Genomic DNA, 72,089 nt, shown 5'->3' on the forward strand with positions numbered 1-72,089 from the left:
TGTACGGTGTGTCCTGAAACCTCTAAAAAACTCAGCTTAGAGAGCATAGGGCACTTCCACTCATGGGCGTATAAATTGGGAAAAGTAAAAATCAGCAAGACACAGGCACCCCAAAGTTTAGGGCTGCTCTGTTGACAAGAACCTCCACTTCGTTACACCTTAAATATCCCAGGAAAGAGAAAAATGGATAAGGAAGTTGTGGTCCTTATGTACAATGGCATATCACTCAGCCATGAAATTAACGTCATAAGGCTAGTAGCAGCATGATGAGAGGATTTAGGTACGACGATTCTAAGTGAAATAAGTCACACAGAAAAAGACACTTATCATAAGATATCACTTATAGAGGGAATGTAAAAACCGCTACACTTGAACTGAATTACAAAACAGAACAGCGTCACACGTTTACAAAACACACTATGGCTGCTTAACGGGAAAGGTGAGGTCGGGTGAGGGAGAAAACAAGGGTTTCAAATTAGCTCAGATACCGTTCCATAAACCCAATATGTAATAGACAAGACCTACTCCTTGCTCAGTGAACTGGACTCGACACCCCCTATTCACCGCCCAAGAATATACCTGACTAGGAAGAATCTTCAAAGCTATGTATTGATATCTCTCTGTAAATGAGTCAAGTGGGTGTAAAGCAGCATAAACAGAGCAGTGAAAAGCAGCTAAACCCCATTATAAAAATCAATTACTTTTAAAATCCCGTGAAACAAAGACAGTGAAAGAGAGAGAAATTCTTACAAAATTCGTTCAGGGGCTGTGATGCCACCTGGATTGACCATCTCTAGACCCACAGCTGATTGAGACATAAGGGTGGACACTCTTGGGGCTGAGAGGTTTGGTGAGGTTGGGTGAGCAAACGCAGACCCTTTAAAGTAATACTGCGTGGTACCCATCCCATGGGTCCCAAATCTCCAGGTTCAAGGGCATCTTCCTACATCGAAAACATGCATGAGAAACCCAGAAGATGGTACACCGTGTGATCGGGAAAGGTTTCTAAAACGCACCTCATTTCTCATCTCCTTGTGCTCGGGTTCGCCATTCCAGCCGCGTTAGTAGCAATCTCCCTCCGTGGAGAATCAGCACCTTTAACCTCCTGTTCCGTACAGGTTGCAATTTGTCCTGAGGATGAACGGGAAGAGGGGGAACCAATGAGAGACTAGCTCTAGGTGTTGGGACAGGCACAGGTCACTCTATTTTCCCATCAGGAAGAAGAATTAACCACAGGCTCAGCCTGCCGCCCGGAACCAGAATAGGGCCTGAAGCAATCCTGCGCTTTTGCGGCCAGCTCCGAAGAAAGCGAGTTGAAAAATGGAGCTCAGGGGCACTGCAATTCACAAACCTGCAGAGTTAGAAATGATAACTCTCGTCCACAAATATATTGAGGGAAGGCAACGAAGAGGATTTGAAAGCAAGGCAGAATTGCAGGAAACAGATTTCAGGAGGTAGATTCGAATCGCCTTTAAAGCACAGGAAAGGCGGCAAAACCTCGACCATGATGCCCTTGGCCAAAAAGGGCGTATGCGTTTTTTCCTGAATATATTCAGGAAAAAACGCATACGCCCTTTTTGGCCAACCAAGCAACCTGGAAAGGCAAATCAGCGCTACAAAGAAGTCTCGCTTCCCATCGGTCAAAAGGGCCATGCTGAATAAAGTGTCAAAACCAGAAATGCAGGACAGGCCATGGAGAAACGGGAGCCTTGCTACGCTGATGGGCGTGATGTAAATTGCCAACAGCCACTCTGGAGAAGTGTACGGTGTGTCCTGAAACCTCTAAAAAACTCAGCTTAGAGAGCATAGGGCACTTCCACTCATGGGTGTATAAATTGGGAAAAGTAAAAATCAGCAAGACACAGGCACCCCAAAGTTTAGGGCTGCTCTGTTGACAAGAACCTCCACTTCGTTACACCTTAAATATCCCAGGAAAGAAAAAAATAATAAAGAAGTTGTGGTCCTTATGTACAATGGAATATCACTCAGCCAGGAAATCAACGTCATAAGGCTAGTAGCAGCATGATGAGTGGATTTAGGTACGACGATTCTAAGTGAAATAAGTCAACCAGAAAACGACACTTATCATAAGATATCACTTATAGAGGGAATGTAAAAACCGCTACACTTGAACTGAATTACAAAACAGAACAGAGACACACGTTTACAAAACACACTATGGCTGCTTAACGGGAAAGGAGAGGTCGGGTGAGGCAGAAAACAAGGGTTTCAAATTAGCTCAGATACCGTTCAATAAACCCAATATGTAATAGACAAGACCTACTCCTTGCTCAGTGAACTGGACGCAAAAACCCCCTATTCACCGCCCAAGAATATATCTGACTAGGAAGAATCTTCAAAGCTATGTATTGATATCTCTCTGTAAGTGAGTCAAGTGGGTGTAAAGCAGCATAAAAACAGCAGTGAAAAGCAGCTAAACCCCATTATAAAAATCAATTACTTTTAAAAACCCGTGAAACAAAGACAGTGAAAGAGAGAGAAATTCTTACAATATTCGTTCAGGGGCTGTGATGCCACCTGGATTGACCATCTCTAGACCCACAGCTGATTGAGACATAAGGGTGGACACTCTTGTGGCTGAGAGGTTTGGTCAGGTTGGTTGAGGAAACGCAGGCCCTTTAAAGTAATACTGCGTGGTACCCATCCCATGGGTCCCAAATCTCCAAGTTCAAGGGCATCTTCCTATAACAAAAACATGCATGAGAAACCCAGAAGATGGTACACCGTGTGATCGGGAAAGGTTTCGAAAACGCACCTCATTTCTCATCTCCTTGTGCTCGGGTTGGCCATTACAGCCACTTTACTAGCAATCTCCCTCCTTCGAGAATCAGCACCTTCAACCTCCTGTTCCGTACAGGTTGCAAATTGTCCTGAGGATGAACGGGAAGAGGGGGAACCAGTGAGAGACTAGCTCTAGGTGTTGGGACAGGCACAGGTCACTCTATTTTCCCATCAGGAAGAAGAATTAACCACAGGCTCAGCCTGCCGCCCGGAAGCAGAACAGGGCCTGAAGCAATCCTGTGCTTTTGCGGCCAGCTCCCAAAAAAACGAGTTGAAAAATCGAGCTCAGGGGCACTGCAATTCACAAACCTGCAGAGTTATAAATGATAACTCTCGTCCACAAATATATTGAGGGAAGGCAACGAGGAGGATTTGAAAGCAAGGCAGAATTGCAGGAAACAGATTTCAGGAGGTAGAGTCGAATCGCCTTTAAAGCACAGGAAAAGCGGCAAAACCTCGACCATGATGCCCTTGGCCAAAAAGGGCGTATGCGTTTTTTCCTGAATATATTCAGGAAAAAACGCATACGCCCTTTTTGGCCAACCAAGCAACCTGGAAAGGCAAATCAGCGCTACAAAGAAGTCTCGCTTCCCATCGGTCAAAAGGGCCATGCTGAATAAAGTGTCAAAACCAGAAATGCAGGACAGGCCATGGAGAAACGGGAGCCTTACCACGCTGATGGGCGGGATGTAAATTGCCAACAGCCACTCTGGAGAAGTGTACGGTGTTTCCTGAAACATCTAAAGAACTCAGCATAGAGAGCATAAGGCACTTCCACTCATGGGCGTATAAATTGGGAAAACTAAAAATCAGCAAGACACAGGCACCCCAAAGTTTAGGGCTGCTCTGTTGACAAGAACCTCCACTTCGTTACACCTTAAATATCCCAGGAAAGAGAAAAATGGATAAGGAAGTTGTGGTCCTTATGTACAATGGCATATCACTCAGCCATGAAATTAACGTCATAAGGCTAGTAGCAGCATGATGAGAGGATTTAGGTACGACGATTCTAAGTGAAATAAGTCACACAGAAAAAGACACTTATCATAAGATATCACTTAGAGAGGGAATGTAAAAACCGCTACACTTGAACTGAATTACAAAACAGAACAGCGTCACACGTTTACAAAACACACTATGGCTGCTTAACGGGAAAGGTGAGGTCGGGTGAGGGAGAAAACAAGGGTTTCAAATTAGCTCAGATACCGTTCCATAAACCCAATATGTAATAGACAAGACCTACTCCTTGCTCAGTGAACTGGACTCGACACCCCCTATTCACCGCCCAAGAATATACCTGACTAGGAAGAATCTTCAAAGCTATGTATTGATATCTCTCTGTAAATGAGTCAAGTGGGTGTAAAGCAGCATAAACAGAGCAGTGAAAAGCAGCTAAACCCCATTATAAAAATCAATTACTTTTAAAATCCCGTGAAACAAAGACAGTGAAAGAGAGAGAAATTCTTACAAAATTCGTTCAGGGGCTGTGATGCCACCTGGATTGACCATCTCTAGACCCACAGCTGATTGAGACATAAGGGTGGACACTCTTGGGGCTGAGAGGTTTGGTGAGGTTGGGTGAGCAAACGCAGACCCTTTAAAGTAACACTGCGTGGTACCCATCCCATGGGTCCCAAATCTCCAGGTTCAAGGGCATCTTCCTACATCGAAAACATGCATGAGAAACCCAGAAGATGGTACACCGTGTGATCGGGAAAGGTTTCTAAAACGCACCTCATTTCTCATCTCCTTGTGCTCGGGTTCGCCATTCCAGCCGCGTTAGTAGCAATCTCCCTCCGTGGAGAATCAGCACCTTTAACCTCCTGTTCCGTACAGGTTGCAATTTGTCCTGAGGATGAACGGGAAGAGGGGGAACCAATGAGAGACTAGGTCTAGGTGTTGGGACAGGCACAGGTCACTCTATTTTCCCATCAGGAAGAAGAATTAACCACAGGCTCAGCCTGCCGCCCGGAACCAGAATAGGGCCTGAAGCAATCCTACGCTTTTGTGGCCAGCTCCCAAGAAAACGAGTTGAAAAATGGAGCTCAGGGGCACTGCAATTCACAAACCTGCAGAGTTATAAATGATAACTCTCGTCCACAAATATATTGAGGAAAGGCAACGAAGAGGATTTGAAAGCAAGTCAGAATTGCAGGAAACAGATTTCAGGAGGTAGATTCGAATCGCCTTTAAAGCACAGGAAAAGCGGCAAAACCTCGACCATGATGCCCTTGGCCAAAAAGGGCGTCTGCGTTTTTTCCTGAATATATTCAGGAAAAAACGCAGACGCCCTTTTTGGCCAACCAAGCAACCTGGAAAGGCAAATCAGCGCTACAAAGAAGTCTCGCTTCCCTTCTGTCAAAACGGCCGTGCTGAATAAAGTGTCAAAACCAGAAATGCAGGACAGGCCATGGTGAAACGGGAGCCTTGCTACGCTGATGCGCGGGATGTAAATTGTCAACAGCCACTCTGGAGAAGTGTACGGTGTGTCCTGAAACATCTAAAAAACTCAGCTTAGAGAGCATAGGGCACTTCCACTCATGGGCGTATAAATTGGGAAAACTAAAAATCAGCAAGACACAGGCACCCCAAAGTTTAGGGCTGCTCTGTTGACAAGAACCTCCACTTCGTTACACCTTAAATATCCCAGGAAAGAGAAACATGGATAAGGAAGTTGTGGTCCTTATGTACAATGGCATATCACTCAGCCATGAAATTAACGTCATAAGGCTAGTAGCAGCATGATGAGAGGATTTAGGTACGACGATTCTAAGTGAAATAAGTCACACAGAAAAAGACACTTATCATAAGATATCACTTAGAGAGGGAATGCAAAAACCGCTACACTTGAACGGAATTACAAAACAGAACAGCGTCACACGTTTAGAAGACACACTATGGCTGCTTAACGGGAAAGGTGAGGTGGGTGATGCATAAAACAAGGGTTTCAAATTAGCTCAGATACCGTTCCATAAACCCAATATGTAATAGACAAGACCTACTCCTTGCTCAGTGAACTGGACTCAACACCCCCTGTTCACCGCCCAAGAATATATCTGACTAGTAAGAATCTTAACACCAATGTATTGATATCCCTCTGTAAGTGAGTCAAGTGGGTGTAAAGCGGCATAAACACAGCAGTGAAAGGCAGCTAAACCCCATTATAAAAATCAATTACTTTTAAAATCCCGTGAAACAAAGACAGTGAAAGAGAGAGAAATTCTTACAAAATTCGTTCAGGGGCTGTGATGCCACCTGGATTGACCATCTCTAGACCCACAGCTGATTGAGACATAAGGGTGGACACTCTTGGGGCTGAGAGGTTTGGTGAGGTTGGGTGAGCAAACGCAGACCCTTTAAAGTAATACTGCATGGTACCCATCCCATGGGTCCCAAATCTCCAGGTTCAAGGGCATCTTCCTACATCGAAAACATGCATGAGAAACCCAGAAGATGGTACATCATGTGATCGGGAAAGGTTTCTAAAACGCACCTCATTTCTCATCTCCTTGTGCTCGGGTTCGCCATTCCAGCCACGTTAGTAGCAATCTCCCTCCGTGGAGAATCAGCACCTTTAACCTCCTGTTCCGTACAGGTTGCAATTTGTCCTGAGGATGAACGGGAAGAGGGGGAACCAATGAGAGACTAGCTCTAGGTGTTGGGACAGGCACAGGTCACTCTATTTTCCCATCAGGAAGAAGAATTAACCACAGGCTCAGCCTGCCGCCCGGAACCAGAATAGGGCCTGAAGCAATCCTGCGCTTTTGCGGCCAGCTCCGAAGAAAGCGAGTTGAAAAATGGAGCTCAGGGGCACTGCAATTCACAAACCTGCAGAGTTAGAAATGATAACTCTCGTCCACAAATATATTGAGGGAAGGCAACGAAGAGGATTTGAAAGCAAGGCAGAATTGCAGGAAACAGATTTCAGGAGGTAGATTTGAATCGCCTTTAAAGCACAGGAAAGGCGGCAAAACCTCGACCATGATGCCCTTGGCCAAAAAGGGCGTATGCGTTTTTTCCTGAATATATTCAGGAAAAAACGCATACGCCCTTTTTGGCCAACCAAGCAACCTGGAAAGGCAAATCAGCGCTACAAAGAAGTCTCGCTTCCCATCGGTCAAAAGGGCCATGCTGAATAAAGTGTCAAAACCAGAAATGCAGGACAGGCCATGGAGAAACGGGAGCCTTGCTACGCTGATGGGCGCGATGTAAATTGCCAACAGCCACTCTGGAGAAGTGTACGGTGTGTCCTGAAACCTCTAAAAAACTCAGCTTAGAGAGCATAGGGCACTTCCACTCATGGGTGTATAAATTGGGACAAGTAAAAATCAGCAAGACACAGGCACCCCAAAGTTTAGGGCTGCTCTGTTGACAAGAACCTCCACTTCGTTACACCTTAAATATCCCAGGAAAGAAAAAAATGGATAAAGAAGTTGTGGTCCTTATGTACAATGGAATATCACTCAGCCAGGAAATCAACGTCATAAGGCTAGTAGCAGCATGATGAGTGGATTTAGGTACGACGATTCTAAGTGAAATAAGTCAATCAGAAAACGACACTTATCATAAGATATCACTTAGAGAGGGAATGTAAAAACCGCTACACTTGAACTGAATTACAAAACAGAACAGAGACACACGTTTACAAAACACACTATGGCTGCTTAACGGGAAAGGTGAGGTCGGGTGAGGCAGAAAACAAGGGTTTCAAATTAGCTCAGATACCGTTCAATAAACCCAATATGTAATAGACAAGACCTACTCCTTGCTCAGTGAACTGGACGCAAAAACCCCCTATTCACCGCCCAAGAATATATCTGACTAGGAAGAATCTTCAAAGCTATGTATTGATATCTCTCTGTAAGTGAGTCAAGTGGGTGTAAAGCAGCATAAAAACAGCAGTGAAAAGCAGCTAAACCCCATTATAAAAATCAATTACTTTTAAAAACCCGTGAAACAAAGACAGTGAAAGAGAGAGAAATTCTTACAATATTCGTTCAGGGGCTGTGATGCCACCTGGATTGACCATCTCTAGACCCACAGCTGATTGAGACATAAGGGTGGACACTCTTGGGGCTGAGAGGTTTGGTCAGGTTGGTTGAGGAAACGCAGGCCCTTTAAAGTAATACTGCGTGGTACCCATCCCATGGGTCCCAAATCTCCAAGTTCAAGGGCATCTTCCTATAACAAAAACATGCATGAGAAACCCAGAAGATGGTACACCGTGTGATCGGGAAAGGTTTCGAAAACGCACCTCATTTCTCATCTCCTTGTGCTCGGGTTGGCCATTACAGCCGCTTTACTAGCAATCTCCCTCCTTCGAGAATCAGCACCTTCAACCTCCTGTTCCGTACAGGTTGCAAATTGTCCTGAGGATGAACGGGAAGAGGGGGAACCAGTGAGAGACTAGCTCTAGGTGTTGGGACAGGCACAGGTCACTCTATTTTCCCATCAGGAAGAAGAATTAACCACAGGCTCAGCCTGCCGCCCGGAAGCAGAACAGGGCCTGAAGCAATCCTGTGCTTTTGCGGCCAGCTCCCAAAAAAACGAGTTGAAAAATCGAGCTCAGGGGCACTGCAATTCACAAACCTGCAGAGTTATAAATGATAACTCTCGTCCACAAATATATTGAGGGAAGGCAACGAGGAGGATTTGAAAGCAAGGCAGAATTGCAGGAAACAGATTTCAGGAGGTAGAGTCGAATCGCCTTTAAAGCACAGGAAAGGCGGCAAAACCTCGACCATGATGCCCTTGGCCAAAAAGGGCGTATGCGTTTTTTCCTGAATATATTCAGGAAAAAACGCATACGCCCTTTTTGGCCAACCAAGCAACCTGGAAAGGCAAATCAGCGCTACAAAGAAGTCTCGCTTCCCATCGGTCAAAAGGGCCATGCTGAATAAAGTGTCAAAACCAGAAATGCAGGACAGGCCATGGAGAAACGGGAGCCTTACTACGCTGATGGGCGGGATGTAAATTGCCAACAGCCACTCTGGAGAAGTGTACGGTGTGTCCTGAAACATCTAAAGAACTCAGCATAGAGAGCATAAGGCACTTCCACTCATGGGCGTATAAATTGGGAAAACTAAAAATCAGCAAGACACAGGCACCCCAAAGTTTAGGGCTGCTCTGTTGACAAGAACCTCCACTTCGTTACACCTTAAATATCCCAGGAAAGAGAAAAATGGATAAGGAAGTTGTGGTCCTTATGTACAATGGCATATCACTCAGCCATGAAATTAACGTCATAAGGCTAGTAGCAGCATGATGAGAGGATTTAGGTACGACGATTCTAAGTGAAATAAGTCACACAGAAAAAGACACTTATCATAAGATATCACTTAGAGAGGGAATGTAAAAACCGCTACACTTGAACTGAATTACAAAACAGAACAGCGTCACACGTTTACAAAACACACTATGGCTGCTTAACGGGAAAGGTGAGGTCGGGTGAGGGAGAAAACAAGGGTTTCAAATTAGCTCAGATACCGTTCCATAAACCCAATATGTAATAGACAAGACCTACTCCTTGCTCAGTGAACTGGACTCGACACCCCCTATTCACCGCCCAAGAATATACCTGACTAGGAAGAATCTTCAAAGCTATGTATTGATATCTCTCTGTAAATGAGTCAAGTGGGTGTAAAGCAGCATAAACAGAGCAGTGAAAAGCAGCTAAACCCCATTATAAAAATCAATTACTTTTAAAATCCCGTGAAACAAAGACAGTGAAAGAGAGAGAAATTCTTACAAAATTCGTTCAGGGGCTGTGATGCCACCTGGATTGACCATCTCTAGACCCACAGCTGATTGAGACATAAGGGTGGACACTCTTGGGGCTGAGAGGTTTGGTGAGGTTGGGTGAGCAAACGCAGACCCTTTAAAGTAACACTGCGTGGTACCCATCCCATGGGTCCCAAATCTCCAGGTTCAAGGGCATCTTCCTACATCGAAAACATGCATGAGAAACCCAGAAGATGGTACACCGTGTGATCGGGAAAGGTTTCTAAAACGCACCTCATTTCTCATCTCCTTGTGCTCGGGTTCGCCATTCCAGCCGCGTTAGTAGCAATCTCCCTCCGTGGAGAATCAGCACCTTTAACCTCCTGTTCCGTACAGGTTGCAATTTGTCCTGAGGATGAACGGGAAGAGGGGGAACCAATGAGAGACTAGCTCTAGGTGTTGGGACAGGCACAGGTCACTCTATTTTCCCATCAGGAAGAAGAATTAACCACAGGCTCAGCCTGCCGCCCGGAACCAGAATAGGGCCTGAAGCAATCCTGCGCTTTTGCGGCCAGCTCCGAAGAAAGCGAGTTGAAAAATGGAGCTCAGGGGCACTGCAATTCACAAACCTGCAGAGTTAGAAATGATAACTCTCGTCCACAAATATATTGAGGGAAGGCAACGAAGAGGATTTGAAAGCAAGGCAGAATTGCAGGAAACAGATTTCAGGAGGTAGATTCGAATCGCCTTTAAAGCACAGGAAAGGCGGCAAAACCTCGACCATGATGCCCTTGGCCAAAAAGGGCGTATGCGTTTTTTCCTGAATATATTCAGGAAAAAACGCATACGCCCTTTTTGGCCAACCAAGCAACCTGGAAAGGCAAATCAGCGCTACAAAGAAGTCTCGCTTCCCATCGGTCAAAAGGGCCATGCTGAATAAAGTGTCAAAACCAGAAATGCAGGACAGGCCATGGAGAAACGGGAGCCTTGCTACGCTGATGGGCGGCATGTAAATTGCCAACAGCCACTCTGGAGAAGTGTACGGTGTGTCCTGAAACCTCTAAAAAACTCAGCTTAGAGAGCATAGGGCACTTCCACTCATGGGTGTATAAATTGGGAAAAGTAAAAATCAGCAAGACACAGGCACCCCAAAGTTTAGGGCTGCTCTGTTGACAAGAACCTCCACTTCGTTACACCTTAAATATCCCAGGAAAGAAAAAAAATGGATAAAGAAGTTGTGGTCCTTATGTACAATGGAATATCACTCAGCCAGGAAATCAACGTCATAAGGCTAGTAGCAGCATGATGAGTGGATTTAGGTACGACGATTCTAAGTGAAATAAGTCAACCAGAAAACGACACTTATCATAAGATATCACTTATAGAGGGAATGTAAAAACCGCTACACTTGAACTGAATTACAAAACAGAACAGAGACACACGTTTACAAAACACACTATGGCTGCTTAACGGGAAAGGTGAGGTCGGGTGAGGCAGAAAACAAGGGTTTCAAATTAGCTCAGATACCGTTCAATAAACCCAATATGTAATAGACAAGACCTACTCCTTGCTCAGTGAACTGGACGCAAAAACCCCCTATTCACCGCCCAAGAATATATCTGACTAGGAAGAATCTTCAAAGCTATGTATTGATATCTCTCTGTAAGTGAGTCAAGTGGGTGTAAAGCAGCATAAAAACAGCAGTGAAAAGCAGCTAAACCCCATTATAAAAATCAATTACTTTTAAAAACCCGTGAAACAAAGACAGTGAAAGAGAGAGAAATTCTTACAATATTCGTTTAGGGGCTGTGATGCCACCTGGATTGACCATCTCTAGACCCACAGCTGATTGAGACATAAGGGTGGACACTCTTGGGGCTGAGAGGTTTGGTCAGGTTGGTTGAGGAAACGCAGGCCCTTTAAAGTAATACTGCGTGGTACCCATCCCATGGGTCCCAAATCTCCAAGTTCAAGGGCATCTTCCTATAACAAAAACATGCATGAGAAACCCAGAAGATGGTACACCGTGTGATCGGGAAAGGTTTCGAAAACGCACCTCATTTCTCATCTCCTTGTGCTCGGGTTGGCCATTACAGCCGCTTTACTAGCAATCTCCCTCCTTCGAGAATCAGCACCTTCAACCTCCTGTTCCGTACAGGTTGCAAATTGTCCTGAGGATGAACGGGAAGAGGGGGAACCAGTGAGAGACTAGCTCTAGGTGTTGGGACAGGCACAGGTCACTCTATTTTCCCATCAGGAAGAAGAATTAACCACAGGCTCAGCCTGCCGCCCGGAAGCAGAACAGGGCCTGAAGCAATCCTGTGCTTTTGCGGCCAGCTCCCAAAAAAACGAGTTGAAAAATCGAGCTCAGGGGCACTGCAATTCACAAACCTGCAGAGTTATAAATGATAACTCTCGTCCACAAATATATTGAGGGAAGGCAACGAGGAGGATTTGAAAGCAAGGCAGAATTGCAGGAAACAGATTTCAGGAGGTAGAGTCGAATCGCCTTTAAAGCACAGGAAAAGCGGCAAAACCTCGACCATGATGCCCTTGGCCAAAAAGGGCGTATGCGTTTTTTCCTGAATATATTCAGGAAAAAACGCATACGCCCTTTTTGGCCAACCAAGCAACCTGGAAAGGCAAATCAGCGCTACAAAGAAGTCTCGCTTCCCATCGGTCAAAAGGGCCATGCTGAATAAAGTGTCAAAACCAGAAATGCAGGACAGGCCATGGAGAAACGGGAGCCTTACTACGCTGATGGGCGGGATGTAAATTGCCAACAGCCACTCTGGAGAAGTGTACGGTGTGTCCTGAAACATCTAAAGAACTCAGCATAGAGAGCATAAGGCACTTCCACTCATGGGCGTATAAATTGGGAAAAGTAAAAATCAGCAAGACACAGGCACCCCAAAGTTTAGGGCTGCTCTGTTGACAAGAACCTCCACTTCGTTACACCTTAAATATCCCAGGAAAGAGAAAAATGGATAAGGAAGTTGTGGTCCTTATGTACAATGGCATATCACTCAGCCATGAAATTAACGTCATAAGGCTAGTAGCAGCATGATGAGAGGATTTAGGTACGACGATTCTAAGTGAAATAAGTCACACAGAAAAAGACACTTATCATAAGATATCACTTAGAGAGGGAATGTAAAAACCGCTACACTTGAACTGAATTACAAAACAGAACAGCGTCACACGTTTACAAAACACACTATGGCTGCTTAACGGGAAAGGTGAGGTCGGGTGAGGGAGAAAACAAGGGTTTCAAATTAGCTCAGATACCGTTCCATAAACCCAATATGTAATAGACAAGACCTACTCCTTGCTCAGTGAACTGGACTCGACACCCCCTATTCACCGCCCAAGAATATACCTGACTAGGAAGAATCTTCAAAGCTATGTATTGATATCTCTCTGTAAATGAGTCAAGTGGGTGTAAAGCAGCATAAACAGAGCAGTGAAAAGCAGCTAAACCCCATTATAAAAATCAATTACTTTTAAAATCCCGTGAAACAAAGACAGTGAAAGAGAGAGAAATTCTTACAAAATTCGTTCAGGGGCTGTGATGCCACCTGGATTGACCATCTCTAGACCCACAGCTGATTGAGACATAAGGGTGGACACTCTTGGGGCTGAGAGGTTTGGTGAGGTTGGGTGAGCAAACGCAGACCCTTTAAAGTAATACTGCGTGGTACCCATCCCATGGGTCCCAAATCTCCAGGTTCAAGGGCATCTTCCTACATCGAAAACATGCATGAGAAACCCAGAAGATGGTACACCGTGTGATCGGGAAAGGTTTCTAAAACGCACCTCATTTCTCATCTCCTTGTGCTCGGGTTCGCCATTCCAGCCGCGTTAGTAGCAATCTCCCTCCGTGGAGAATCAGCACCTTTAACCTCCTGTTCCGTACAGGGTGCAATTTGTCCTGAGGATGAACGGGAAGAGGGGGAACCAATGAGAGACTAGCTCTAGGTGTTGGGACAGGCACAGGTCACTCTATTTTCCCATCAGGAAGAAGAATTAACCACAGGCTCAGCCTGCCGCCCGGAACCAGAATAGGGCCTGAAGCAATCCTGCGCTTTTGCGGCCAGCTCCGAAGAAAGCGAGTTGAAAAATGGAGCTCAGGGGCACTGCAATTCACAAACCTGCAGAGTTAGAAATGATAACTCTCGTCCACAAATATATTGAGGGAAGGCAACGAAGAGGATTTGAAAGCAAGGCAGAATTGCAGGAAACAGATTTCAGGAGGTAGATTCGAATCGCCTTTAAAGCACAGGAAAGGCGGCAAAACCTCGACCATGATGCCCTTGGCCAAAAAGGGCGTATGCGTTTTTTCCTGAATATATTCAGGAAAAAACGCATACGCCCTTTTTGGCCAACCAAGCAACCTGGAAAGGCAAATCAGCGCTACAAAGAAGTCTCGCTTCCCATCGGTCAAAAGGGCCATGCTGAATAAAGTGTCAAAACCAGAAATGCAGGACAGGCCATGGAGAAACGGGAGCCTTGCTACGCTGATGGGCGGCATGTAAATTGCCAACAGCCACTCTGGAGAAGTGTACGGTGTGTCCTGAAACCTCTAAAAAACTCAGCTTAGAGAGCATAGGGCACTTCCACTCATGGGTGTATAAATTGGGAAAAGTAAAAATCAGCAAGACACAGGCACCCCAAAGTTTAGGGCTGCTCTGTTGACAAGAACCTCCACTTCGTTACACCTTAAATATCCCAGGAAAGAAAAAAAATGGATAAAGAAGTTGTGGTCCTTATGTACAATGGAATATCACTCAGCCAGGAAATCAACGTCATAAGGCTAGTAGCAGCATGATGAGTGGATTTAGGTACGACGATTCTAAGTGAAATAAGTCAACCAGAAAACGACACTTATCATAAGATATCACTTATAGAGGGAATGTAAAAACCGCTACACTTGAACTGAATTACAAAACAGAACAGAGACACACGTTTACAAAACACACTATGGCTTCTTAACGGGAAAGCTGAGGTCGGGTGAGGCAGAAAACAAGGGTTTCAAATTAGCTCAGATACCGTTCAATAAGCCCAATATGTAATAGACAAGACCTACTCCTTGCTCAGTGAACTGGACGCAAAAACCCCCTATTCACCGCCCAAGAATATATCTGACTAGGAAGAATCTTCAAAGCTATGTATTGATATCTCTCTGTAAGTGAGTCAAGTGGGTGTAAAGCAGCATAAAAACAGCAGTGAAAAGCAGCTAAACCCCATTATAAAAATCAATTACTTTTAAAAACCCGTGAAACAAAGACAGTGAAAGAGAGAGAAATTCTTACAATATTCGTTCAGGGGCTGTGATGCCACCTGGATTGACCATCTCTAGACCCACAGCTGATTGAGACATAAGGGTGGACACTCTTGTGGCTGAGAGGTTTGGTCAGGTTGGTTGAGGAAACGCAGGCCCTTTAAAGTAATACTGCGTGGTACCCATCCCATGGGTCCCAAATCTCCAAGTTCAAGGGCATCTTCCTATAACAAAAACATGCATGAGAAACCCAGAAGATGGTACACCGTGTGATCGGGAAAGGTTTCGAAAACGCACCTCATTTCTCATCTCCTTGTGCTCGGGTTGGCCATTACAGCCGCTTTACTAGCAATCTCCCTCCTTCGAGAATCAGCACCTTCAACCTCCTGTTCCGTACAGGTTGCAAATTGTCCTGAGGATGAACGGGAAGAGGGGGAACCAGTGAGAGACTAGCTCTAGGTGTTGGGACAGGCACAGGTCACTCTATTTTCCCATCAGGAAGAAGAATTAACCACAGGCTCAGCCTGCCGCCCGGAAGCAGAACAGGGCCTGAAGCAATCCTGTGCTTTTGCGGCCAGCTCCCAAAAAAACGAGTTGAAAAATCGAGCTCAGGGGCACTGCAATTCACAAACCTGCAGAGTTATAAATGATAACTCTCGTCCACAAATATATTGAGGGAAGGCAACGAGGAGGATTTGAAAGCAAGGCAGAATTGCAGGAAACAGATTTCAGGAGGTAGAGTCGAATCGCCTTTAAAGCACAGGAAAAGCGGCAAAACCTCGACCATGATGCCCTTGGCCAAAAAGGGCGTATGCGTTTTTTCCTGAATATATTCAGGAAAAAACGCATACGCCCTTTTTGGCCAACCAAGCAACCTGGAAAGGCAAATCAGCGCTACAAAGAAGTCTCGCTTCCCATCGGACAAAAGGGCCATGCTGAATAAAGTGTCAAAACCAGAAATGCAGGACAGGCCATGGAGAAACGGGAGCCTTACTACACTGATGGGCGGGATGTAAATTGCCAACAGCCACTCTGGAGAAGTGTACGGTGTGTCCTGAAACATCTAAAGAACTCAGCATAGAGAGCATAAGGCACTTCCACTCATGGGCGTATAAATTGGGAAAACTAAAAATCAGCAAGACACAGGCACCCCAAAGTTTAGGGCTGCTCTGTTGACAAGAACCTCCACTTCGTTACACCTTAAATATCCCAGGAAAGAGAAAAATGGATAAGGAAGTTGTGGTCCTTATGTACAATGGCATATCACTCAGCCATGAAATTAACGTCATAAGGCTAGTAGCAGCATGATGAGAGGATTTAGGTACGACGATTCTAAGTGAAATAAGTCACACAGAAAAAGACACTTATCATAAGATATCACTTAGAGAGGGAATGTAAAAACCGCTACACTTGAACTGAATTACAAAACAGAACAGCGTCACACGTTTACAAAACACACTATGGCTGCTTAACGGGAAAGGTGAGGTCGGGTGAGGGAGAAAACAAGGGTTTCAAATTAGCTCAGATACCGTTCCATAAACCCAATATGTAATAGACAAGACCTACTCCTTGCTCAGTGAACTGGACTCGACACCCCCTATTCACCGCCCAAGAATATACCTGACTAGGAAGAATCTTCAAAGCTATGTATTGATATCTCTCTGTAAATGAGTCAAGTGGGTGTAAAGCAGCATAAACAGAGCAGTGAAAAGCAGCTAAACCCCATTATAAAAATCAATTACTTTTAAAATCCCGTGAAACAAAGACAGTGAAAGAGAGAGAAATTCTTACAAAATTCGTTCAGGGGCTGTGATGCCACCTGGATTGACCATCTCTAGACCCACAGCTGATTGAGACATAAGGGTGGACACTCTTGGGGCTGAGAGGTTTGGTGAGGTTGGGTGAGCAAACGCAGACCCTTTAAAGTAACACTGCGTGGTACCCATCCCATGGGTCCCAAATCTCCAGCTTCAAGGGCATCTTCCTACATCGAAAACATGCATGAGAAACCCAGAAGATGGTACACCGTGTGATCGGGAAAGGTTTCTAAAACGCACCTCATTTCTCATCTCCTTGTGCTCGGGTTCGCCATTCCAGCCGCGTTAGTAGCAATCTCCCTCCGTGGAGAATCAGCACCTTTAACCTCCTGTTCCGTACAGGTTGCAATTTGTCCTGAGGATGAACGGGAAGAGGGGGAACCAGTGAGAGACTAGCTCTAGGTGTTGGGACAGGCACAGGTCACTCTATTTTCCCATCAGGAAGAAGAATTAACCACAGGCTCAGCCTGCCGCCCGGAACCAGAATAGGGCCTGAAGCAATCCTGCGCTTTTGCGGCCAGCTCCGAAGAAAGCGAGTTGAAAAATGGAGCTCAGGGGCACTGCAATTCACAAACCTGCAGAGTTAGAAATGATAACTCTCGTCCACAAATATATTGAGGGAAGGCAACGAAGAGGATTTGAAAGCAAGGCAGAATTGCAGGAAACAGATTTCAGGAGGTAGATTCGAATCGCCTTTAAAGCACAGGAAAGGCGGCAAAACCTCGACCATGATGCCCTTGGCCAAAAAGGGCGTATGCGTTTTTTCCTGAATATATTCAGGAAAAAACGCATACGCCCTTTTTGGCCAACCAAGCAACCTGGAAAGGCAAATCAGCGCTACAAAGAAGTCTCACTTCCCATCGGTCAAAAGGGCCATGCTGAATAAAGTGTCAAAACCAGAAATGCAGGACAGGCCATGGAGAAACGGGAGCCTTGCTACGCTGATGGGCGTGATGTAAATTGCCAACAGCCACTCTGGAGAAGTGTACGGTGTGTCCTGAAACCTCTAAAAAACTCAGCTTAGAGAGCATAGGGCACTTCCACTCATGGGTGTATAAATTGGGAAAAGTAAAAATCAGCAAGACACAGGCACCCCAAAGTTTAGGGCTGCTCTGTTGACAAGAACCTCCACTTCGTTACACCTTAAATATCCCAGGAAAGAAAAAAATGGATAAAGAAGTTGTGGTCCTTATGTACAATGGAATATCACTCAGCCAGGAAATCAACGTCATAAGGCTAGTAGCAGCATGATGAGTGGATTTAGGTACGACGATTCTAAGTGAAATAAGTCAACCAGAAAACGACACTTATCATAAGATATCACTTATAGAGGGAATGTAAAAACCGCTACACTTGAACTGAATTACAAAACAGAACAGAGACACACGTTTACAAAACACACTATGGCTGCTTAACGGGAAAGGTGAGGTCGGGTGAGGCAGAAAACAAGGGTTTCAAATTAGCTCAGATACCGTTCAATAAACCCAATATGTAATAGACAAGACCTACTCCTTGCTCAGTGAACTGGACGCAAAAACCCCCTATTCACCGCCCAAGAATATATCTGACTAGGAAGAATCTTCAAAGCTATGTATTGATATCTCTCTGTAAGTGAGTCAAGTGGGTGTAAAGCAGCATAAAAACAGCAGTGAAAAGCAGCTAAACCCCATTATAAAAATCAATTACTTTTAAAAACCCGTGAAACAAAGACAGTGAAAGAGAGAGAAATTCTTACAATATTCGTTCAGGGGCTGTGATGCCACCTGGATTGACCATCTCTAGACCCACAGCTGATTGAGACATAAGGGTGGACACTCTTGTGGCTGAGAGGTTTGGTCAGGTTGGTTGAGGAAACGCAGGCCCTTTAAAGTAATACTGCGTGGTACCCATCCCATGGGTCCCAAATCTCCAAGTTCAAGGGCATCTTCCTATAACAAAAACATGCATGAGAAACCCAGAAGATGGTACACCGTGTGATCGGGAAAGGTTTCGAAAATGCACCTCATTTCTCATCTCCTTGTGCTCGGGTTGGCCATTACAGCCGCTTTACTAGCAATCTCCCTCCTTCGAGAATCAGCACCTTCAACCTCCTGTTCCGTACAGGTTGCAAATTGTCCTGAGGATGAACGGGAAGAGGGGGAACCAGTGAGAGACTAGCTCTAGGTGTTGGGACAGGCACAGGTCACTCTATTTTCCCATCAGGAAGAAGAATTAACCACAGGCTCAGCCTGCCGCCCGGAAGCAGAACAGGGCCTGAAGCAATCCTGTGCTTTTGCGGCCAGCTCCCAAAAAAACGAGTTGAAAAATCGAGCTCAGGGGCACTGCAATTCACAAACCTGCAGAGTTATAAATGATAACTCTCGTCCACAAATATATTGAGGGAAGGCAACGAGGAGGATTTGAAAGCAAGGCAGAATTGCAGGAAACAGATTTCAGGAGGTAGAGTCGAATCGCCTTTAAAGCACAGGAAAAGCGGCAAAACCTCGACCATGATGCCCTTGGCCAAAAAGGGCGTATGCGTTTTTTCCTGAATATATTCAGGAAAAAACGCATACGCCCTTTTTGGCCAACCAAGCAACCTGGAAAGGCAAATCAGCGCTACAAAGAAGTCTCGCTTCCCATCGGACAAAAGGGCCATGCTGAATAAAGTGTCAAAACCAGAAATGCAGGACAGGCCATGGAGAAACGGGAGCCTTACTACACTGATGGGCGGGATGTAAATTGCCAACAGCCACTCTGGAGAAGTGTACGGTGTGTCCTGAAACATCTAAAGAACTCAGCATAGAGAGCATAAGGCACTTCCACTCATGGGCGTATAAATTGGGAAAACTAAAAATCAGCAAGACACAGGCACCCCAAAGTTTAGGGCTGCTCTGTTGACAAGAACCTCCACTTCGTTACACCTTAAATATCCCAGGAAAGAGAAAAATGGATAAGGAAGTTGTGGTCCTTATGTACAATGGCATATCACTCAGCCATGAAATTAACGTCATAAGGCTAGTAGCAGCATGATGAGAGGATTTAGGTACGACGATTCTAAGTGAAATAAGTCACACAGAAAAAGACACTTATCATAAGATATCACTTAGAGAGGGAATGTAAAAACCGCTACACTTGAACTGAATTACAAAACAGAACAGCGTCACACGTTTACAAAACACACTATGGCTGCTTAACGGGAAAGGTGAGGTCGGGTGAGGGAGAAAACAAGGGTTTCAAATTAGCTCAGATACCGTTCCATAAACCCAATATGTAATAGACAAGACCTACTCCTTGCTCAGTGAACTGGACTCGACACCCCCTATTCACCGCCCAAGAATATACCTGACTAGGAAGAATCTTCAAAGCTATGTATTGATATCTCTCTGTAAATGAGTCAAGTGGGTGTAAAGCAGCATAAACAGAGCAGTGAAAAGCAGCTAAACCCCATTATAAAAATCAATTACTTTTAAAATCCCGTGAAACAAAGACAGTGAAAGAGAGAGAAATTCTTACAAAATTCGTTCAGGGGCTGTGATGCCACCTGGATTGACCATCTCTAGACCCACAGCTGATTGAGACATAAGGGTGGACACTCTTGGGGCTGAGAGGTTTGGTGAGGTTGGGTGAGCAAACGCAGACCCTTTAAAGTAACACTGCGTGGTACCCATCCCATGGGTCCCAAATCTCCAGGTTCAAGGGCATCTTCCTACATCGAAAACATGCATGAGAAACCCAGAAGATGGTACACCGTGTGATCGGGAAAGGTTTCTAAAACGCACCTCATTTCTCATCTCCTTGTGCTCGGGTTCGCCATTCCAGCCGCGTTAGTAGCAATCTCCCTCCGTGGAGAATCAGCACCTTTAACCTCCTGTTCCGTACAGGTTGCAATTTGTCCTGAGGATGAACGGGAAGAGGGGGAACCAATGAGAGACTAGCTCTAGGTGTTGGGACAGGCACAGGTCACTCTATTTTCCCATCAGGAAGAAGAATTAACCACAGGCTCAGCCTGCCGCCCGGAACCAGAATAGGGCCTGAAGCAATCCTGCGCTTTTGCGGCCAGCTCCGAAGAAAGCGAGTTGAAAAATGGAGCTCAGGGGCACTGCAATTCACAAACCTGCAGAGTTAGAAATGATAACTCTCGTCCACAAATATATTGAGGGAAGGCAACGAAGAGGATTTGAAAGCAAGGCAGAATTGCAGGAAACAGATTTCAGGAGGTAGATTCGAATCGCCTTTAAAGCACAGGAAAGGCGGCAAAACCTCGACCATGATGCCCTTGGCCAAAAAGGGCGTATGCGTTTTTTCCTGAATATATTCAGGAAAAAACGCATACGCCCTTTTTGGCCAACCAAGCAACCTGGAAAGGCAAATCAGCGCTACAAAGAAGTCTCGCTTCCCATCGGTCAAAAGGGCCATGCTGAATAAAGTGTCAAAACCAGAAATGCAGGACAGGCCATGGAGAAACGGGAGCCTTGCTACGCTGATGGGCGTGATGTAAATTGCCAACAGACACTCTGGAGAAGTGTACGGTGTGTCCTGAAACCTCTAAAAAACTCAGCTTAGAGAGCATAGGGCACTTCCACTCATGGGTGTATAAATTGGGAAAAGTAAAAATCAGCAAGACACAGGCACCCCAAAGTTTAGGGCTGCTCTGTTGACAAGAACCTCCACTTCGTTACACCTTAAATATCCCAGGAAAGAAAAAAATGGATAAAGAAGTTGTGGTCCTTATGTACAATGGAATATCACTCAGCCAGGAAATCAACGTCATAAGGCTAGTAGCAGCATGATGAGTGGATTTAGGTACGACGATTCTAAGTGAAATAAGTCAACCAGAAAACGACACTTATCATAAGATATCACTTATAGAGGGAATGTAAAAACCGCTACACTTGAACTGAATTACAAAACAGAACAGAGACACACGTTTACAAAACACACTATGGCTGCTTAACGGGAAAGGTGAGGTCGGGTGAGGCAGAAAACAAGGGTTTCAAATTAGCTCAGATACCGTTCAATAAACCCAATATGTAATAGACAAGACCTACTCCTTGCTCAGTGAACTGGACGCAAAAACCCCCTATTCACCGCCCAAGAATATATCTGACTAGGAAGAATCTTCAAAGCTATGTATTGATATCTCTCTGTAAGTGAGTCAAGTGGGTGTAAAGCAGCATAAAAACAGCAGTGAAAAGCAGCTAAACCCCATTATAAAAATCAATTACTTTTAAAAACCCGTGAAACAAAGACAGTGAAAGAGAGAGAAATTCTTACAATATTCGTTCAGGGGCTGTGATGCCACCTGGATTGACCATCTCTAGACCCACAGCTGATTGAGACATAAGGGTGGACACTCTTGGGGCTGAGAGGTTTGGTCAGGTTGGTTGAGGAAACGCAGGCCCTTTAAAGTAATACTGCGTGGTACCCATCCCATGGGTCCCAAATCTCCAAGTTCAAGGGCATCTTCCTATAACAAAAACATGCATGAGAAAACCAGAAGATGGTACACCGTGTGATCGGGAAAGGTTTCGAAAACGCACCTCATTTCTCATCTCCTTGTGCTCGGGTTGGCCATTACAGCCGCTTTACTAGCAATCTCCCTCCTTCGAGAATCAGCACCTTCAACCTCCTGTTCCGTACAGGTTGCAAATTGTCCTGAGGATGAACGGGAAGAGGGGGAACCAGTGAGAGACTAGCTCTAGGTGTTGGGACAGGCACAGGTCACTCTATTTTCCCATCAGGAAGAAGAATTAACCACAGGCTCAGCCTGTCGCCCGGAAGCAGAACAGGGCCTGAAGCAATCCTGTGCTTTTGCGGCCAGCTCCCAAAAAAGCGAGTTGAAAAATCGAGCTCAGGGGCACTGCAATTCACAAACCTGCAGAGTTATAAATGATAACTCTCGTCCACAAATATATTGAGGGAAGGCAACGAGGAGGATTTGAAAGCAAGGCAGAATTGCAGGAAACAGATTTCAGGAGGTAGAGTCGAATCGCCTTTAAAGCACAGGAAAAGCGGCAAAACCTCGACCATGATGCCCTTGGCCAAAAAGGGCGTATGCGTTTTTTCCTGAATATATTCAGGAAAAAACGCATACGCCCTTTTTGGCCAACCAAGCAACCTGGAAAGGCAAATCAGCGCTACAAAGAAGTCTCGCTTCCCATCGGTCAAAAGGGCCATGCTGAATAAAGTGTCAAAACCAGAAATGCAGGACAGGCCATGGAGAAACGGGAGCCTTACTACGCTGATGGGCGGGATGTAAATTGCCAACAGCCACTCTGGAGAAGTGTACGGTGTTTCCTGAAACATCTAAAGAACTCAGCATAGAGAGCATAAGGCACTTCCACTCATGGGCGTATAAATTGGGAAAACTAAAAATCAGCAAGACACAGGCACCCCAAAGTTTAGGGCTGCTCTGTTGACAAGAACCTCCACTTCGTTACACCTTAAATATCCCAGGAAAGAGAAAAATGGATAAGGAAGTTGTGGTCCTTATGTACAATGGCATATCACTCAGCCATGAAATTAACGTCATAAGGCTAGTAGCAGCATGATGAGAGGATTTAGGTACGACGATTCTAAGTGAAATAAGTCACACAGAAAAAGACACTTATCATAAGATATCACTTAGAGAGGGAATGTAAAAACCGCTACACTTGAACTGAATTACAAAACAGAACAGCGTCACACGTTTACAAAACACACTATGGCTGCTTAACGGGAAAGGTGAGGTCGGGTGAGGGAGAAAACAAGGGTTTCAAATTAGCTCAGATACCGTTCCATAAACCCAATATGTAATAGACAAGACCTACTCCTTGCTCAGTGAACTGGACTCGACACCCCCTATTCACCGCCCAAGAATATACCTGACTAGGAAGAATCTTCAAAGCTATGTATTGATATCTCTCTGTAAATGAGTCAAGTGGGTGTAAAGCAGCATAAACAGAGCAGTGAAAAGCAGCTAAACCCCATTATAAAAATCAATTACTTTTAAAATCCCGTGAAACAAAGACAGTGAAAGAGAGAGAAATTCTTACAAAATTCGTTCAGGGGCTGTGATGCCACCTGGATTGACCATCTCTAGACCCACAGCTGATTGAGACATAAGGGTGGACACTCTTGGGGCTGAGAGTTTTGGTGAGGTTGGGTGAGCAAACGCAGACCCTTTAAAGTAACACTGCGTGGTACCCATCCCATGGGTCCCAAATCTCCAGGTTCAAGGGCATCTTCCTACATCGAAAACATGCATGAGAAACCCAGAAGATGGTACACCGTGTGATCGGGAAAGGTTTCTAAAACGCACCTCATTTCTCATCTCCTTGTGCTCGGGTTCGCCATTCCAGCCGCGTTAGTAGCAATCTCCCTCCGTGGAGAATCAGCACCTTTAACCTCCTGTTCCGTACAGGTTGCAATTTGTCCTGAGGATGAACGGGAAGAGGGGGAACCAATGAGAGACTAGCTCTAGGTGTTGGGACAGGCACAGGTCACTCTATTTTCCCATCAGGAAGAAGAATTAACCACAGGCTCAGCCTGCCGCCCGGAACCAGAATAGGGCCTGAAGCAATCCTGCGCTTTTGCGGCCAGCTCCGAAGAAAGCGAGTTGAAAAATGGAGCTCAGGGGCACTGCAATTCACAAACCTGCAGAGTTAGAAATGATAACTCTCGTCCACAAATATATTGAGGGAAGGCAACGAAGAGGATTTGAAAGCAAGGCAGAATTGCAGGAAACAGATTTCAGGAGGTAGATTCGAATCGCCTTTAAAGCACAGGAAAGGCGGCAAAACCTCGACCATGATGCCCTTGGCCAAAAAGGGCGTATGCGTTTTTTCCTGAATATATTCAGGAAAAAACGCATACGCCCTTTTTGGCCAACCAAGCAACCTGGAAAGTCAAATCAGCGCTACAAAGAAGTCTCGCTTCCCATCGGTCAAAAGGGCCATGCTGAATAAAGTGTCAAAACCAGAAATGCAGGACAGGCCATGGAGAAACGGGAGCCTTGCTACGCTGATGGGCGGGATGTAAATTGCCAACAGCCACTCTGGAGAAGTGTACGGTGTGTCCTGAAACCTCTAAAAAACTCAGCTTAGAGAGCATAGGGCACTTCCACTCATGGGTGTATAAATTGGGACAAGTAAAAATCAGCAAGACACAGGCACCCCAAAGTTTAGGGCTGCTCTGTTGACAAGAACCTCCACTTCGTTACACCTTAAATATCCCAGGAAAGAAAAAAATGGATAAAGAAGTTGTGGTCCTTATGTACAATGGAATATCACTCAGCCAGGAAATCAACGTCATAAGGCTAGTAGCAGCATGATGAGTGGATTTAGGTACGACGATTCTAAGTGAAATAAGTCAACCAGAAAACGACACTTATCATAAGATATCACTTATAGAGGGAATGTAAAAACCGCTACACTTGAACTGAATTACAAAACAGAACAGAGACACACGTTTACAAAACACACTATGGCTGCTTAACGGGAAAGGTGAGGTCGGGTGAGGGAGAAAACAAGGGTTTCAAATTAGCTCAGATACCGTTCCATAAACCCAATATGTAATAGACAAGACCTACTCCTTGCTCAGTGAACTGGACTCGACACCCCCTATTCACCGCCCAAGAATATACCTGACTAGGAAGAATCTTCAAAGCTATGTATTGATATCTCTCTGTAAATGAGTCAAGTGGGTGTAAAGCAGCATAAACAGAGCAGTGAAAAGCAGCTAAACCCCATTATAAAAATCAATTACTTTTAAAATCCCGTGAAACAAAGACAGTGAAAGAGAGAGAAATTCTTACAAAATTCGTTCAGGGGCTGTGATGCCACCTGGATTGACCATCTCTAGACCCACAGCTGATTGAGACATAAGGGTGGACACTCTTGGGGCTGAGAGGTTTGGTGAGGTTGGGTGAGCAAACGCAGACCCTTTAAAGTAACACTGCGTGGTACCCATCCCATGGGTCCCAAATCTCCAGGTTCAAGGGCATCTTCCTACATCGAAAACATGCATGAGAAACCCAGAAGATGGTACACCGTGTGATCGGGAAAGGTTTCTAAAACGCACCTCATTTCTCATCTCCTTGTGCTCGGGTTCGCCATTCCAGCCGCGTTAGTAGCAATCTCCCTCCGTGGAGAATCAGCACCTTTAACCTCCTGTTCCGTACAGGGTGCAATTTGTCCTGAGGATGAACGGGAAGAGGGGGAACCAATGAGAGACTAGCTCTAGGTGTTGGGACAGGCACAGGTCACTCTATTTTCCCATCAGGAAGAAGAATTAACCACAGGCTCAGCCTGCCGCCCGGAACCAGAATAGGGCCTGAAGCAATCCTGCGCTTTTGCGGCCAGCTCCGAAGAAAGCGAGTTGAAAAATGGAGCTCAGGGGCACTGCAATTCACAAACCTGCAGAGTTAGAAATGATAACTCTCGTCCACAAATATATTGAGGGAAGGCAACGAAGAGGATTTGAAAGCAAGGCAGAATTGCAGGAAACAGATTTCAGGAGGTAGATTCGAATCGCCTTTAAAGCACAGGAAAGGCGGCAAAACCTCGACCATGATGCCCTTGGCCAAAAAGGGCGTATGCGTTTTTTCCTGAATATATTCAGGAAAAAAACGCATACGCCCTTTTTGGCCAACCAAGCAACCTGGAAAGGCAAATCAGCGCTACAAAGAAGTCTCGCTTCCCATCGGTCAAAAGGGCCATGCTGAATAAAGTGTCAAAACCAGAAATGCAGGACAGGCCATGGAGAAACGGGAGCCTTGCTACGCTGATGGGCGCGATGTAAATTGCCAACAGACACTCTGGAGAAGTGTACGGTGTGTCCTGAAACCTCTAAAAAACTCAGCTTAGAGAGCATAGGGCACTTCCACTCATGGGTGTATAAATTGGGAAAAGTAAAAATCAGCAAGACACAGGCACCCCAAAGTTTAGGGCTGCTCTGTTGACAAGAACCTCCACTTCGTTACACCTTAAATATCCCAGGAAAGAAAAAAATGGATAAAGAAGTTGTGGTCCTTATGTACAATGGAATATCACTCAGCCAGGAAATCAACGTCATAAGGCTAGTAGCAGCATGATGAGTGGATTTAGGTACGACGATTCTAAGTGAAATAAGTCAACCAGAAAACGACACTTATCATAAGATATCACTTATAGAGGGAATGTAAAAACCGCTACACTTGAACTGAATTACAAAACAGAACAGAGACACACGTTTACAAAACACACTATGGCTGCTTAACGGGAAAGGTGAGGTCGGGTGAGGCAGAAAACAAGGGTTTCAAATTAGCTCAGATACCGTTCAATAAACCCAATATGTAATAGACAAGACCTACTCCTTGCTCAGTGAACTGGACGCAAAAACCCCCTATTCACCGCCCAAGAATATATCTGACTAGGAAGAATCTTCAAAGCTATGTATTGATATCTCTCTGTAAGTGAGTCAAGTGGGTGTAAAGCAGCATAAAAACAGCAGTGAAAAGCAGCTAAACCCCATTATAAAAATCAATTACTTTTAAAAACCCGTGAAACAAAGACAGTGAAAGAGAGAGAAATTCTTACAATATTCGTTCAGGGGCTGTGATGCCACCTGGATTGACCATCTCTAGACCCACAGCTGATTGAGACATAAGGGTGGACACTCTTGTGGCTGAGAGGTTTGGTCAGGTTGGTTGAGGAAACGCAGGCCCTTTAAAGTAATACTGCGTGGTACCCATCCCATGGGTCCCAAATCTCCAAGTTCAAGGGCATCTTCCTATAACAAAAACATGCATGAGAAACCCAGAAGATGGTACACCGTGTGATCGGGAAAGGTTTCGAAAACGCACCTCATTTCTCATCTCCTTGTGCTCGGGTTGGCCATTACAGCCGCTTTACTAGCAATCTCCCTCCTTCGAGAATCAGCACCTTCAACCTCCTGTTCCGTACAGGTTGCAAATTGTCCTGAGGATGAACGGGAAGAGGGGGAACCAGTGAGAGACTAGCTCTAGGTGTTGGGACAGGCACAGGTCACTCTATTTTCCCATCAGGAAGAAGAATTAACCACAGGCTCAGCCTGTCGCCCGGAAGCAGAACAGGGCCTGAAGCAATCCTGTGCTTTTGCGGCCAGCTCCCAAAAAAGCGAGTTGAAAAATCGAGCTCAGGGGCACTGCAATTCACAAACCTGCAGAGTTATAAATGATAACTCTCGTCCACAAATATATTGAGGGAAGGCAACGAGGAGGATTTGAAAGCAAGGCAGAATTGCAGGAAACAGATTTCAGGAGGTAGAGTCGAATCGCCTTTAAAGCACAGGAAAAGCGGCAAAACCTCGACCATGATGCCCTTGGCCAAAAAGGGCGTATGCGTTTTTTCCTGAATATATTCAGGAAAAAACGCATACGCCCTTTTTGGCCAACCAAGCAACCTGGAAAGGCAAATCAGCGCTACAAAGAAGTCTCGCTTCCCATCGGTCAAAAGGGCCATGCTGAATAAAGTGTCAAAACCAGAAATGCAGGACAGGCCATGGAGAAACGGGAGCCTTACTACGCTGATGGGCGGGATGTAAATTGCCAACAGCCACTCTGGAGAAGTGTACGGTGTTTCCTGAAACATCTAAAGAACTCAGCATAGAGAGCATAAGGCACTTCCACTCATGGGCGTATAAATTGGGAAAACTAAAAATCAGCAAGACACAGGCACCCCAAAGTTTAGGGCTGCTCTGTTGACAAGAACCTCCACTTCGTTACACCTTAAATATCCCAGGAAAGAGAAAAATGGATAAGGAAGTTGTGGTCCTTATGTACAATGGCATATCACTCAGCCATGAAATTAACGTCATAAGGCTAGTAGCAGCATGATGAGAGGATTTAGGTACGACGATTCTAAGTGAAATAAGTCACACAGAAAAAGACACTTATCATAAGATATCACTTAGAGAGGGAATGTAAAAACCGCTACACTTGAACTGAATTACAAAACAGAACAGCGTCACACGTTTACAAAACACACTATGGCTGCTTAACGGGAAAGGTGAGGTCGGGTGAGGGAGAAAACAAGGGTTTCAAATTAGCTCAGATACCGTTCCATAAACCCAATATGTAATAGACAAGACCTACTCCTTGCTCAGTGAACTGGACTCGACACCCCCTATTCACCGCCCAAGAATATACCTGACTAGGAAGAATCTTCAAAGCTATGTATTGATATCTCTCTGTAAATGAGTCAAGTGGGTGTAAAGCAGCATAAACAGAGCAGTGAAAAGCAGCTAAACCCCATTATAAAAATCAATTACTTTTAAAATCCCGTGAAACAAAGACAGTGAAAGAGAGAGAAATTCTTACAAAATTCGTTCAGGGGCTGTGATGCCACCTGGATTGACCATCTCTAGACCCACAGCTGATTGAGACATAAGGGTGGACACTCTTGGGGCTGAGAGTTTTGGTGAGGTTGGGTGAGCAAACGCAGACCCTTTAAAGTAACACTGCGTGGTACCCATCCCATGGGTCCCAAATCTCCAGGTTCAAGGGCATCTTCCTACATCGAAAACATGCATGAGAAACCCAGAAGATGGTACACCGTGTGATCGGGAAAGGTTTCTAAAACGCACCTCATTTCTCATCTCCTTGTGCTCGGGTTCGCCATTCCAGCCGCGTTAGTAGCAATCTCCCTCCGTGGAGAATCAGCACCTTTAACCTCCTGTTCCGTACAGGTTGCAATTTGTCCTGAGGATGAACGGGAAGAGGGGGAACCAATGAGAGACTAGCTCTAGGTGTTGGGACAGGCACAGGTCACTCTATTTTCCCATCAGGAAGAAGAATTAACCACAGGCTCAGCCTGCCGCCCGGAACCAGAATAGGGCCTGAAGCAATCCTGCGCTTTTGCGGCCAGCTCCGAAGAAAGCGAGTTGAAAAATGGAGCTCAGGGGCACTGCAATTCACAAACCTGCAGAGTTAGAAATGATAACTCTCGTCCACAAATATATTGAGGGAAGGCAACGAAGAGGATTTGAAAGCAAGGCAGAATTGCAGGAAACAGATTTCAGGAGGTAGATTCGAATCGCCTTTAAAGCACAGGAAAGGCGGCAAAACCTCGACCATGATGCCCTTGGCCAAAAAGGGCGTATGCGTTTTTTCCTGAATATATTCAGGAAAAAACGCATACGCCCTTTTTGGCCAACCAAGCAACCTGGAAAGGCAAATCAGCGCTGCAAAGAAGTCTGGCTTCCCATTGGTCAAAAGGGCCATGCTGAATAAAGTGTCAAAACCAGAAATGCAGGACAGGCCATGGAGAAACGGGAGCCTTGCTACGCTGATGGGCGGGATGTAAATTGCCAACAGCCACTCTGGAGAAGTGTACGGTGTGTCCTGAAACCTCTAAAAAACTCAGCTTAGAGAGCATAGGGCACTTCCACTCATGGGTGTATAAATTGGGAAAAGTAAAAATCAGCAAGACACAGGCACCCCAAAGTTTAGGGCTGCTCTGTTGACAAGAACCTCCACTTCGTTACACCTTAAATATCCCAGGAAAGAAAAAAATGGATAAAGAAGTTGTGGTCCTTATGTACAATGGAATATCACTCAGCCAGGAAATCAACGTCATAAGGCTAGTAGCAGCATGATGAGTGGATTTAGGTACGACGATTCTAAGTGAAATAAGTCAACCAGAAAACGACACTTATCATAAGATATCACTTATAGAGGGAATGTAAAAACCGCTACACTTGAACTGAATTACAAAACAGAACAGAGACACACGTTTACAAAACACACTATGGCTGCTTAACGGGAAAGGTGAGGTCGGGTGAGGCAGAAAACAAGGGTTTCAAATTAGCTCAGATACCGTTCAATAAACCCAATATGTAATAGACAAGACCTACTCCTTGCTCAGTGAACTGGACGCAAAAACCCCCTATTCACCGCCCAAGAATATATCTGACTAGGAAGAATCTTCAAAGCTATGTATTGATATCTCTCTGTAAGTGAGTCAAGTGGGTGTAAAGCAGCATAAAAACAGCAGTGAAAAGCAGCTAAACCCCATTATAAAAATCAATTACTTTTAAAAACCCGTGAAACAAAGACAGTGAAAGAGAGAGAAATTCTTACAATATTCGTTCAGGGGCTGTGATGCCACCTGGATTGACCATCTCTAGACCCACAGCTGATTGAGACATAAGGGTGGACACTCTTGTGGCTGAGAGGTTTGGTCAGGTTGGTTGAGGAAACGCAGGCCCTTTAAAGTAATACTGCGTGGTACCCATCCCATGGGTCCCAAATCTCCAAGTTCAAGGGCATCTTCCTATAACAAAAACATGCATGAGAAACCCAGAAGATGGTACACCGTGTGATCGGGAAAGGTTTCGAAAACGCACCTCATTTCTCATCTCCTTGTGCTCGGGTTGGCCATTACAGCCGCTTTACTAGCAATCTCCCTCCTTCGAGAATCAGCACCTTCAACCTCCTGTTCCGTACAGGTTGCAAATTGTCCTGAGGATGAACGGGAAGAGGGGGAACCAGTGAGAGACTAGCTCTAGGTGTTGGGACAGGCACAGGTCACTCTATTTTCCCATCAGGAAGAAGAATTAACCACAGGCTCAGCCTGTCGCCCGGAAGCAGAACAGGGCCTGAAGCAATCCTGTGCTTTTGCGGCCAGCTCCCAAAAAAGCGAGTTGAAAAATCGAGCTCAGGGGCACTGCAATTCACAAACCTGCAGAGTTATAAATGATAACTCTCGTCCACAAATATATTGAGGGAAGGCAACGAGGAGGATTTGAAAGCAAGGCAGAATTGCAGGAAACAGATTTCAGGAGGTAGAGTCGAATCGCCTTTAAAGCACAGGAAAAGCGGCAAAACCTCGACCATGATGCCCTTGGCCAAAAAGGGCGTATGCGTTTTTTCCTGAATATATTCAGGAAAAAACGCATACGCCCTTTTTGGCCAACCAAGCAACCTGGAAAGGCAAATCAGCGCTACAAAGAAGTCTCGCTTCCCATCGGTCAAAAGGGCCATGCTGAATAAAGTGTCAAAACCAGAAATGCAGGACAGGCCATGGAGAAACGGGAGCCTTACTACGCTGATGGGCGGGATGTAAATTGCCAACAGCCACTCTGGAGAAGTGTACGGTGTTTCCTGAAACATCTAAAGAACTCAGCATAGAGAGCATAAGGCACTTCCACTCATGGGCGTATAAATTGGGAAAACTAAAAATCAGCAAGACACAGGCACCCCAAAGTTTAGGGCTGCTCTGTTGACAAGAACCTCCACTTCGTTACACCTTAAATATCCCAGGAAAGAGAAAAATGGATAAGGAAGTTGTGGTCCTTATGTACAATGGCATATCACTCAGCCATGAAATTAACGTCATAAGGCTAGTAGCAGCATGATGAGAGGATTTAGGTACGACGATTCTAAGTGAAATAAGTCACACAGAAAAAGACACTTATCATAAGATATCACTTAGAGAGGGAATGTAAAAACCGCTACACTTGAACTGAATTACAAAACAGAACAGCGTCACACGTTTACAAAACACACTATGGCTGCTTAACGGGAAAGGTGAGGTCGGGTGAGGGAGAAAACAAGGGTTTCAAATTAGCTCAGATACCGTTCCATAAACCCAATATGTAATAGACAAGACCTACTCCTTGCTCAGTGAACTGGACTCGACACCCCCTATTCACCGCCCAAGAATATACCTGACTAGGAAGAATCTTCAAAGCTATGTATTGATATCTCTCTGTAAATGAGTCAAGTGGGTGTAAAGCAGCATAAACAGAGCAGTGAAAAGCAGCTAAACCCCATTATAAAAATCAATTACTTTTAAAATCCCGTGAAACAAAGACAGTGAAAGAGAGAGAAATTCTTACAAAATTCGTTCAGGGGCTGTGATGCCACCTGGATTGACCATCTCTAGACCCACAGCTGATTGAGACATAAGGGTGGACACTCTTGGGGCTGAGAGTTTTGGTGAGGTTGGGTGAGCAAACGCAGACCCTTTAAAGTAACACTGCGTGGTACCCATCCCATGGGTCCCAAATCTCCAGGTTCAAGGGCATCTTCCTACATCGAAAACATGCATGAGAAACCCAGAAGATGGTACACCGTGTGATCGGGAAAGGTTTCTAAAACGCACCTCATTTCTCATCTCCTTGTGCTCGGGTTCGCCATTCCAGCCGCGTTAGTAGCAATCTCCCTCCGTGGAGAATCAGCACCTTTAACCTCCTGTTCCGTACAGGTTGCAATTTGTCCTGAGGATGAACGGGAAGAGGGGGAACCAATGAGAGACTAGCTCTAGGTGTTGGGACAGGCACAGGTCACTCTATTTTCCCATCAGGAAGAAGAATTAACCACAGGCTCAGCCTGCCGCCCGGAACCAGAATAGGGCCTGAAGCAATCCTGCGCTTTTGCGGCCAGCTCCGAAGAAAGCGAGTTGAAAAATGGAGCTCAGGGGCACTGCAATTCACAAACCTGCAGAGTTAGAAATGATAACTCTCGTCCACAAATATATTGAGGGAAGGCAACGAAGAGGATTTGAAAGCAAGGCAGAATTGCAGGAAACAGATTTCAGGAGGTAGATTCGAATCGCCTTTAAAGCACAGGAAAGGCGGCAAAACCTCGACCATGATGCCCTTGGCCAAAAAGGGCGTATGCGTTTTTTCCTGAATATATTCAGGAAAAAACGCATACGCCCTTTTTGGCCAACCAAGCAACCTGGAAAGGCAAATCAGCGCTACAAAGAAGTCTGGCTTCCCATTGGTCAAAAGGGCCATGCTGAATAAAGTGTCAAAACCAGAAATGCAGGACAGGCCATGGAGAAACGGGAGCCTTGCTACGCTGATGGGCGGGATGTAAATTGCCAACAGCCACTCTGGAGAAGTGTACGGTGTGTCCTGAAACCTCTAAAAAACTCAGCTTAGAGAGCATAGGGCACTTCCACTCATGGGTGTATAAATTGGGAAAAGTAAAAATCAGCAAGACACAGGCACCCCAAAGTTTAGGGCTGCTCTGTTGACAAGAACCTCCACTTCGTTACACCTTAAATATCCCAGGAAAGAAAAAAATGGATAAAGAAGTTGTGGTCCTTATGTACAATGGAATATCACTCAGCCAGGAAATCAACGTCATAAGGCTAGTAGCAGCATGATGAGTGGATTTAGGTACGACGATTCTAAGTGAAATAAGTCAACCAGAAAACGACACTTATCATAAGATATCACTTATAGAGGGAATGTAAAAACCGCTACACTTGAACTGAATTACAAAACAGAACAGAGACACACGTTTACAAAACACACTATGGCTGCTTAACGGGAAAGGTGAGGTCGGGTGAGGCAGAAAACAAGGGTTTCAAATTAGCTCAGATACCGTTCAATAAACCCAATATGTAATAGACAAGACCTACTCCTTGCTCAGTGAACTGGACGCAAAAACCCCCTATTCACCGCCCAAGAATATATCTGACTAGGAAGAATCTTCAAAGCTATGTATTGATATCTCTCTGTAAGTGAGTCAAGTGGGTGTAAAGCAGCATAAAAACAGCAGTGAAAAGCAGCTAAACCCCATTATAAAAATCAATTACTTTTAAAAACCCGTGAAACAAAGACAGTGAAAGAGAGAGAAATTCTTACAATATTCGTTCAGGGGCTGTGATGCCACCTGGATTGACCATCTCTAGACCCACAGCTGATTGAGACATAAGGGTGGACACTCTTGGGGCTGAGAGGTTTGGTCAGGTTGGTTGAGGAAACGCAGGCCCTTTAAAGTAATACTGCGTGGTACCCATCCCATGGGTCCCAAATCTCCAAGTTCAAGGGCATCTTCCTATAACAAAAACATGCATGAGAAACCCAGAAGATGGTACACCGTGTGATCGGGAAAGGTTTCGAAAACGCACCTCATTTCTCATCTCCTTGTGCTCGGGTTGGCCATTACAGCCGCTTTACTAGCAATCTCCCTCCTTCGAGAATCAGCACCTTCAACCTCCTGTTCCGTACAGGTTGCAAATTGTCCTGAGGATGAACGGGAAGAGGGGGAACCAGTGAGAGACTAGCTCTAGGTGTTGGGACAGGCACAGGTCACTCTATTTTCCCATCAGGAAGAAGAATTAACCACAGGCTCAGCCTGCCGCCCGGAAGCAGAACAGGGCCTGAAGCAATCCTGTGCTTTTGCGGCCAGCTCCCAAAAAAACGAGTTGAAAAATCGAGCTCAGGGGCACTGCAATTCACAAACCTGCAGAGTTAGAAATGATAACTCTCGTCCACAAATATATTGAGGGAAGGCAACGAGGAGGATTTGAAAGCAAGGCAGAATTGCAGGAAACAGATTTCAGGAGGTAGAGTCGAATCGCCTTTAAAGCACAGGAAAAGCGGCAAAACCTCGACCATGATGCCCTTGGCCAAAAAGGGCGTATGCGTTTTTTCCTGAATATATTCAGGAAAAAACGCATACGCCCTTTTTGGCCAACCAAGCAACCTGGAAAGGCAAATCAGCGCTACAAAGAAGTCTCGCTTCCCATCGGTCAAAAGGGCCATGCTGAATAAAGTGTCAAAACCAGAAATGCAGGACAGGCCATGGAGAAACGGGAGCCTTACTACGCTGATGGGTGGGATGTAAATTGCCAACAGCCACTCTGGAGAAGTGTACGGTGTTTCCTGAAACATCTAAAGAACTCAGCATAGAGAGCATAAGGCACTTCCACTCATGGGCGTATAAATTGGGAAAACTAAAAATCAGCAAGACACAGGCACCCCAAAGTTTAGGGCTGCTCTGTTGACAAGAACCTCCACTTCGTTACACCTTAAATATCCCAGGAAAGAGAAAAATGGATAAGGAAGTTGTGGTCCTTATGTACAATGGCATATCACTCAGCCATGAAATTAACGTCATAAGGCTAGTAGCAGCATGATGAGAGGATTTAGGTACGACGATTCTAAGTGAAATAAGTCACACAGAAAAAGACACTTATCATAAGATATCACTTAGAGAGGGAATGTAAAAACCGCTACACTTGAACTGAATTACAAAACAGAACAGCGTCACACGTTTACAAAACACACTATGGCTGCTTAACGGGAAAGGTGAGGTCGGGTGAGGGAGAAAACAAGGGTTTCAAATTAGCTCAGATACCGTTCCATAAACCCAATATGTAATAGACAAGACCTACTCCTTGCTCAGTGAACTGGACTCGACACCCCCTATTCACCGCCCAAGAATATACCTGACTAGGAAGAATCTTCAAAGCTATGTATTGATATCTCTCTGTAAATGAGTCAAGTGGGTGTAAAGCAGCATAAACAGAGCAGTGAAAAGCAGCTAAACCCCATTATAAAAATCAATTACTTTTAAAATCCCGTGAAACAAAGACAGTGAAAGAGAGAGAAATTCTTACAAAATTCGTTCAGGGGCTGTGATGCCACCTGGATTGACCATCTCTAGACCCACAGCTGATTGAGACATAAGGGTGGACACTCTTGGGGCTGAGAGTTTTGGTGAGGTTGGGTGAGCAAACGCAGACCCTTTAAAGTAACACTGCGTGGTACCCATCCCATGGGTCCCAAATCTCCAGGTTCAAGGGCATCTTCCTACATCGAAAACATGCATGAGAAACCCAGAAGATGGTACACCGTGTGATCGGGAAAGGTTTCTAAAACGCACCTCATTTCTCATCTCCTTGTGCTCGGGTTCGCCATTCCAGCCGCGTTAGTAGCAATCTCCCTCCGTGGAGAATCAGCACCTTTAACCTCCTGTTCCGTACAGGTTGCAATTTGTCCTGAGGATGAACGGGAAGAGGGGGAACCAATGAGAGACTAGCTCTAGGTGTTGGGACAGGCACAGGTCACTCTATTTTCCCATCAGGAAGAAGAATTAACCACAGGCTCAGCCTGCCGCCCGGAACCAGAATAGGGCCTGAAGCAATCCTGCGCTTTTGCGGCCAGCTCCGAAGAAAGCGAGTTGAAAAATGGAGCTCAGGGGCACTGCAATTCACAAACCTGCAGAGTTAGAAATGATAACTCTTGTCCACAAATATATTGAGGGAAGGCAACGAAGAGGATTTGAAAGCAAGGCAGAATTGCAGGAAACAGATTTCAGGAGGTAGATTCGAATCGCCTTTAAAGCACAGGAAAGGCGGCAAAACCTCGACCATGATGCCCTTGGCCAAAAAGGGCGTATGCGTTTTTTCCTGAATATATTCAGGAAAAAACGCATACGCCCTTTTTGGCCAACCAAGCAACCTGGAAAGGCAAATCAGCGCTACAAAGAAGTCTCGCTTCCCATCGGTCAAAAGGGCCATGCTGAATAAAGTGTCAAAACCAGAAATGCAGGACAGGCCATGGAGAAACGGGAGCCTTGCTACGCTGATGGGCGGGATGTAAATTGCCAACAGACACTCTGGAGAAGTGTACGGTGTGTCCTGAAACCTCTAAAAAACTCAGCTTAGAGAGCATAGGGCACTTCCACTCATGGGTGTATAAATTGGGAAAAGTAAAAATCAGCAAGACACAGGCACCCCAAAGTTTAGGGCTGCTCTGTTGACAAGAACCTCCACTTCGTTACACCTTAAATATCCCAGGAAAGAAAAAAATGGATAAAGAAGTTGTGGTCCTTATGTACAATGGAATATCACTCAGCCAAGAAATCAACGTCATAAGGCTAGTAGCAGCATGATGAGTGGATTTAGGTACGACGATTCTAAGTGAAATAAGTCAACCAGAAAACGACACTTATCATAAGATATCACTTATAGAGGGAATGTAAAAACCGCTACACTTGAACTGAATTACAAAACAGAACAGAGACACACGTTTACAAAACACACTATGGCTGCTTAACGGGAAAGGTGAGGTCGGGTGAGGGAGAAAACAAGGGTTTCAAATTAGCTCAGATACCGTTCCATAAACCCAATATGTAATAGACAAGACCTACTCCTTGCTCAGTGAACTGGACTCGACACCCCCTATTCACCGCCCAAGAATATACCTGACTAGGAAGAATCTTCAAAGCTATGTATTGATATCTCTCTGTAAATGAGTCAAGTGGGTGTAAAGCAGCATAAACAGAGCAGTGAAAAGCAGCTAAACCCCATTATAAAAATCAATTACTTTTAAAATCCCGTGAAACAAAGACAGTGAAAGAGAGAGAAATTCTTACAAAATTCGTTCAGGGGCTGTGATGCCACCTGGATTGACCATCTCTAGACCCACAGCTGATTGAGACATAAGGGTGGACACTCTTGGGGCTGAGAGGTTTGGTGAGGTTGGGTGAGCAAACGCAGACCCTTTAAAGTAATACTGCATGGTACCCATCCCATGGGTCCCAAATCTCCAGGTTCAAGGGCATCTTCCTACATCGAAAACATGCATGAGAAACCCAGAAGATGGTACACCGTGTGATCGGGAAAGGTTTCTAAAACGCACCTCATTTCTCATCTCCTTGTGCTCGGGTTCGCCATTCCAGCCACGTTAGTAGCAATCTCCCTCCGTGGAGAATCAGCACCTTTAACCTCCTGTTCCGTACAGGTTGCAATTTGTCCTGAGGATGAACGGGAAGAGGGGGAACCAATGAGAGACTAGCTCTAGGTGTTGGGACAGGCACAGGTCACTCTATTTTCCCATCAGGAAGAAGAATTAACCACAGGCTCAGCCTGCCGCCCGGAACCAGAATAGGGCCTGAAGCAATCCTGCGCTTTTGCGGCCAGCTCTGAAGAAAGCGAGTTGAAAAATGGAGCTCAGGGGCACTGCAATTCACAAACCTGCAGAGTTAGAAATGATAACTCTCGTCCACAAATATATTGAGGGAAGGCAACGAAGAGGATTTGAAAGCAAGGCAGAATTGCAGGAAACAGATTTCAGGAGGTAGATTCGAATCGCCTTTAAAGCACAGGAAAGGCGGCAAAACCTCGACCATGATGCCCTTGGCCAAAAAGGGCGTATGCGTTTTTTCCTGAATATATTCAGGAAAAAACGCATACGCCCTTTTTGGCCAACCAAGCAACCTGGAAAGGCAAATCAGCGCTACAAAGAAGTCTCGCTTCCCATCGGTCAAAAGGGCCATGCTGAATAAAGTGTCAAAACCAGAAATGCAGGACAGGCCATGGAGAAACGGGAGCCTTGCTACGCTGATGGGCGGGATGTAAATTGCCAACAGCCACTCTGGAGAAGTGTACGGTGTGTCCTGAAACCTCTAAAAAACTCAGCTTAGAGAGCATAGGGCACTTCCACTCATGGGTGTATAAATTGGGAAAAGTAAAAATCAGCAAGACACAGGCACCCCAAAGTTTAGGGCTGCTCTGTTGACAAGAACCTCCACTTCGTTACACCTTAAATATCCCAGGAAAGAAAAAAATGGATAAAGAAGTTGTGGTCCTTATGTACAATGGAATATCACTCAGCCAGGAAATCAACGTCATAAGGCTAGTAGCAGCATGATGAGTGGATTTAGGTACGACGATTCTAAGTGAAATAAGTCAACCAGAAAACGACACTTATCATAAGATATCACTTATAGAGGGAATGTAAAAACCGCTACACTTGAACTGAATTACAAAACAGAACAGAGACACACGTTTACAAAACACACTATGGCTGCTTAACGGGAAAGGTGAGGTCGGGTGAGGCAGAAAACAAGGGTTTCAAATTAGCTCAGATACCGTTCAATAAACCCAATATGTAATAGACAAGACCTACTCCTTGCTCAGTGAACTGGACGCAAAAACCCCCTATTCACCGCCCAAGAATATATCTGACTAGGAAGAATCTTCAAAGCTATGTATTGATATCTCTCTGTAAGTGAGTCAAGTGGGTGTAAAGCAGCATAAAAACAGCAGTGAAAAGCAGCTAAACCCCATTATAAAAAGCAATTACTTTTAAAAACCCGTGAAACAAAGACAGTGAAAGAGAGAGAAATTCTTACAATATTCGTTCAGGGGCTGTGATGCCACCTGGATTGACCATCTCTAGACCCACAGCTGATTGAGACATAAGGGTGGACACTCTTGGGGCTGAGAGGTTTGGTCAGGTTGGTTGAGGAAACGCAGGCCCTTTAAAGTAATACTGCGTGGTACCCATCCCATGGGTCCCAAATCTCCAAGTTCAAGGGCATCTTCCTATAACAAAAACATGCATGAGAAACCCAGAAGATGGTACACCGTGTGATCGGGAAAGGTTTCGAAAACGCACCTCATTTCTCATCTCCTTGTGCTCGGGTTGGCCATTACAGCCGCTTTACTAGCAATCTCCCTCCTTCGAGAATCAGCACCTTCAACCTCCTGTTCCGTACAGGTTGCAAATTGTCCTGAGGATGAACGGGAAGAGGGGGAACCAGTGAGAGACTAGCTCTAGGTGTTGGGACAGGCACAGGTCACTATATTTTCCCATCAAGAAGAAGAATTAACCACAGGCTCAGCCTGCCGCCCGGAAGCAGAACAGGGCCTGAAGCAATCCTGTGCTTTTGCGGCCAGCTCCCAAAAAAACGAGTTGAAAAATCGAGCTCAGGGGCACTGCAATTCACAAACCTGCAGAGTTAGAAATGATAACTCTCGTCCACAAATATATTGAGGGAAGGCAACGAGGAGGATTTGAAAGCAAGGCAGAATTGCAGGAAACAGATTTCAGGAGGTAGAGTCGAATCGCCTTTAAAGCACAGGAAAAGCGGCAAAACCTCGACCATGATGCCCTTGGCCAAAAAGGGCGTATGCGTTTTTTCCTGAATATATTCAGGAAAAAACGCATACGCCCTTTTTGGCCAACCAAGCAACCTGGAAAGGCAAATCAGCGCTACAAAGAAGTCTCGCTTCCCATCGGTCAAAAGGGCCATGCTGAATAAAGTGTCAAAACCAGAAATGCAGGACAGGCCATGGAGAAACGGGAGCCTTACTACGCTGATGGGTGGGATGTAAATTGCCAACAGCCACTCTGGAGAAGTGTACGGTGTGTCCTGAAACATCTAAAGAACTCAGCATAGAGAGCATAAGGCACTTCCACTCATGGGCGTATAAATTGGGAAAACTAAAAATCAGCAAGACACAGGCACCCCAAAGTTTAGGGCTGCTCTGTTGACAAGAACCTCCACTTCGTTACACCTTAAATATCCCAGGAAAGAGAAAAATGGATAAGGAAGTTGTGGTCCTTATGTACAATGGCATATCACTCAGCCATGAAATTAACGTCATAAGGCTAGTAGCAGCATGATGAGAGGATTTAGGTACGACGATTCTAAGTGAAATAAGTCACACAGAAAAAGACACTTATCATAAGATATCACTTAGAGAGGGAATGTAAAAACCGCTACACTTGAACTGAATTACAAAACAGAACAGCGTCACACGTTTACAAAACACACTATGGCTGCTTAACGGGAAAGGTGAGGTCGGGTGAGGGAGAAAACAAGGGTTTCAAATTAGCTCAGATACCGTTCCATAAACCCAATATGTAATAGACAAGACCTACTCCTTGCTCAGTGAACTGGACTCGACACCCCCTATTCACCGCCCAAGAATATACCTGACTAGGAAGAATCTTCAAAGCTATGTATTGATATCTCTCTGTAAATGAGTCAAGTGGGTGTAAAGCAGCATAAACAGAGCAGTGAAAAGCAGCTAAACCCCATTATAAAAATCAATTACTTTTAAAATCCCGTGAAACAAAGACAGTGAAAGAGAGAGAAATTCTTACAAAATTCGTTCAGGGGCTGTGATGCCACCTGGATTGACCATCTCTAGACCCACAGCTGATTGAGACATAAGGGTGGACACTCTTGGGGCTGAGAGTTTTGGTGAGGTTGGGTGAGCAAACGCAGACCCTTTAAAGTAACACTGCGTGGTACCCATCCCATGGGTCCCAAATCTCCAGGTTCAAGGGCATCTTCCTACATCGAAAACATGCATGAGAAACCCAGAAGATGGTACACCGTGTGATCGGGAAAGGTTTCTAAAACGCACCTCATTTCTCATCTCCTTGTGCTCGGGTTCGCCATTCCAGCCGCGTTAGTAGCAATCTCCCTCCGTGGAGAATCAGCACCTTTAACCTCCTGTTCCGTACAGGTTGCAATTTGTCCTGAGGATGAACGGGAAGAGGGGGAACCAATGAGAGACTAGCTCTAGGTGTTGGGACAGGCACAGGTCACTCTATTTTCCCATCAGGAAGAAGAATTAACCACAGGCTCAGCCTGCCGCCCGGAACCAGAATAGGGCCTGAAGCAATCCTGCGCTTTTGCGGCCAGCTCCGAAGAAAGCGAGTTGAAAAATGGAGCTCAGGGGCACTGCAATTCACAAACCTGCAGAGTTAGAAATGATAACTCTCGTCCACAAATATATTGAGGGAAGGCAACGAAGAGGATTTGAAAGCAAGGCAGAATTGCAGGAAACAGATTTCAGGAGGTAGATTCGAATCGCCTTTAAAGCACAGGAAAGGCGGCAAAACCTCGACCATGATGCCCTTGGCCAAAAAGGGCGTATGCGTTTTTTCCTGAATATATTCAGGAAAAAACGCATACGCCCTTTTTGGCCAACCAAGCAACCTGGAAAGGCAAATCAGCGCTACAAAGAAGTCTCGCTTCCCATCGGTCAAAAGGGCCATGCTGAATAAAGTGTCAAAACCAGAAATGCAGGACAGGCCATGGAGAAACGGGAGCCTTGCTACGCTGATGGGCGTGATGTAAATTGCCAACAGCCACTCTGGAGAAGTGTACGGTGTGTCCTGAAACCTCTAAAAAACTCAGCTTAGAGAGCATAGGGCACTTCCACTCATGGGTGTATAAATTGGGAAAAGTAAAAATCAGCAAGACACAGGCACCCCAAAGTTTAGGGCTGCTCTGTTGACAAGAACCTCCACTTCGTTACACCTTAAATATCCCAGGAAAGAAAAAAATGGATAAAGAAGTTGTGGTCCTTATGTACAATGGAATATCACTCAGCCAGGAAATCAACGTCATAAGGCTAGTAGCAGCATGATGAGTGGATTTAGGTACGACGATTCTAAGTGAAATAAGTCAACCAGAAAACGACACTTATCATAAGATATCACTTAGAGAGGGAATGTAAAAACCGCTACACTTGAACTGAATTACAAAACAGAACAGAGACACACGTTTACAAAACACACTATGGCTGCTTAACGGGAAAGGTGAGGTCGGGTGAGGCAGAAAACAAGGGTTTCAAATTAGCTCAGATACCGTTCAATAAACCCAATATGTAATAGACAAGACCTACTCCTTGCTCAGTGAACTGGACTCGACACCCCCTATTCACCGCCCAAGAATATACCTGACTAGGAAGAATCTTCAAAGCTATGTATTGATATCTCTCTGTAAATGAGTCAAGTGGGTGTAAAGCAGCATAAACAGAGCAGTGAAAAGCAGCTAAACCCCATTATAAAAATCAATTACTTTTAAAATCCCGTGAAACAAAGACAGTGAAAGAGAGAGAAATTCTTACAAAATTCGTTCAGGGACTGTGATGCCACCTGGATTGACCATCTCTAGACCCACAGCTGATTGAGACATAAGGGTGGACACTCTTGGGGCTGAGAGGTTTGGTGAGGTTGGGTGAGCAAACGCAGACCCTTTAAAGTAATACTGCATGGTACCCATCCCATGGGTCCCAAATCTCCAGGTTCAAGGGCATCTTCCTACATCGAAAACATGCATGAGAAACCCAGAAGATGGTACACCGTGTGATCGGGAAAGGTTTCTAAAACGCACCTCATTTCTCATCTCCTTGTGCTCGGGTTCGCCATTCCAGCCACGTTAGTAGCAATCTCCCTCCGTGGAGAATCAGCACCTTTAACCTCCTGTTCCGTACAGGTTGCAATTTGTCCTGAGGATGAACGGGAAGAGGGGGAACCAATGAGAGACTAGCTCTAGGTGTTGGGACAGGCACAGGTCACTCTATTTTCCCATCAGGAAGAAGAATTAACCACAGGCTCAGCCTGCCGCCCGGAACCAGAATAGGGCCTGAAGCAATCCTGCGCTTTTGCGGCCAGCTCTGAAGAAAGCGAGTTGAAAAATGGAGCTCAGGGGCACTGCAATTCACAAACCTGCAGAGTTAGAAATGATAACTCTCGTCCACAAATATATTGAGGGAAGGCAACGAAGAGGATTTGAAAGCAAGGCAGAATTGCAGGAAACAGATTTCAGGAGGTAGATTCGAATCGCCTTTAAAGCACAGGAAAGGCGGCAAAACCTCGACCATGATGCCCTTGGCCAAAAAGGGCGTATGCGTTTTTTCCTGAATATATTCAGGAAAAAACGCATACGCCCTTTTTGGCCAACCAAGCAACCTGGAAAGGCAAATCAGCGCTACAAAGAAGTCTCGCTTCCCATCGGTCAAAAGGGCCATGCTGAATAAAGTGTCAAAACCAGAAATGCAGGACAGGCCATGGAGAAACGGGAGCCTTGCTACGCTGATGGGCGTGATGTAAATTGCCAACAGCCACTCTGGAGAAGTGTACGGTGTGTCCTGAAACCTCTAAAAAACTCAGCTTAGAGAGCATAGGGCACTTCCACTCATGGGTGTATAAATTGGGAAAAGTAAAAATCAGCAAGACACAGGCACCCCAAAGTTTAGGGCTGCTCTGTTGACAAGAACCTCCACTTCGTTACACCTTAAATATCCCAGGAAAGAAAAAAATGGATAAAGAAGTTGTGGTCCTTATGTACAATGGAATATCACTCAGCCAGGAAATCAACGTCATAAGGCTAGTAGCAGCATGATGAGTGGATTTAGGTACGACGATTCTAAGTGAAATAAGTCAACCAGAAAACGACACTTATCATAAGATATCACTTATAGAGGGAATGTAAAAACCGCTACACTTGAACTGAATTACAAAACAGAACAGAGACACACGTTTACAAAACACACTATGGCTGCTTAACGGGAAAGGTGAGGTCGGGTGAGGCAGAAAACAAGGGTTTCAAATTAGCTCAGATACCGTTCAATAAACCCAATATGTAATAGACAAGACCTACTCCTTGCTCAGTGAACTGGACGCAAAAACCCCCTATTCACCGCCCAAGAATATATCTGACTAGGAAGAATCTTCAAAGCTATGTATTGATATCTCTCTGTAAGTGAGTCAAGTGGGTGTAAAGCAGCATAAAAACAGCAGTGAAAAGCAGCTAAACCCCATTATAAAAATCAATTACTTTTAAAAACCCGTGAAACAAAGACAGTGAAAGAGAGAGAAATTCTTACAATATTCGTTCAGGGGCTGTGATGCCACCTGGATTGACCATCTCTAGACCCACAGCTGATTGAGACATAAGGGTGGACACTCTTGGGGCTGAGAGGTTTGGTCAGGTTGGTTGAGGAAACGCAGGCCCTTTAAAGTAATACTGCGTGGTACCCATCCCATGGGTCCCAAATCTCCAAGTTCAAGGGCATCTTCCTATAACAAAAACATGCATGAGAAACCCAGAAGATGGTACACCGTGTGATCGGGAAAGGTTTCGAAAACGCACCTCATTTCTCATCTCCTTGTGCTCGGGTTGGCCATTACAGCCGCTTTACTAGCAATCTCCCTCCTTCGAGAATCAGCACCTTCAACCTCCTGTTCCGTACAGGTTGCAAATTGTCCTGAGGATGAACGGGAAGAGGGGGAACCAGTGAGAGACTAGCTCTAGGTGTTGGGACAGGCACAGGTCACTCTATTTTCCCATCAGGAAGAAGAATTAACCACAGGCTCAGCCTGCCGCCCGGAAGCAGAACAGGGCCTGAAGCAATCCTGTGCTTTTGCGGCCAGCTCCCAAAAAAACGAGTTGAAAAATCGAGCTCAGGGGCACTGCAATTCACAAACCTGCAGAGTTATAAATGATAACTCTTGTCCACAAATATATTGAGGGAAGGCAACGAGGAGGATTTGAAAGCAAGGCAGAATTGCAGGAAACAGATTTCAGGAGGTAGAGTCGAATCGCCTTTAAAGCACAGGAAAAGCGGCAAAACCTCGACCATGATGCCCTTGGCCAAAAAGGGCGTATGCGTTTTTTCCTGAATATATTCAGGAAAAAACGCATACGCCCTTTTTGGCCAACCAAGCAACCTGGAAAGGCAAATCAGCGCTACAAAGAAGTCTCGCTTCCCATCGGTCAAAAGGGCCATGCTGAATAAAGTGTCAAAACCAGAAATGCAGGACAGGCCATGGAGAAACGGGAGCCTTACTACGCTGATGGGCGGGATGTAAATTGCCAACAGCCACTCTGGAGAAGTGTACGGTGTGTCCTGAAACATCTAAAGAACTCAGCATAGAGAGCATAAGGCACTTCCACTCATGGGCGTATAAATTGGGAAAACTAAAAATCAGCAAGACACAGGCACCCCAAAGTTTAGGGCTGCTCTGTTGACAAGAACCTCCACTTCGTTACACCTTAAATATCCCAGGAAAGAGAAAAATGGATAAGGAAGTTGTGGTCCTTATGTACAATGGCATATCACTCAGCCATGAAATTAACGTCATAAGGCTAGTAGCAGCATGATGAGAGGATTTAGGTACGACGATTCTAAGTGAAATAAGTCACACAGAAAAAGACACTTATCATAAGATATCACTTAGAGAGGGAATGTAAAAACCGCTACACTTGAACTGAATTACAAAACAGAACAGCGTCACACGTTTACAAAACACACTATGGCTGCTTAACGGGAAAGGTGAGGTCGGGTGAGGGAGAAAACAAGGGTTTCAAATTAGCTCAGATACCGTTCCATAAACCCAATATGTAATAGACAAGACCTACTCCTTGCTCAGTGAACTGGACTCGACACCCCCTATTCACCGCCCAAGAATATACCTGACTAGGAAGAATCTTCAAAGCTATGTATTGATATCTCTCTGTAAATGAGTCAAGTGGGTGTAAAGCAGCATAAACAGAGCAGTGAAAAGCAGCTAAACCCCATTATAAAAATCAATTACTTTTAAAATCCCGTGAAACAAAGACAGTGAAAGAGAGAGAAATTCTTACAAAATTCGTTCAGGGGCTGTGATGCCACCTGGATTGACCATCTCTAGACCCACAGCTGATTGAGACATAAGGGTGGACACTCTTGGGGCTGAGAGGTTTGGTGAGGTTGGGTGAGCAAACGCAGACCCTTTAAAGTAACACTGCGTGGTACCCATCCCATGGGTCCCAAATCTCCAGGTTCAAGGGCATCTTCCTACATCGAAAACATGCATGAGAAACCCAGAAGATGGTACACCGTGTGATCGGGAAAGGTTTCTAAAACGCACCTCATTTCTCATCTCCTTGTGCTCGGGTTCGCCATTCCAGCCGCGTTAGTAGCAATCTCCCTCCGTGGAGAATCAGCACCTTTAACCTCCTGTTCCGTACAGGTTGCAATTTGTCCTGAGGATGAACGGGAAGAGGGGGAACCAATGAGAGACTAGCTCTAGGTGTTGGGACAGGCACAGGTCACTCTATTTTCCCATCAGGAAGAAGAATTAACCACAGGCTCAGCCTGCCGCCCGGAACCAGAATAGGGCCTGAAGCAATCCTGCGCTTTTGCGGCCAGCTCCGAAGAAAGCGAGTTGAAAAATGGAGCTCAGGGGCACTGCAATTCACAAACCTGCAGAGTTAGAAATGATAACTCTCGTCCACAAATATATTGAGGGAAGGCAACGAAGAGGATTTGAAAGCAAGGCAGAATTGCAGGAAACAGATTTCAGGAGGTAGATTCGAATCGCCTTTAAAGCACAGGAAAGGCGGCAAAACCTCGACCATGATGCCCTTGGCCAAAAAGGGCGTATGCGTTTTTTCCTGAATATATTCAGGAAAAAACGCATACGCCCTTTTTGGCCAACCAAGCAACCTGGAAAGGCAAATCAGCGCTACAAAGAAGTCTCGCTTCCCATCGGTCAAAAGGGCCATGCTGAATAAAGTGTCAAAACCAGAAATGCAGGACAGGCCATGGAGAAACGGGAGCCTTGCTACGCTGATGGGCGTGATGTAAATTGCCAACAGCCACTCTGGAGAAGTGTACGGTGTGTCCTGAAACCTCTAAAAAACTCAGCTTAGAGAGCATAGGGCACTTCCACTCATGGGTGTATAAATTGGGAAAAGTAAAAATCAGCAAGACACAGGCACCCCAAAGTTTAGGGCTGCTCTGTTGACAAGAACCTCCACTTCGTTACACCTTAAATATCCCAGGAAAGAAAAAAATGGATAAAGAAGTTGTGGTCCTTATGTACAATGGAATATCACTCAGCCAGGAAATCAACGTCATAAGGCTAGTAGCAGCATGATGAGTGGATTTAGGTACGACGATTCTAAGTGAAATAAGTCAACCAGAAAACGACACTTATCATAAGATATCACTTATAGAGGGAATGTAAAAACCGCTACACTTGAACTGAATTACAAAACAGAACAGAGACACACGTTTACAAAACACACTATGGCTGCTTAACGGGAAAGGTGAGGTCGGGTGAGGCAGAAAACAAGGGTTTCAAATTAGCTCAGATACCGTTCAATAAACCCAATATGTAATAGACAAGACCTACTCCTTGCTCAGTGAACTGGACGCAAAAACCTCCTATTCACCGCCCAAGAATATATCTGACTAGGAAGAATCTTCAAAGCTATGTATTGATATCTCTCTGTAAGTGAGTCAAGTGGGTGTAAAGCAGCATAAAAACAGCAGTGAAAAGCAGCTAAACCCCATTATAAAAATCAATTACTTTTAAAAACCCGTGAAACAAAGACAGTGAAAGAGAGAGAAATTCTTACAATATTCGTTCAGGGGCTGTGATGCCACCTGGATTGACCATCTCTAGACCCACAGCTGATTGAGACATAAGGGTGGACACTCTTGGGGCTGAGAGGTTTGGTCAGGTTGGTTGAGGAAATGCAGGCCCTTTAAAGTAATACTGCGTGGTACCCATCCCATGGGTCCCAAATCTCCAAGTTCAAGGGCATCTTCCTATAACAAAAACATGCATGAGAAACCCAGAAGATGGTACACCGTGTGATCGGGAAAGGTTTCGAAAACGCACCTCATTTCTCATCTCCTTGTGCTCGGGTTGGCCATTACAGCCGCTTTACTAGCAATCTCCCTCCTTCGAGAATCAGCACCTTCAACCTCCTGTTCCGTACAGGTTGCAAATTGTCCTGAGGATGAACGGGAAGAGGGGGAACCAGTGAGAGACTAGCTCTAGGTGTTGGGACAGGCACAGGTCACTCTATTTTCCCATCAGGAAGAAGAATTAACCACAGGCTCAGCCTGCCGCCCGGAAGCAGAACAGGGCCTGAAGCAATCCTGTGCTTTTGCGGCCAGCTCCCAAAAAAACGAGTTGAAAAATCGAGCTCAGGGGCACTGCAATTCACAAACCTGCAGAGTTATAAATGATAACTCTTGTCCACAAATATATTGAGGGAAGGCAACGAGGAGGATTTGAAAGCAAGGCAGAATTGCAGGAATCAGATTTCAGGAGGTAGAGTCGAATCGCCTTTAAAGCACAGGAAAAGCGGCAAAACCTCGACCATGATGCCCTTGGCCAAAAAGGGCGTATGCGTTTTTTCCTGAATATATTCAGGAAAAAACGCATACGCCCTTTTTGGCCAACCAAGCAACCTGGAAAGGCAAATCAGCGCTACAAAGAAGTCTCGCTTCCCATCGGTCAAAAGGGCCATGCTGAATAAAGTGTCAAAACCAGAAATGCAGGACAGACCATGGAGAAACGGGAGCCTTACTACGCTGATGGGCGGGATGTAAATTGCCAACAGCCACTCTGGAGAAGTGTACGGTGTGTCCTGAAACATCTAAAGAACTCAGCATAGAGAGCATAAGGCACTTCCACTCATGGGCGTATAAATTGGGAAAACTAAAAATCAGCAAGACACAGGCACCCCAAAGTTTAGGGCTGCTCTGTTGACAAGAACCTCCACTTCGTTACACCTTAAATATCCCAGGAAAGAGAAAAATGGATAAGGAAGTTGTGGTCCTTATGTACAATGGCATATCACTCAGCCATGAAATTAACGTCATAAGGCTAGTAGCAGCATGATGAGAGGATTTAGGTACGACGATTCTAAGTGAAATAAGTCACACAGAAAAAGACACTTATCATAAGATATCACTTAGAGAGGGAATGTAAAAACCGCTACACTTGAACTGAATTACAAAACAGAACAGCGTCACACGTTTACAAAACACACTATGGCTGCTTAACGGGAAAGGTGAGGTCGGGTGAGGGAGAAAACAAGGGTTTCAAATTAGCTCAGATACCGTTCCATAAACCCAATATGTAATAGACAAGACCTACTCCTTGCTCAGTGAACTGGACTCGACACCCCCTATTCACCGCCCAAGAATATACCTGACTAGGAAGAATCTTCAAAGCTATGTATTGATATCTCTCTGTAAATGAGTCAAGTGGGTGTAAAGCAGCATAAACAGAGCAGTGAAAAGCAGCTAAACCCCATTATAAAAATCAATTACTTTTAAAATCCCGTGAAACAAAGACAGTGAAAGAGAGAGAAATTCTTACAAAATTCGTTCAGGGGCTGTGATGCCACCTGGATTGACCATCTCTAGACCCACAGCTGATTGAGACATAAGGGTGGACACTCTTGGGGCTGAGAGGTTTGGTGAGGTTGGGTGAGCAAACGCAGACCCTTTAAAGTAACACTGCGTGGTACCCATCCCATGGGTCCCAAATCTCCAGGTTCAAGGGCATCTTCCTACATCGAAAACATGCATGAGAAACCCAGAAGATGGTACACCGTGTGATCGGGAAAGGTTTCTAAAACGCACCTCATTTCTTATCTCCTTGTGCTCGGGTTCGCCATTCCAGCCGCGTTAGTAGCAATCTCCCTCCGTGGAGAATCAGCACCTTTAACCTCCTGTTCCGTACAGGTTGCAATTTGTCCTGAGGATGAACGGGAAGAGGGGGAACCAATGAGAGACTAGCTCTAGGTGTTGGGACAGGCACAGGTCACTCTATTTTCCCATCAGGAAGAAGAATTAACCACAGGCTCAGCCTGCCGCCCGGAACCAGAATAGGGCCTGAAGCAATCCTGCGCTTTTGCGGCCAGCTCCGAAGAAAGCGAGTTGAAAAATGGAGCTCAGGGGCACTGCAATTCACAAACCTGCAGAGTTAGAAATGATAACTCTCGTCCACAAATATATTGAGGGAAGGCAACGAAGAGGATTTGAAAGCAAGGCAGAATTGCAGGAAACAGATTTCAGGAGGTAGATTCGAATCGCCTTTAAAGCACAGGAAAGGCGGCAAAACCTCGACCATGATGCCCTTGGCCAAAAAGGGCGTATGCGTTTTTTCCTGAATATATTCAGGAAAAAACGCATACGCCCTTTTTGGCCAACCAAGCAACCTGGAAAGGCAAATCAGCGCTACAAAGAAGTCTCGCTTCCCATCGGTCAAAAGGGCCATGCTGAATAAAGTGTCAAAACCAGAAATGCAGGACAGGCCATGGAGAAACGGGAGCCTTGCTACGCTGATGGGCGTGATGTAAATTGCCAACAGCCACTCTGGAGAAGTGTACGGTGTGTCCTGAAACCTCTAAAAAACTCAGCTTAGAGAGCATAGGGCACTTTCACTCATGGGTGTATAAATTGGGACAAGTAAAAATCAGCAAGACACAGGCACCCCAAAGTTTAGGGCTGCTCTGTTGACAAGAACCTCCACTTCGTTACACCTTAAATATCCCAGGAAAGAAAAAAAATGGATAAAGAAGTTGTGGTCCTTATGTACAATGGAATATCACTCAGCCAGGAAATCAACGTCATAAGGCTAGTAGCAGCATGATGAGTGGATTTAGGTACGACGATTCTAAGTGAAATAAGTCAACCAGAAAACGACACTTATCATAAGATATCACTTATAGAGGGAATGTAAAAACCGCTACACTTGAACTGAATTACAAAACAGAACAGAGACACACGTTTACAAAACACACTATGGCTGCTTAACGGGAAAGGTGAGGTCGGGTGAGGCAGAAAACAAGGGTTTCAAATTAGCTCAGATACCGTTCAATAAACCCAATATGTAATAGACAAGACCTACTCCTTGCTCAGTGAACTGGACGCAAAAACCCCCTATTCACCGCCCAAGAATATATCTGACTAGGAAGAATCTTCAAAGCTATGTATTGATATCTCTCTGTAAGTGAGTCAAGTGGGTGTAAAGCAGCATAAAAACAGCAGTGAAAAGCAGCTAAACCCCATTATAAAAATCAATTACTTTTAAAAACCCGTGAAACAAAGACAGTGAAAGAGAGAGAAATTCTTACAATATTCGTTCAGGGGCTGTGATGCCACCTGGATTGACCATCTCTAGACCCACAGCTGATTGAGACATAAGGGTGGACACTCTTGGGGCTGAGAGGTTTGGTCAGGTTGGTTGAGGAAACGCAGGCCCTTTAAAGTAATACTGCGTGGTACCCATCCCATGGGTCCCAAATCTCCAAGTTCAAGGGCATCTTCCTATAACAAAAACATGCATGAGAAACCCAGAAGATGGTACACCGTGTGATCGGGAAAGGTTTCGAAAACGCACCTCATTTCTCATCTCCTTGTGCTCGGGTTGGCCATTACAGCCGCTTTACTAGCAATCTCCCTCCTTCGAGAATCAGCACCTTCAACCTCCTGTTCCGTACAGGTTGCAAATTGTCCTGAGGATGAACGGGAAGAGGGGGAACCAGTGAGAGACTAGCTCTAGGTGTTGGGACAGGCACAGGTCACTCTATTTTCCCATCAGGAAGAAGAATTAACCACAGGCTCAGCCTGCCGCCCGGAAGCAGAACAGGGCCTGAAGCAATCCTGTGCTTTTGCGGCCAGCTCCCAAAAAAACGAGTTGAAAAATCGAGCTCAGGGGCACTGCAATTCACAAACCTGCAGAGTTAGAAATGATAACTCTCGTCCACAAATATATTGAGGGAAGGCAACGAGGAGGATTTGAAAGCAAGGCAGAATTGCAGGAAACAGATTTCAGGAGGTAGAGTCGAATCGCCTTTAAAGCACAGGAAAAGCGGCAAAACCTCGACCATGATGCCCTTGGCCAAAAAGGGCGTATGCGTTTTTTCCTGAATATATTCAGGAAAAAACGCATACGCCCTTTTTGGCCAACCAAGCAACCTGGAAAGGCAAATCAGCGCTACAAAGAAGTCTCGCTTCCCATCGGTCAAAAGGGCCATGCTGAATAAAGTGTCAAAACCAGAAATGCAGGACAGGCCATGGAGAAACGGGAGCCTTACTACGCTGATGGGTGGGATGTAAATTGCCAACAGCCACTCTGGAGAAGTGTACGGTGTTTCCTGAAACATCTAAAGAACTCAGCATAGAGAGCATAAGGCACTTCCACTCATGGGCGTATAAATTGGGAAAACTAAAAATCAGCAAGACACAGGCACCCCAAAGTTTAGGGCTGCTCTGTTGACAAGAACCTCCACTTCGTTACACCTTAAATATCCCAGGAAAGAGAAAAATGGATAAGGAAGTTGTGGTCCTTATGTACAATGGCATATCACTCAGCCATGAAATTAACGTCATAAGGCTAGTAGCAGCATGATGAGAGGATTTAGGTACGACGATTCTAAGTGAAATAAGTCACACAGAAAAAGACACTTATCATAAGATATCACTTAGAGAGGGAATGTAAAAACCGCTACACTTGAACTGAATTACAAAACAGAACAGCGTCACACGTTTACAAAACACACTATGGCTGCTTAACGGGAAAGGTGAGGTCGGGTGAGGGAGAAAACAAGGGTTTCAAATTAGCTCAGATACCGTTCCATAAACCCAATATGTAATAGACAAGACCTACTCCTTGCTCAGTGAACTGGACTCGACACCCCCTATTCACCGCCCAAGAATATACCTGACTAGGAAGAATCTTCAAAGCTATGTATTGATATCTCTCTGTAAATGAGTCAAGTGGGTGTAAAGCAGCATAAACAGAGCAGTGAAAAGCAGCTAAACCCCATTATAAAAATCAATTACTTTTAAAATCCCGTGAAACAAAGACAGTGAAAGAGAGAGAAATTCTTACAAAATTCGTTCAGGGGCTGTGATGCCACCTGGATTGACCATCTCTAGACCCACAGCTGATTGAGACATAAGGGTGGACACTCTTGGGGCTGAGAGTTTTGGTGAGGTTGGGTGAGCAAACGCAGACCCTTTAAAGTAACACTGCGTGGTACCCATCCCATGGGTCCCAAATCTCCAGGTTCAAGGGCATCTTCCTACATCGAAAACATGCATGAGAAACCCAGAAGATGGTACACCGTGTGATCGGGAAAGGTTTCTAAAACGCACCTCATTTCTCATCTCCTTGTGCTCGGGTTCGCCATTCCAGCCGCGTTAGTAGCAATCTCCCTCCGTGGAGAATCAGCACCTTTAACCTCCTGTTCCGTACAGGTTGCAATTTGTCCTGAGGATGAACGGGAAGAGGGGGAACCAATGAGAGACTAGCTCTAGGTGTTGGGACAGGCACAGGTCACTCTATTTTCCCATCAGGCAGAAGAATTAACCACAGGCTCAGCCTGCCGCCCGGAACCAGAATAGGGCCTGAAGCAATCCTGCGCTTTTGCGGCCAGCTCCGAAGAAAGCGAGTTGAAAAATGGAGCTCAGGGGCACTGCAATTCACAAACCTGCAGAGTTAGAAATGATAACTCTTGTCCACAAATATATTGAGGGAAGGCAACGAAGAGGATTTGAAAGCAAGGCAGAATTGCAGGAAACAGATTTCAGGAGGTAGATTCGAATCGCCTTTAAAGCACAGGAAAGGCGGCAAAACCTCGACCATGATGCCCTTGGCCAAAAAGGGCGTATGCGTTTTTTCCTGAATATATTCAGGAAAAAACGCATACGCCCTTTTTGGCCAACCAAGCAACCTGGAAAGGCAAATCAGCGCTACAAAGAAGTCTCGCTTCCCATCGGTCAAAAGGGCCATGCTGAATAAAGTGTCAAAACCAGAAATGCAGGACAGGCCATGGAGAAACGGGAGCCTTGCTACGCTGATGGGCGTGATGTAAATTGCCAACAGCCACTCTGGAGAAGTGTACGGTGTGTCCTGAAACCTCTAAAAAACTCAGCTTAGAGAGCATAGGGCACTTCCACTCATGGGTGTATAAATTGGGAAAAGTAAAAATCAGCAAGACACAGGCACCCCAAAGTTTAGGGCTGCTCTGTTGACAAGAACCTCCACTTCGTTACACCTTAAATATCCCAGGAAAGAAAAAAATGGATAAAGAAGTTGTGGTCCTTATGTACAATGGAATATCACTCAGCCAGGAAATCAACGTCATAAGGCTAGTAGCAGCATGATGAGTGGATTTAGGTACGACGATTCTAAGTGAAATAAGTCAACCAGAAAACGACACTTATCATAAGATATCACTTAGAGAGGGAATGTAAAAACCGCTACACTTGAACTGAATTACAAAACAGAACAGAGACACACGTTTACAAAACACACTATGGCTGCTTAACGGGAAAGGTGAGGTCGGGTGAGGCAGAAAACAAGGGTTTCAAATTAGCTCAGATACCGTTCAATAAACCCAATATGTAATAGACAAGACCTACTCCTTGCTCAGTGAACTGGACTCGACACCCCCTATTCACCGCCCAAGAATATACCTGACTAGGAAGAATCTTCAAAGCTATGTATTGATATCTCTCTGTAAATGAGTCAAGTGGGTGTAAAGCAGCATAAACAGAGCAGTGAAAAGCAGCTAAACCCCATTATAAAAATCAATTACTTTTAAAATCCCGTGAAACAAAGACAGTGAAAGAGAGAGAAATTCTTACAAAATTCGTTCAGGGACTGTGATGCCACCTGGATTGACCATCTCTAGACCCACAGCTGATTGAGACATAAGGGTGGACACTCTTGGGGCTGAGAGGTTTGGTGAGGTTGGGTGAGCAAACGCAGACCCTTTAAAGTAATACTGCATGGTACCCATCCCATGGGTCCCAAATCTCCAGGTTCAAGGGCATCTTCCTACATCGAAAACATGCATGAGAAACCCAGAAGATGGTACACCGTGTGATCGGGAAAGGTTTCTAAAACGCACCTCATTTCTCATCTCCTTGTGCTCGGGTTCGCCATTCCAGCCACGTTAGTAGCAATCTCCCTCCGTGGAGAATCAGCACCTTTAACCTCCTGTTCCGTACAGGTTGCAATTTGTCCTGAGGATGAACGGGAAGAGGGGGAACCAATGAGAGACTAGCTCTAGGTGTTGGGACAGGCACAGGTCACTCTATTTTCCCATCAGGAAGAAGAATTAACCACAGGCTCAGCCTGCCGCCCGGAACCAGAATAGGGCCTGAAGCAATCCTGCGCTTTTGCGGCCAGCTCTGAAGAAAGCGAGTTGAAAAATGGAGCTCAGGGGCACTGCAATTCACAAACCTGCAGAGTTAGAAATGATAACTCTCGTCCACAAATATATTGAGGGAAGGCAACGAAGAGGATTTGAAAGCAAGGCAGAATTGCAGGAAACAGATTTCAGGAGGTAGATTCGAATCGCCTTTAAAGCACAGGAAAGGCGGCAAAACCTCGACCATGATGCCCTTGGCCAAAAAGGGCGTATGCGTTTTTTCCTGAATATATTCAGGAAAAAACGCATACGCCCTTTTTGGCCAACCAAGCAACCTGGAAAGGCAAATCAGCGCTACAAAGAAGTCTCGCTTCCCATCGGTCAAAAGGGCCATGCTGAATAAAGTGTCAAAACCAGAAATGCAGGACAGGCCATGGAGAAACGGGAGCCTTGCTACGCTGATGGGCGTGATGTAAATTGCCAACAGCCACTCTGGAGAAGTGTACGGTGTGTCCTGAAACCTCTAAAAAACTCAGCTTAGAGAGCATAGGGCACTTCCACTCATGGGTGTATAAATTGGGAAAAGTAAAAATCAGCAAGACACAGGCACCCCAAAGTTTAGGGCTGCTCTGTTGACAAGAACCTCCACTTCGTTACACCTTAAATATCCCAGGAAAGAAAAAAATGGATAAAGAAGTTGTGGTCCTTATGTACAATGGAATATCACTCAGCCAGGAAATCAACGTCATAAGGCTAGTAGCAGCATGATGAGTGGATTTAGGTACGACGATTCTAAGTGAAATAAGTCAACCAGAAAACGACACTTATCATAAGATATCACTTATAGAGGGAATGTAAAAACCGCTACACTTGAACTGAATTACAAAACAGAACAGAGACACACGTTTACAAAACACACTATGGCTGCTTAACGGGAAAGGTGAGGTCGGGTGAGGCAGAAAACAAGGGTTTCAAATTAGCTCAGATACCGTTCAATAAACCCAATATGTAATAGACAAGACCTACTCCTTGCTCAGTGAACTGGACGCAAAAACCCCCTATTCACCGCCCAAGAATATATCTGACTAGGAAGAATCTTCAAAGCTATGTATTGATATCTCTCTGTAAGTGAGTCAAGTGGGTGTAAAGCAGCATAAAAACAGCAGTGAAAAGCAGCTAAACCCCATTATAAAAATCAATTACTTTTAAAAACCCGTGAAACAAAGACAGTGAAAGAGAGAGAAATTCTTACAATATTCGTTCAGGGGCTGTGATGCCACCTGGATTGACCATCTCTAGACCCACAGCTGATTGAGACATAAGGGTGGACACTCTTGGGGCTGAGAGGTTTGGTCAGGTTGGTTGAGGAAACGCAGGCCCTTTAAAGTAATACTGCGTGGTACCCATCCCATGGGTCCCAAATCTCCAAGTTCAAGGGCATCTTCCTATAACAAAAACATGCATGAGAAACCCAGAAGATGGTACACCGTGTGATCGGGAAAGGTTTCGAAAACGCACCTCATTTCTCATCTCCTTGTGCTCGGGTTGGCCATTACAGCCGCTTTACTAGCAATCTCCCTCCTTCGAGAATCAGCACCTTCAACCTCCTGTTCCGTACAGGTTGCAAATTGTCCTGAGGATGAACGGGAAGAGGGGGAACCAGTGAGAGACTAGCTCTAGGTGTTGGGACAGGCACAGGTCACTCTATTTTCCCATCAGGAAGAAGAATTAACCACAGGCTCAGCCTGCCGCCCGGAAGCAGAACAGGGCCTGAAGCAATCCTGTGCTTTTGCGGCCAGCTCCCAAAAAAACGAGTTGAAAAATCGAGCTCAGGGGCACTGCAATTCACAAACCTGCAGAGTTAGAAATGATAACTCTCGTCCACAAATATATTGAGGGAAGGCAACGAGGAGGATTTGAAAGCAAGGCAGAATTGCAGGAAACAGATTTCAGGAGGTAGAGTCGAATCGCCTTTAAAGCACAGGAAAAGCGGCAAAACCTCGACCATGATGCCCTTGGCCAAAAAGGGCGTATGCGTTTTTTCCTGAATATATTCAGGAAAAAACGCATACGCCCTTTTTGGCCAACCAAGCAACCTGGAAAGGCAAATCAGCGCTACAAAGAAGTCTCGCTTCCCATCGGTCAAAAGGGCCATGCTGAATAAAGTGTCAAAACCAGAAATGCAGGACAGGCCATGGAGAAACGGGAGCCTTACTACGCTGATGGGTGGGATGTAAATTGCCAACAGCCACTCTGGAGAAGTGTACGGTGTTTCCTGAAACATCTAAAGAACTCAGCATAGAGAGCATAAGGCACTTCCACTCATGGGCGTATAAATTGGGAAAACTAAAAATCAGCAAGACACAGGCACCCCAAAGTTTAGGGCTGCTCTGTTGACAAGAACCTCCACTTCGTTACACCTTAAATATCCCAGGAAAGAGAAAAATGGATAAGGAAGTTGTGGTCCTTATGTACAATGGCATATCACTCAGCCATGAAATTAACGTCATAAGGCTAGTAGCAGCATGATGAGAGGATTTAGGTACGACGATTCTAAGTGAAATAAGTCACACAGAAAAAGACACTTATCATAAGATATCACTTAGAGAGGGAATGTAAAAACCGCTACACTTGAACTGAATTACAAAACAGAACAGCGTCACACGTTTACAAAACACACTATGGCTGCTTAACGGGAAAGGTGAGGTCGGGTGAGGGAGAAAACAAGGGTTTCAAATTAGCTCAGATACCGTTCCATAAACCCAATATGTAATAGACAAGACCTACTCCTTGCTCAGTGAACTGGACTCGACACCCCCTATTCACCGCCCAAGAATATACCTGACTAGGAAGAATCTTCAAAGCTATGTATTGATATCTCTCTGTAAATGAGTCAAGTGGGTGTAAAGCAGCATAAACAGAGCAGTGAAAAGCAGCTAAACCCCATTATAAAAATCAATTACTTTTAAAATCCCGTGAAACAAAGACAGTGAAAGAGAGAGAAATTCTTACAAAATTCGTTCAGGGGCTGTGATGCCACCTGGATTGACCATCTCTAGACCCACAGCTGATTGAGACATAAGGGTGGACACTCTTGGGGCTGAGAGTTTTGGTGAGGTTGGGTGAGCAAACGCAGACCCTTTAAAGTAACACTGCGTGGTACCCATCCCATGGGTCCCAAATCTCCAGGTTCAAGGGCATCTTCCTACATCGAAAACATGCATGAGAAACCCAGAAGATGGTACACCGTGTGATCGGGAAAGGTTTCTAAAACGCACCTCATTTCTCATCTCCTTGTGCTCGGGTTCGCCATTCCAGCCGCGTTAGTAGCAATCTCCCTCCGTGGAGAATCAGCACCTTTAACCTCCTGTTCCGTACAGGTTGCAATTTGTCCTGAGGATGAACGGGAAGAGGGGGAACCAATGAGAGACTAGCTCTAGGTGTTGGGACAGGCACAGGTCACTCTATTTTCCCATCAGGCAGAAGAATTAACCACAGGCTCAGCCTGCCGCCCGGAACCAGAATAGGGCCTGAAGCAATCCTGCGCTTTTGCGGCCAGCTCCGAAGAAAGCGAGTTGAAAAATGGAGCTCAGGGGCACTGCAATTCACAAACCTGCAGAGTTAGAAATGATAACTCTTGTCCACAAATATATTGAGGGAAGGCAACGAAGAGGATTTGAAAGCAAGGCAGAATTGCAGGAAACAGATTTCAGGAGGTAGATTCGAATCGCCTTTAAAGCACAGGAAAGGCGGCAAAACCTCGACCATGATGCCCTTGGCCAAAAAGGGCGTATGCGTTTTTTCCTGAATATATTCAGGAAAAAACGCATACGCCCTTTTTGGCCAACCAAGCAACCTGGAAAGGCAAATCAGCGCTACAAAGAAGTCTCGCTTCCCATCGGTCAAAAGGGCCATGCTGAATAAAGTGTCAAAACCAGAAATGCAGGACAGGCCATGGAGAAACGGGAGCCTTGCTACGCTGATGGGCGGGATGTAAATTGCCAACAGACACTCTGGAGAAGTGTACGGTGTGTCCTGAAACCTCTAAAAAACTCAGCTTAGAGAGCATAGGGCACTTCCACTCATGGGTGTATAAATTGGGAAAAGTAAAAATCAGCAAGACACAGGCACCCCAAAGTTTAGGGCTGCTCTGTTGACAAGAACCTCCACTTCGTTACACCTTAAATATCCCAGGAAAGAAAAAAATGGATAAAGAAGTTGTGGTCCTTATGTACAATGGAATATCACTCAGCCAAGAAATCAACGTCATAAGGCTAGTAGCAGCATGATGAGTGGATTTAGGTACGACGATTCTAAGTGAAATAAGTCAACCAGAAAACGACACTTATCATAAGATATCACTTATAGAGGGAATGTAAAAACCGCTACACTTGAACTGAATTACAAAACAGAACAGAGACACACGTTTACAAAACACACTATGGCTGCTTAACGGGAAAGGTGAGGTCGGGTGAGGGAGAAAACAAGGGTTTCAAATTAGCTCAGATACCGTTCAATAAACCCAATATGTAATAGACAAGACCTACTCCTTGCTCAGTGAACTGGACTCGACACCCCCTATTCACCGCCCAAGAATATACCTGACTAGGAAGAATCTTCAAAGCTATGTATTGATATCTCTCTGTAAATGAGTCAAGTGGGTGTAAAGCAGCATAAACAGAGCAGTGAAAAGCAGCTAAACCCCATTATAAAAATCAATTACTTTTAAAATCCCGTGAAACAAAGACAGTGAAAGAGAGAGAAATTCTTACAAAATTCGTTCAGGGGCTGTGATGCCACCTGGATTGACCATCTCTAGACCCACAGCTGATTGAGACATAAGGGTGGACACTCTTGGGGCTGAGAGGTTTGGTGAGGTTGGGTGAGCAAACGCAGACCCTTTAAAGTAATACTGCATGGTACCCATCCCATGGGTCCCAAATCTCCAGGTTCAAGGGCATCTTCCTACATCGAAAACATGCATGAGAAACCCAGAAGATGGTACACCGTGTGATCGGGAAAGGTTTCTAAAACGCACCTCATTTCTCATCTCCTTGTGCTCGGGTTCGACATTCCAGCCACGTTAGTAGCAATCTCCCTCCGTGGAGAATCAGCACCTTTAACCTCCTGTTCCGTACAGGTTGCAATTTGTCCTGAGGATGAACGGGAAGAGGGGGAACCAATGAGAGACTAGCTCTAGGTGTTGGGACAGGCACAGGTCACTCTATTTTCCCATCAGGAAGAAGAATTAACCACAGGCTCAGCCTGCCGCCCGGAACCAGAATAGGGCCTGAAGCAATCCTGCGCTTTTGCGGCCAGCTCTGAAGAAAGCGAGTTGAAAAATGGAGCTCAGGGGCACTGCAATTCACAAACCTGCAGAGTTAGAAATGATAACTCTCGTCCACAAATATATTGAGGGAAGGCAACGAAGAGGATTTGAAAGCAAGGCAGAATTGCAGGAAACAGATTTCAGGAGGTAGATTCGAATCGCCTTTAAAGCACAGGAAAGGCGGCAAAACCTCGACCATGATGCCCTTGGCCAAAAAGGGCGTATGCGTTTTTTCCTGAATATATTCAGGAAAAAACGCATACGCCCTTTTTGGCCAACCAAGCAACCTGGAAAGGCAAATCAGCGCTACAAAGAAGTCTCGCTTCCCATCGGTCAAAAGGGCCATGCTGAATAAAGTGTCAAAACCAGAAATGCAGGACAGGCCATGGAGAAACGGGAGCCTTGCTACGCTGATGGGCGGGATGTAAATTGCCAACAGCCACTCTGGAGAAGTGTACGGTGTGTCCTGAAACCTCTAAAAAACTCAGCTTAGAGAGCATAGGGCACTTCCACTCATGGGTGTATAAATTGGGAAAAGTAAAAATCAGCAAGACACAGGCACCCCAAAGTTTAGGGCTGCTCTGTTGACAAGAACCTCCACTTCGTTACACCTTAAATATCCCAGGAAAGAAAAAAATGGATAAAGAAGTTGTGGTCCTTATGTACAATGGAATATCACTCAGCCAGGAAATCAACGTCATAAGGCTAGTAGCAGCATGATGAGTGGATTTAGGTACGACGATTCTAAGTGAAATAAGTCAACCAGAAAACGACACTTATCATAAGATATCACTTATAGAGGGAATGTAAAAACCGCTACACTTGAACTGAATTACAAAACAGAACAGAGACACACGTTTACAAAACACACTATGGCTGCTTAACGGGAAAGGTGAGGTCGGGTGAGGCAGAAAACAAGGGTTTCAAATTAGCTCAGATACCGTTCAATAAACCCAATATGTAATAGACAAGACCTACTCCTTGCTCAGTGAACTGGACGCAAAAACCCCCTATTCACCGCCCAAGAATATATCTGACTAGGAAGAATCTTCAAAGCTATATATTGATATCTCTCTGTAAGTGAGTCAAGTGGGTGTAAAGCAGCATAAAAACAGCAGTGAAAAGCAGCTAAACCCCATTATAAAAAGCAATTACTTTTAAAAACCCGTGAAACAAAGACAGTGAAAGAGAGAGAAATTCTTACAATATTCGTTCAGGGGCTGTGATGCCACCTGGATTGACCATCTCTAGACCCACAGCTGATTGAGACATAAGGGTGGACACTCTTGGGGCTGAGAGGTTTGGTCAGGTTGGTTGAGGAAACGCAGGCCCTTTAAAGTAATACTGCGTGGTACCCATCCCATGGGTCCCAAATCTCCAAGTTCAAGGGCATCTTCCTATAACAAAAACATGCATGAGAAACCCAGAAGATGGTACACCGTGTGATCGGGAAAGGTTTCGAAAACGCACCTCATTTCTCATCTCCTTGTGCTCGGGTTGGCCATTACAGCCGCTTTACTAGCAATCTCCCTCCTTCGAGAATCAGCACCTTCAACCTCCTGTTCCGTACAGGTTGCAAATTGTCCTGAGGATGAACGGGAAGAGGGGGAACCAGTGAGAGACTAGCTCTAGGTGTTGGGACAGGCACAGGTCACTATATTTTCCCATCAAGAAGAAGAATTAACCACAGGCTCAGCCTGCCGCCCGGAAGCAGAACAGGGCCTGAAGCAATCCTGTGCTTTTGCGGCCAGCTCCCAAAAAAACGAGTTGAAAAATCGAGCTCAGGGGCACTGCAATTCACAAACCTGCAGAGTTAGAAATGATAACTCTCGTCCACAAATATATTGAGGGAAGGCAACGAGGAGGATTTGAAAGCAAGGCAGAATTGCAGGAAACAGATTTCAGGAGGTAGAGTCGAATCGCCTTTAAAGCACAGGAAAAGCGGCAAAACCTCGACCATGATGCCCTTGGCCAAAAAGGGCGTATGCGTTTTTTCCTGAATATATTCAGGAAAAAACGCATACGCCCTTTTTGGCCAACCAAGCAACCTGGAAAGGCAAATCAGCGCTACAAAGAAGTCTCGCTTCCCATCGGTCAAAAGGGCCATGCTGAATAAAGTGTCAAAACCAGAAATGCAGGACAGGCCATGGAGAAACGGGAGCCTTACTACGCTGATGGGTGGGATGTAAATTGCCAACAGCCACTCTGGAGAAGTGTACGGTGTGTCCTGAAACATCTAAAGAACTCAGCATAGAGAGCATAAGGCACTTCCACTCATGGGCGTATAAATTGGGAAAACTAAAAATCAGCAAGACACAGGCACCCCAAAGTTTAGGGCTGCTCTGTTGACAAGAACCTCCACTTCGTTACACCTTAAATATCCCAGGAAAGAGAAAAATGGATAAGGAAGTTGTGGTCCTTATGTACAATGGCATATCACTCAGCCATGAAATTAACGTCATAAGGCTAGTAGCAGCATGATGAGAGGATTTAGGTACGACGATTCTAAGTGAAATAAGTCACACAGAAAAAGACACTTATCATAAGATATCACTTAGAGAGGGAATGTAAAAACCGCTACACTTGAACTGAATTACAAAACAGAACAGCGTCACACGTTTACAAAACACACTATGGCTGCTTAACGGGAAAGGTGAGGTCGGGTGAGGGAGAAAACAAGGGTTTCAAATTAGCTCAGATACCGTTCCATAAACCCAATATGTAATAGACAAGACCTACTCCTTGCTCAGTGAACTGGACTCGACACCCCCTATTCACCGCCCAAGAATATACCTGACTAGGAAGAATCTTCAAAGCTATGTATTGATATCTCTCTGTAAATGAGTCAAGTGGGTGTAAAGCAGCATAAACAGAGCAGTGAAAAGCAGCTAAACCCCATTATAAAAATCAATTACTTTTAAAATCCCGTGAAACAAAGACAGTGAAAGAGAGAGAAATTCTTACAAAATTCGTTCAGGGGCTGTGATGCCACCTGGATTGACCATCTCTAGACCCACAGCTGATTGAGACATAAGGGTGGACACTCTTGGGGCTGAGAGGTTTGGTGAGGTTGGGTGAGCAAACGCAGACCCTTTAAAGTAACACTGCGTGGTACCCATCCCATGGGTCCCAAATCTCCAGGTTCAAGGGCATCTTCCTACATCGAAAACATGCATGAGAAACCCAGAAGATGGTACACCGTGTGATCGGGAAAGGTTTCTAAAACGCACCTCATTTCTCATCTCCTTGTGCTCGGGTTCGCCATTCCAGCCGCGTTAGTAGCAATCTCCCTCCGTGGAGAATCAGCACCTTTAACCTCCTGTTCCGTACAGGTTGCAATTTGTCCTGAGGATGAACGGGAAGAGGGGGAACCAATGAGAGACTAGCTCTAGGTGTTGGGACAGGCACAGGTCACTCTATTTTCCCATCAGGAAGAAGAATTAACCACAGGCTCAGCCTGCCGCCCGGAACCAGAATAGGGCCTGAAGCAATCCTGCGCTTTTGCGGCCAGCTCCGAAGAAAGCGAGTTGAAAAATGGAGCTCAGGGGCACTGCAATTCACAAACCTGCAGAGTTAGAAATGATAACTCTCGTCCACAAATATATTGAGGGAAGGCAACGAAGAGGATTTGAAAGCAAGGCAGAATTGCAGGAAACAGATTTCAGGAGGTAGATTCGAATCGCCTTTAAAGCACAGGAAAGGCGGCAAAACCTCGACCATGATGCCCTTGGCCAAAAAGGGCGTATGCGTTTTTTCCTGAATATATTCAGGAAAAAACGCATACGCCCTTTTTGGCCAACCAAGCAACCTGGAAAGGCAAATCAGCGCTACAAAGAAGTCTCGCTTCCCATCGGTCAAAAGGGCCATGCTGAATAAAGTGTCAAAACCAGAAATGCAGGACAGGCCATGGAGAAACGGGAGCCTTGCTACGCTGATGGGCGTGATGTAAATTGCCAACAGCCACTCTGGAGAAGTGTACGGTGTGTCCTGAAACCTCTAAAAAACTCAGCTTAGAGAGCATAGGGCACTTCCACTCATGGGTGTATAAATTGGGAAAAGTAAAAATCAGCAAGACACAGGCACCCCAAAGTTTAGGGCTGCTCTGTTGACAAGAACCTCCACTTCGTTACACCTTAAATATCCCAGGAAAGAAAAAAATGGATAAAGAAGTTGTGGTCCTTATGTACAATGGAATATCACTCAGCCAGGAAATCAACGTCATAAGGCTAGTAGCAGCATGATGAGTGGATTTAGGTACGACGATTCTAAGTGAAATAAGTCAACCAGAAAACGACACTTATCATAAGATATCACTTAGAGAGGGAATGTAAAAACCGCTACACTTGAACTGAATTACAAAACAGAACAGAGACACACGTTTACAAAACACACTATGGCTGCTTAACGGGAAAGGTGAGGTCGGGTGAGGCAGAAAACAAGGGTTTCAAATTAGCTCAGATACCGTTCAATAAACCCAATATGTAATAGACAAGACCTACTCCTTGCTCAGTGAACTGGACTCGACACCCCCTATTCACCGCCCAAGAATATACCTGACTAGGAAGAATCTTCAAAGCTATGTATTGATATCTCTCTGTAAATGAGTCAAGTGGGTGTAAAGCAGCATAAACAGAGCAGTGAAAAGCAGCTAAACCCCATTATAAAAATCAATTACTTTTAAAATCCCGTGAAACAAAGACAGTGAAAGAGAGAGAAATTCTTACAAAATTCGTTCAGGGACTGTGATGCCACCTGGATTGACCATCTCTAGACCCACAGCTGATTGAGACATAAGGGTGGACACTCTTGGGGCTGAGAGGTTTGGTGAGGTTGGGTGAGCAAACGCAGACCCTTTAAAGTAATACTGCATGGTACCCATCCCATGGGTCCCAAATCTCCAGGTTCAAGGGCATCTTCCTACATCGAAAACATGCATGAGAAACCCAGAAGATGGTACACCGTGTGATCGGGAAAGGTTTCTAAAACGCACCTCATTTCTCATCTCCTTGTGCTCGGGTTCGCCATTCCAGCCACGTTAGTAGCAATCTCCCTCCGTGGAGAATCAGCACCTTTAACCTCCTGTTCCGTACAGGTTGCAATTTGTCCTGAGGATGAACGGGAAGAGGGGGAACCAATGAGAGACTAGCTCTAGGTGTTGGGACAGGCACAGGTCACTCTATTTTCCCATCAGGAAGAAGAATTAACCACAGGCTCAGCCTGCCGCCCGGAACCAGAATAGGGCCTGAAGCAATCCTGCGCTTTTGCGGCCAGCTCTGAAGAAAGCGAGTTGAAAAATGGAGCTCAGGGGCACTGCAATTCACAAACCTGCAGAGTTAGAAATGATAACTCTCGTCCACAAATATATTGAGGGAAGGCAACGAAGAGGATTTGAAAGCAAGGCAGAATTGCAGGAAACAGATTTCAGGAGGTAGATTCGAATCGCCTTTAAAGCACAGGAAAGGCGGCAAAACCTCGACCATGATGCCCTTGGCCAAAAAGGGCGTATGCGTTTTTTCCTGAATATATTCAGGAAAAAACGCATACGCCCTTTTTGGCCAACCAAGCAACCTGGAAAGGCAAATCAGCGCTACAAAGAAGTCTCGCTTCCCATCGGTCAAAAGGGCCATGCTGAATAAAGTGTCAAAACCAGAAATGCAGGACAGGCCATGGAGAAACGGGAGCCTTGCTACGCTGATGGGCGTGATGTAAATTGCCAACAGCCACTCTGGAGAAGTGTACGGTGTGTCCTGAAACCTCTAAAAAACTCAGCTTAGAGAGCATAGGGCACTTCCACTCATGGGTGTATAAATTGGGAAAAGTAAAAATCAGCAAGACACAGGCACCCCAAAGTTTAGGGCTGCTCTGTTGACAAGAACCTCCACTTCGTTACACCTTAAATATCCCAGGAAAGAAAAAAATGGATAAAGAAGTTGTGGTCCTTATGTACAATGGAATATCACTCAGCCAGGAAATCAACGTCATAAGGCTAGTAGCAGCATGATGAGTGGATTTAGGTACGACGATTCTAAGTGAAATAAGTCAACCAGAAAACGACACTTATCATAAGATATCACTTATAGAGGGAATGTAAAAACCGCTACACTTGAACTGAATTACAAAACAGAACAGAGACACACGTTTACAAAACACACTATGGCTGCTTAACGGGAAAGGTGAGGTCGGGTGAGGCAGAAAACAAGGGTTTCAAATTAGCTCAGATACCGTTCAATAAACCCAATATGTAATAGACAAGACCTACTCCTTGCTCAGTGAACTGGACGCAAAAACCCCCTATTCACCGCCCAAGAATATATCTGACTAGGAAGAATCTTCAAAGCTATGTATTGATATCTCTCTGTAAGTGAGTCAAGTGGGTGTAAAGCAGCATAAAAACAGCAGTGAAAAGCAGCTAAACCCCATTATAAAAATCAATTACTTTTAAAAACCCGTGAAACAAAGACAGTGAAAGAGAGAGAAATTCTTACAATATTCGTTCAGGGGCTGTGATGCCACCTGGATTGACCATCTCTAGACCCACAGCTGATTGAGACATAAGGGTGGACACTCTTGGGGCTGAGAGGTTTGGTCAGGTTGGTTGAGGAAACGCAGGCCCTTTAAAGTAATACTGCGTGGTACCCATCCCATGGGTCCCAAATCTCCAAGTTCAAGGGCATCTTCCTATAACAAAAACATGCATGAGAAACCCAGAAGATGGTACACCGTGTGATCGGGAAAGGTTTCGAAAACGCACCTCATTTCTCATCTCCTTGTGCTCGGGTTGGCCATTACAGCCGCTTTACTAGCAATCTCCCTCCTTCGAGAATCAGCACCTTCAACCTCCTGTTCCGTACAGGTTGCAAATTGTCCTGAGGATGAACGGGAAGAGGGGGAACCAGTGAGAGACTAGCTCTAGGTGTTGGGACAGGCACAGGTCACTCTATTTTCCCATCAGGAAGAAGAATTAACCACAGGCTCAGCCTGCCTCCCGGAAGCAGAACAGGGCCTGAAGCAATCCTGTGCTTTTGCGGCCAGCTCCCAAAAAAACGAGTTGAAAAATCGAGCTCAGGGGCACTGCAATTCACAAACCTGCAGAGTTATAAATGATAACTCTTGTCCACAAATATATTGAGGGAAGGCAACGAGGAGGATTTGAAAGCAAGGCAGAATTGCAGGAAACAGATTTCAGGAGGTAGAGTCGAATCGCCTTTAAAGCACAGGAAAAGCGGCAAAACCTCGACCATGATGCCCTTGGCCAAAAAGGGCGTATGCGTTTTTTCCTGAATATATTCAGGAAAAAACGCATACGCCCTTTTTGGCCAACCAAGCAACCTGGAAAGGCAAATCAGCGCTACAAAGAAGTCTCGCTTCCCATCGGTCAAAAGGGCCATGCTGAATAAAGTGTCAAAACCAGAAATGCAGGACAGGCCATGGAGAAACGGGAGCCTTACTACGCTGATGGGCGGGATGTAAATTGCCAACAGCCACTCTGGAGAAGTGTACGGTGTGTCCTGAAACATCTAAAGAACTCAGCATAGAGAGCATAAGGCACTTCCACTCATGGGCGTATAAATTGGGAAAACTAAAAATCAGCAAGACACAGGCACCCCAAAGTTTAGGGCTGCTCTGTTGACAAGAACCTCCACTTCGTTACACCTTAAATATCCCAGGAAAGAGAAAAATGGATAAGGAAGTTGTGGTCCTTATGTACAATGGCATATCACTCAGCCATGAAATTAACGTCATAAGGCTAGTAGCAGCATGATGAGAGGATTTAGGTACGACGATTCTAAGTGAAATAAGTCACACAGAAAAAGACACTTATCATAAGATATCACTTAGAGAGGGAATGTAAAAACCGCTACACTTGAACTGAATTACAAAACAGAACAGCGTCACACGTTTACAAAACACACTATGGCTGCTTAACGGGAAAGGTGAGGTCGGGTGAGGGAGAAAACAAGGGTTTCAAATTAGCTCAGATACCGTTCCATAAACCCAATATGTAATAGACAAGACCTACTCCTTGCTCAGTGAACTGGACTCGACACCCCCTATTCACCGCCCAAGAATATACCTGACTAGGAAGAATCTTCAAAGCTATGTATTGATATCTCTCTGTAAATGAGTCAAGTGGGTGTAAAGCAGCATAAACAGAGCAGTGAAAAGCAGCTAAACCCCATTATAAAAATCAATTACTTTTAAAATCCCGTGAAACAAAGACAGTGAAAGAGAGAGAAATTCTTACAAAATTCGTTCAGGGGCTGTGATGCCACCTGGATTGACCATCTCTAGACCCACAGCTGATTGAGACATAAGGGTGGACACTCTTGGGGCTGAGAGGTTTGGTGAGGTTGGGTGAGCAAACGCAGACCCTTTAAAGTAACACTGCGTGGTACCCATCCCATGGGTCCCAAATCTCCAGGTTCAAGGGCATCTTCCTACATCGAAAACATGCATGAGAAACCCAGAAGATGGTACACCGTGTGATCGGGAAAGGTTTCTAAAACGCACCTCATTTCTCATCTCCTTGTGCTCGGGTTCGCCATTCCAGCCGCGTTAGTAGCAATCTCCCTCCGTGGAGAATCAGCACCTTTAACCTCCTGTTCCGTACAGGGTGCAATTTGTCCTGAGGATGAACGGGAAGAGGGGGAACCAATGAGAGACTAGCTCTAGGTGTTGGGACAGGCACAGGTCACTCTATTTTCCCATCAGGAAGAAGAATTAACCACAGGCTCAGCCTGCCGCCCGGAACCAGAATAGGGCCTGAAGCAATCCTGCGCTTTTGCGGCCAGCTCCGAAGAAAGCGAGTTGAAAAATGGAGCTCAGGGGCACTGCAATTCACAAACCTGCAGAGTTAGAAATGATAACTCTCGTCCACAAATATATTGAGGGAAGGCAACGAAGAGGATTTGAAAGCAAGGCAGAATTGCAGGAAACAGATTTCAGGAGGTAGATTCGAATCGCCTTTAAAGCACAGGAAAGGCGGCAAAACCTCGACCATGATGCCCTTGGCCAAAAAGGGCGTATGCGTTTTTTCCTGAATATATTCAGGAAAAAACGCATACGCCCTTTTTGGCCAACCAAGCAACCTGGAAAGGCAAATCAGCGCTACAAAGAAGTCTCGCTTCCCATCGGTCAAAAGGGCCATGCTGAATAAAGTGTCAAAACCAGAAATGCAGGACAGGCCATGGAGAAACGGGAGCCTTGCTACGCTGATGGGCGTGATGTAAATTGCCAACAGCCACTCTGGAGAAGTGTACGGTGTGTCCTGAAACCTCTAAAAAACTCAGCTTAGAGAGCATAGGGCACTTCCACTCATGGGTGTATAAATTGGGAAAAGTAAAAATCAGCAAGACACAGGCACCCCAAAGTTTAGGGCTGCTCTGTTGACAAGAACCTCCACTTCGTTACACCTTAAATATCCCAGGAAAGAAAAAAATGGATAAAGAAGTTGTGGTCCTTATGTACAATGGAATATCACTCAGCCAGGAAATCAACGTCATAAGGCTAGTAGCAGCATGATGAGTGGATTTAGGTACGACGATTCTAAGTGAAATAAGTCAACCAGAAAACGACACTTATCATAAGATATCACTTATAGAGGGAATGTAAAAACCGCTACACTTGAACTGAATTACAAAACAGAACAGAGACACACGTTTACAAAACACACTATGGCTGCTTAACGGGAAAGGTGAGGTCGGGTGAGGCAGAAAACAAGGGTTTCAAATTAGCTCAGATACCGTTCAATAAACCCAATATGTAATAGACAAGACCTACTCCTTGCTCAGTGAACTGGACGCAAAAACCTCCTATTCACCGCCCAAGAATATATCTGACTAGGAAGAATCTTCAAAGCTATGTATTGATATCTCTCTGTAAGTGAGTCAAGTGGGTGTAAAGCAGCATAAAAACAGCAGTGAAAAGCAGCTAAACCCCATTATAAAAATCAATTACTTTTAAAAACCCGTGAAACAAAGACAGTGAAAGAGAGAGAAATTCTTACAATATTCGTTCAGGGGCTGTGATGCCACCTGGATTGACCATCTCTAGACCCACAGCTGATTGAGACATAAGGGTGGACACTCTTGGGGCTGAGAGGTTTGGTCAGGTTGGTTGAGGAAATGCAGGCCCTTTAAAGTAATACTGCGTGGTACCCATCCCATGGGTCCCAAATCTCCAAGTTCAAGGGCATCTTCCTATAACAAAAACATGCATGAGAAACCCAGAAGATGGTACACCGTGTGATCGGGAAAGGTTTCGAAAACGCACCTCATTTCTCATCTCCTTGTGCTCGGGTTGGCCATTACAGCCGCTTTACTAGCAATCTCCCTCCTTCGAGAATCAGCACCTTCAACCTCCTGTTCCGTACAGGTTGCAAATTGTCCTGAGGATGAACGGGAAGAGGGGGAACCAGTGAGAGACTAGCTCTAGGTGTTGGGACAGGCACAGGTCACTCTATTTTCCCATCAGGAAGAAGAATTAACCACAGGCTCAGCCTGCCTCCCGGAAGCAGAACAGGGCCTGAAGCAATCCTGTGCTTTTGCGGCCAGCTCCCAAAAAAACGAGTTGAAAAATCGAGCTCAGGGGCACTGCAATTCACAAACCTGCAGAGTTATAAATGATAACTCTTGTCCACAAATATATTGAGGGAAGGCAACGAGGAGGATTTGAAAGCAAGGCAGAATTGCAGGAAACAGATTTCAGGAGGTAGAGTCGAATCGCCTTTAAAGCACAGGAAAAGCGGCAAAACCTCGACCATGATGCCCTTGGCCAAAAAGGGCGTATGCGTTTTTTCCTGAATATATTCAGGAAAAAACGCATACGCCCTTTTTGGCCAACCAAGCAACCTGGAAAGGCAAATCAGCGCTACAAAGAAGTCTCGCTTCCCATCGGTCAAAAGGGCCATGCTGAATAAAGTGTCAA

The sequence above is a fragment of the Balaenoptera borealis genome (assembly GCF_965194805.1).
Source record: "Balaenoptera borealis genome assembly, chromosome: 6".
Classification (NCBI taxonomy): Eukaryota; Metazoa; Chordata; class Mammalia; order Artiodactyla; family Balaenopteridae; genus Balaenoptera; species Balaenoptera borealis.